Source organism: Micromys minutus (genome assembly GCF_963924665.1).
Source record: "Micromys minutus genome assembly, chromosome: 24".
Taxonomy (NCBI): domain Eukaryota; kingdom Metazoa; phylum Chordata; class Mammalia; order Rodentia; family Muridae; genus Micromys; species Micromys minutus.
In genome coordinates this window covers 19,506,725-19,578,813 of record NC_137959.1, presented here as the reverse complement: position 1 = coordinate 19,578,813, position 72,089 = coordinate 19,506,725, and the positions used below count along the sequence as shown (strand labels likewise).

General features: G+C 45.2%; 2 protein-coding genes and 1 pseudogene across 3 annotated transcripts; 1 reads left to right on the top strand and 2 right to left on the bottom strand.

Annotated features, from left to right (window-relative positions):
- Positions 1 to 29,574: 29,574 nt before the first annotated feature.
- On the top strand, positions 29,575 to 44,533 carry PRSS54 (serine protease 54; the record flags this gene model as incomplete). Its single annotated transcript, XM_080936665.1, has 5 exons — positions 29,575 to 29,635; positions 33,665 to 33,840; positions 39,558 to 39,812; positions 40,531 to 40,662; positions 44,003 to 44,533. 5 exons carry the CDS (start codon positions 29,575 to 29,577, stop codon positions 44,531 to 44,533), a joined length of 1,155 nt encoding a protein of 384 aa, XP_080792791.1.
- LOC308435943 (large ribosomal subunit protein uL30-like) lies at positions 37,691 to 38,506 on the bottom strand (annotated as a pseudogene). The gene has a single exon. The product of its transcript is annotated as a large ribosomal subunit protein uL30-like (transcript).
- Positions 44,534 to 44,975: 442 nt separating the features above from the next.
- On the bottom strand, positions 44,976 to 64,949 carry CFAP263 (cilia and flagella associated protein 263; the record flags this gene model as incomplete). Its single annotated transcript, XM_080937027.1, has 9 exons — positions 44,976 to 45,059; positions 46,339 to 46,494; positions 50,043 to 50,150; positions 55,159 to 55,314; positions 56,207 to 56,287; positions 57,900 to 58,055; positions 61,076 to 61,237; positions 62,465 to 62,591; positions 64,849 to 64,949. 9 exons carry the CDS (start codon positions 64,947 to 64,949, stop codon positions 44,976 to 44,978), a joined length of 1,131 nt encoding a protein of 376 aa, XP_080793153.1.
- Positions 64,950 to 72,089: the final 7,140 nt, after the last annotated feature.

The window sequence follows — 72,089 nt, the reverse complement described above, 5'->3', positions numbered from 1 at the left end:
TCTGACTTAGGTTCCTAATGATGTAGATGACTTCCCAACGGGATGCTAAGTACTGCGTACCAAGATGCTGACGATTCCTCCAGTCACCTTCTATTCATCCTAAAGACAAATGTGCCCTTAGGTACAGAACATTTCGTAGGGTTCCTTTTAAATGTTTTCTCTTTTCCACTCTCTTCCTGTATCTGGCTAAATTTCTGCATCAGATAGTTGAAAGAAAAAAAAAATACCACCTGGTGGCTTGAAAGTTCATGGGCTTTGTGGCGCCACCAAGATGCTATGGTTGGCCGCCATAATAGTCTCTATTTTGGGACAGTGACCAGAAACAGCTATGGCTTTTTGGATTATCTGTGGAAACAAAGGCCACATGAAAGCACAGAAAACTCCAACAGCTCTAGAGACCTTATCCTCTTGCTCTTGACTTTCAGTGAGCTGTCACTCAAGGGCAGCCCCTCGGAGAGGTCCAGCCTTGTCTGCTCTCCATGGGCAGCAGCAAGTGGGGTAGGGCAGACGGATAGACCCATGGGGAGCTCGCTGCTCACCTTCCAGAGTTAACATCGCTCTGGAAGGTGCTGGGTGAACCAAGCCTTTGTGAGTTGTTTGGGGGGGGGGTGCTCTGAAAACTCGCCTCTGTTCCTAATTTTAGAGCCAGCAGCTGTCACGGCTTTGTTCTAACAAGTCAGTAATTTTCCATTCTCTTGGCTTGTTCCCATTCCCTTTCTAACTTGCTCTTATTCCTTTAACCCCGGATATGTGTTGTCATTGCAGTCATTTCTCATTGCTGCTTCTCCGACTTAGCAATCACTTAAAGAAATCGAAGAGACACGTTTGCTATTGTCTGTGCATACACACGCTCTTTTAAAAAAAAAATCTCCAGGGTTACCAAATAAGCGTATATAGAGCTCCACGGTTTTCATCTTTGTAGAATGAAAATTACTTTTGTCTGCTTCTTATTTGTCCTTTCATTCACTAGTGTCCCATGAATGCCACTAGATTTTCTCATCTCTTTACAAGTGATGCCATGACTTTTTTGGTTTTAGTTTGGTAGTAGTTGGAGATTTGCTTCAAATGACCCAGATGAATGGAAAAGAAAGTAAGCTAATGAAACCAGCCTGGATAGGGTAGCAAAGGTTGCAGTGGCCGATGGGGACAGTGGGGTCCCTGCAACACTCACAACTTTGTGTGGAGTTAACTGTTGACTTTTTTTTTTTAAATACTAAAGCGTTTTTCTAAATTTGCATGATGGTTTTTTTTTCTTCTTTTATTGATGATGCAGAATGTTAAAATACTGCCACCTACAGGTAGAAAATATATATACATGTACCTTTCCTTGACAAATAGCAACCCAAAAGTCAGCAGAAGCCAGGGAGAAATTGGAATCCTGTAGGCTGATAGCGAGGTTAGAAAACGGCTCAGCTCTATGCAGCCCAGAATGATTGACAACCACACAATTGTAAATAGTAACACAGGCATGGTGGGGGCTGACGCAAGAAGAACTCAAGACCAACATGGCTATAACAACCAAACTAACAAAGAATAGGGAGTTGTTTAACGGGTGCAACTTCAGAGTTTTCTTTGTCTGTTTGTGGCATGGGCTTATGTAGCCCCGGCTGGCCTCAAACTCTGCACGTAGCTAATTCTATCGTTTTGAACTGTTAATCCTCCTCCACCTCCGAAATGCTGGGACTCTAAGGTGTGAGCCACTGTGTCCAGTTGCCTTCGGTTTGGTAAGAAGAAGCAGGTTCTGTAGTGGGAGGTGGAAACAGCCACGTGTGCACGAACACTCACTATAGTGGCTTCGATGCGGAATGCTTCCACAGACCCGAGTTTTCAGTGCTTGGTCTGCAGCCTTGAGACTATTTTGAAAGCTGTGGAGCATTTAGGTGGTGGAGCCTAACTTAAAAGTAGGTCACTGGAGAGGAGGCCTTTGAGAATTAATAGCCCTGCCGCTCTCTCTGGCCATCCTTTGCTTCCAGACTGGCTGCCTGTTCACACTGTAGAAGTGTGGATATGTCCACCTTTGTGCTGAATAACGACATGGAGACTTATGATATTTATTTATTAATGCCTTTGTTATAGCTAGGCATTGTTTCCCACCAGCTTGTCTCTCAATTATCCCATTTATAATCTAAGTTCTGCCACAAGGCTGGTTAGTTGCCTCTTCCCCAGGTTCATCCCGCCTTCCTCCAAATCTCGCTGGCTGAATCGTACCCCACTCCCACCCCCACTTCTCTCTCTATCCACAGTCCCACCTTATGATTCTGCCTTTTGCTATAGGCTATAGACTTTTTATTTTAACCCATCAGAAGGTGCCTTAAGGCAAGGACAACAGAAACACATCTTTACACTGTGTACAAAAACATCACTACCACATCACATTCTTGCTCCCACGTTCCTGCTACATGCCTTTCCTTCCTTGAGGAGCTGAAATCCTCTGGAAGCTGTGAGCCAAAATGGTGCCTACTCCCTTGAGTTGTTCTTGTTAAATATTTTGGTCACAAACAAAAGGTACTGATAAATGCTTAATAACATTAAATTATACATATAAAGTGATCCATATTGTCTGTCTTAGGGTTTTACTGCTATGAACAGACACCATGACCAAGGCAACTCTTTTTCTTTCTTTCTTTCTTTTTTTTTTTAAAAAAAGATTTATTTATTTATTTTATATATGTGAGTACACTGTTGCTGTCTTCAGACACACCAGAAGATGGCATCGGGTCCTTATTACAGATGGTTGTGAGTCACCATGTGGATGCTGAGAACTGAACTCAGGACTTCTTGAAAAAGCAGTCAGTGCTCTTAATCACTGAGCCATTTCTCCAGCCCCCAAGGCAACTCTTATAAAGGGGATTTAATTGGGGCTGGCTTACTGGTTCTGAGGGTCAGTCCATTATCATCAAGGCAGGAAACATGGCAGCATCCAGGCAGGCATGGCACAGGAGGAGTTGAGAGTTCTGCATCTTGTTCCAAAGGCAAACAGTGGAAGATTGGTTTTCAGGCAGATAGGAGGAGAAGGTCTTCAAGCCCACCCCCACAGTGATACACTTCCTCCAACAAGTTCACACCTACTCCAAAAAGACCACACCTCCTAATAGTGCCACTCCCTGGGCCAAGCATATTAAAAACACCACACATGTGATAACAGCCCCAAAACAGGAGATTATAAACATAACAGAAACATACTTTCTGTGCACCTATTACCACTAACCATACATGTTCATTGCCACTAAAAGTAAGTGTGAATAAAACTTACAATTAAAATAAAAGTTCAGATACCCAAACAATTAAAAAGCATTGTGTGAATGCCTCCCTCCCCAGAGCCTGTTCATCTCTCCATGAACATCATCCCAGAGACGGCCATGCCAGATAAATCTCTCCTAGGGAAATGAACAGGCTGGATGGGAGTGAAACCAGCAAGGAGACTGGACCTCAAAGGGATGAGAAGTTAGAGGAGTTCGGGGTTGGAGAGATGGCTCCATGTTTGGGAGCACGGGTTGCTCTTTTAGAGGAACGGAGTCCAATGAACAGCACCTGCATAGAGGTTCACATGTCTGTCTGGAGCTGCTGGTCCAACGCTGTCATACAGATACCCATGCAGGTAAAACACCAATGCACATACAAATATAAACAAAGAGACCAACCAAACCGATTCCCAGTTGGGTGGGTGATGGGGTGGAGGTGGGGACAGGATAGTCCTGGAAAGGAGAGATTTGACTGGGCTATGAATTTACCTAACCAGCCTGCAATTCATTCCAACTTTAATCAAGTAACAAACACTGAAGGCCCACTCCCAATAAGGAAAAGCTTTTGGAATTCAAAAGCATCCCTCTCTGTCACAGAGCTTCCAATTTAATAAAGAAACCAGGGTTGGCATACAAAGAATGGGAGTGTGAGACACACTGAGGAGCAGGAAAGAACTGAAACACACAAGTGCTGGCACCTGCTTGAACCTGTGACTCTTGGGGATGGAAAACAGAGACCCCACAGATGATGTTCTTTTCCCCAAATAGACACGACACAAAGATCTGGTTTTAGATTAAAATTGGAGTTTCAAATCAGCAGAGGAAAGATGGGTAGGTTTTTGTTTTGTTTTGTTTTGTTTTTGAAACAGGGTCTCACTTTATAGCCCTGGCTGACCTCAATCTCTCAAACTTCTCCTCACCTTTTTTTTTTCTTTTTCCAATTATAAACATTTATTTATTTACTTTATGCATGAGTACATTGTTGCTCTCTTTACACACACATGAGAAAGGGATCTCATTACAGATGGTTGTGAGTCACCATGTGGTTGCTGGGGTTTAAACTCAGGACCTCTGGAAGAGCAGTCAGTGCTCTTAACGACTGAGCCATCTCTCCAGCCCCAAATGGCAGATTCTTAAAAATAAAAGGTTTTGATTTTAAAAAGTACATTTATTTTTGTATTTGGCTGGGAGGAGTGTGTGTTCATGTGTGCATGTGTTCATGTGTCCATGTGTGCATGTGCCCATGTGCCCGTGTGTGCATGTGTCCATATGTGCATGTGCTCATGTGTGCATGTGTTCATATGTGCATGTGTCCATGTGTGCATGTGTTCATGTGTTCATGTGTGCATGTGTGCATGTGTTCATGTGTTCATGTGTGCATGTGTCCATGTGTGCATGTGTTCATGTGTTCATGTGTACATGTGTCCATATGTGCATGTGCTCATGTGTGCATGTATTCATATGTGCATGTGTCCATGTGTGCATGTGTTCATGTGTGCATGTGTGCATGTGTCCATGTGTGCATGTGTTCATGTGTGCATGTCCATGTGTGCATGTGTCCATGTGTGCATGTGTGCATGTGTGCATGTGTCCATGTGTGCATGTATTCATATGTGCATGTGTCCATGTGTGCATGTGTCCATGTATTCATGTGTGCATGTGTGCATGTGTCCATGTGTGCATGTGTCCATGTGTGCATGTGTCTATGTGTGCATGTGTTCATGTGTACATGTGTTCATGTGTGCATGTGTCTATGTGTGCATGTGTCCATGTGTGCATGTGTCCGTGTGTGCATGTGTCCGTGTGTGCATGTGTCCGTGTGTGCATGTGCCCTTGTGTGCATGTATTCATGTGTCCATGTGTGCATGTGCCTATGTGTGCATGTGTCCATGTGTGCATGTGTCTGTGTGTACATGTGTTCATGTGTGCATGTGTCCATGTGTGCATGTGTCTGTGTGTGCATGTGTTCATATGTGCATGTGCCCATGTGTGCATGTGTTCATGTGTGCATGTGTTCATGTGTGCATGTATTCATGTGTGCATGTGTGCATGTGTTCATGTGTGCATGTGTCCATGTGTGCATGTGTCCATGTGTCCATGTGCCCGTGTGTGCATGTATTCATGTGTGCATGTATTCATGTGTGTATGTGTTCATGTGTGCATGTGTGCATGTGTACATGTGTGCTTGTACCCATGGAAGCCTGACCCATCAGATACCCTGGAGCTGGAGTTACAGGCAGTTAGTTGTGTACCACCAGAAGTGGGTGCTGGGAATCCAACTTGGATCTTTTGCAAGACCATAAAGCACCCTTAGCCACTGAGTTACCTCTCTTGCCTCAGATTTTGATAAAAATGGAGATTATTTTGTTGAGTTCCAAGTTTATTTTTTTTATTAATTAATACTTTGTTTGTTTTTTGAGACACAATTTCTTCATGTGGCCTGGCTGTCCTGTGTAGACCAGGCTGACCTCAAGCTTAGAAATCCACCTGCCTCTGCCTCCTGAGTGCTGGGATTAAGGTGTGTGCCCTCACTGCCTGGACAATTTAATTTATTTATTTTACTTTTTTGATAGGGTCTCAGTTTGCTAGCTCAAGATAGCCTTAAATTTAAGAATCTTTCTGGGGCTGGAGATTGGCTCAGTGGTTAAGAGCACTGACTGCTATTCCAGAGGTTCTGAGCTCAAGTCCTAACAACCGCATAGTAGCTGTCTTAGTCAGGGTTTCTATTCCTGCACAAACATCATAACCAAGAAGCAAGTTGAGGAGGAAAGGGTTTATTCAGCTTACACTTCCACATCACTGTTCATCACCAGAGGAAGTCAAGACTAGAACTCAAGCAAGTCAGGAAGCAGGAGCTGATGCAGAGGCCATGGAGGGATGTCACTTACTGGCTTGATTCCCATGGCTTGCTCAGCCTGCTTTCTTATAGAACCCAAGTCTACCAGCCCAGGGATGGCACCACCCACAATGGGCTGGGCCCTCCCCCCTTGATCACTAGTTGAGAAAAATGCCTTACAGCTGGATCTCATGGAGGCATTTCCTCAACTGAGGCTCCTTTCTCTGTGATAACTCCAGCTTGTGTCAAGTTGACACAAAACCAGCCAGTACAGTAGCTCACAACCATATGTAATGGGATCTGATGCCCTCTTCTTGTGTGTCTGAAGACAGCTACAGTGTACTCACATATATAAAATGAATAAATCTTTTTTAAAAAGTCAACGGGCAGAGAGATCTAGGTACAGGATTAAAAAAATAAAACTTTCTGCCTCAGCCTCTTCTTGTGGACCAGGACTACTATGAAATGTCACCACACCTGACTTTTCATTTCCCCTAGATTATATGTATAGAGTAAAGAAAAATAAGAATTCCAAGAGTTTGGGAGTTCTCTAAATACCTTAATTTGCTTTGGACCCAATTATATTCTGAATGCATCAAATATTTAATTATAATGAAACCCTTAAAATGTTTGGGGACTCTAGTAGGACAATGCTCCTTGTTTCTGACTTGTTGGGGACCTCCTTTGGGACCTCACAGTTACAACTCATTCACTCTATCCACCAGCTACACCTGGAGCCATTTAAAGGATGCTTTGCAAATATTGAAGTACAGAAGATTTTTTTTTCTGAGCCACACAAGGAAATCAAGGAACTTTAAAGATAAATGTTGGATAAATATTACTATATGATGATTAAAATATATTGCACAAGAAAACCAGAATCAATATCCTATGATATAAATCACAAATACTGCATGATCTCTCTAACCATCCATCCATCCATCCATCCATCCATCCATCCATCCATCCATCCATCCATCCATCCATCCATCCATCCATCCATCAACCCACCCACCCTCCCACCCTCCCACCCACCCACCCTAGCAGCTTCTCTGCTATGGAATAAGGTAGAAGCCAGGCTCCCTCCCCCTTGGAGAAAACCTGAATGCGGAATGTTGTGGGCAACATCGCCTCCTACCGTCCAATATGATTATTGCGGCAAGCTCCCACGCGGTCTCGGAGACCCAGGGAACTGAATGGTTAAGGTATAGGCCTGAGGATACTGTGAGTGAGAAGGTGACAACGTGCTTCTTCCATCTCCGTTGTTTGCCCAGAGCTTTCGTAACAACTTGAATAGGATTTGCGGCGTGAGCAGGACTCTTCGCTTACAACGTCTTTACGGCTGACAGATGGACGACGTTTCCAGCCTCTTAATCACCAAGCTCCGCACTGGGAACACTGGAGACACTGCCTGAATAGAAGCCAGATGCCCAGCCTCACACCCAACATCTGACTCCTCTGATGACTTTAATACGAAGCTGAGATTACAAATATGTCCAAAAGCTTGAGGCTTTGTATTTGGTTCGTTATTTATTTGTTTTGAGACAGAGTCTCACAGTGTAGCTCTGGCTGTCCTGGAACTCAGTGTACAAGAGACTGGCTTCGAACTCACTAAAATAACCTGTCTGCCTCTTCGGCGCTGAGATTAAAGACCTGTGCCACCATGCTCAGGTGGGTGCTATATTCCTGAGTCTTTGACTTTTGTTGTTGTTGTTGTTTAAAGTGACAAAGTACTCCAAAGCAGGCCATGTCTCCTCACTTGGGAAAACAACCACGACAGACACAGCCAACCAATCAGCTCTAGAGTCGGCTGAATGTCTTGGGTGCTGTGGTCTTCAGCTCCTGCCGGGTGCTGGAGGGGCTAGTGCTCTAACCTGCCTAATGGAGCAAGACTAGGGGAGAGATTCAGTTGCCTCAGAAGCAATTCCTTCTGAGACAGGCTATGTAGCCTAGTGTTTTGAAATGAGGCATTTCAGGGGGTGGAAAAGCCGAAGTTTCCTCCTCTTTCCTGGTCTGCACACCAGTAAAACTAGGGAGATGGGCTAGTCTCATGACAACATCTTACACTTTTCAGAGATACCCAGATATGTCTGCTAAAATCCAACCAGACAACCATAATTATAACCAAATTGTTTCTTTCTTAAATAAAAGACTTGTTTGTTTATTTTATGTATACAAGTACACTGTAGCTATTTATCTTCAGAGCCCCAGAAAAGGGCATCAGATCCCATTACAGATGGTTGTGAGTGACCATGTGGTTGCTGGGAATTGAACTCAGGACCTCTGGAAGAGCAATCTGTGCTCTTAATCACTGAGTCATCTCTCCGGCCCCCAAACTGTTTCTTACTTTATAGGTTTTGTAAAATTATACCTTGATTAAAAAAAATAAGGCCAATTGTGTTTTAGTTAAATTAGCTTATTTGAGATTGGAGTCACAATTTGTTGTGAGCCAACATGTGGGCACTAAAAATCAAACCTGGGTCCTCTGGAAAAGCAGCCATTGCTTTTAAACACTGAATCATCTCTCCACTTTGGGTGTTAAATTTTGTTCTGGGTGTTAAACTTTATTTTGGTAAAATATCCACACCATAAAATTGACCATTTTAGCCACTCTAAAATGTACAGCTCAGTTGTGTTAAATGCATTCAGTGACCGTCATCACCATTTAGTGTAGACATTTTTCATCAGCCTGGACCCACTGCGGAGTCTTCTCCAGCTCCGTGCCTCCACACACTCAGGTGGAGCATCCAGACTAGACGTGCAGAGAGGGTCACGGAGGGCTAGCAGGGGTTGCCAGAGAGCTGGGGATTGAGGAAAACTTGGGAAGTAAGACTCTCTCTCCCCCTCCTCTTTCCCACCCCTGTGTGTGTGGTATATGTAGATGAACCATCATAGTTATGTGCATGTGTGGGGTAGAGGTGCACAGGTGTGTGTCCTCTGGCTTATTTTGTTGAGACAGGATCTTTCACTGAACCTGTAGCTCACTGATTCAGCTATACTGGCTGGCCAATGAATTTGAACGAAGCCCCTGTCTCCTTTCCTCCTTTTTCCTCCTCCATCTATCCTCTGGAAACTACGATTCTATGAATGGATTTTAGATGCCTCAAAGATGTAGAATCATGCCTGGCCTGTTCTTCTTCCCTCTCATTTGTCCTCCAAGGATTGGCTCAATTTTTTAAAAGATTTATTTTGTGTGCATGAATGTTTCTCTGGCCTCTATGTCTCTGCATCATGGTGCCCTTCGAGGCCGGAAGAGGGTGTCAGATTCCTTGAAACTGGAGTGACAAGGTTGTGAGCTGCTATGTGGGTGCAGGAAATTAAATCTGGGCCCTCTGAAGAGCAGCCAAGTGCTGAGCCAGCTCTCTGGCATAGTGCCCACCCCCACGTGGCCTTATTTTAAATGATCTGTTTGGTTTTATTATTTATTTATTTATTTTTGTGTTGTTTTGTTTGGTTTGGGAGACAGGATCTTACAGTTCAGCTCAGGTTGACCTTGAATTTAGGTAATCTTCCTGCCTCGGCCTCCTGAGTGCTGGGAACGCTGGTGTGAACCACCACACCCGGCGAGGAGTGTCTTACTTTGTAAAGTGGCCCATCCATGTTGTACGACATGGCCAGATGTTTTTCTTTTTATAAACTTGAACGGTGGTCCATTGGAGGCATACCCAGGATCCACTGATGGAGACTTACAACTTTCTCCACTCATACTTGAAGATAAGTCCATCCTTCCTAAAAGAGTTCAGGACATGGAATGTACAAGAATTACATTCCGCTTATCCTTTTTTTCTTTCCTCCTTCTCTTCTTGTTTGTTGTTTAGTTGTTTGATTGGCGGGTTTCTGTTTTTTGAAGCAAGGTCTCACTATGTAGCTCTGACTGACCTAGAATTCGATTTGTAGATCAGGCTGGCCTCAAACTCACAGAGAGCCGCCGGCCACTGCCTATCGAGTGTGGGATAAAGTCATCCACCCCCCTGGCCTGTTCTCCTCACCTTCCATAGCCGAAAAAGACTGAGGCAAGTGGATGAAAGCCGCCCGCCTGTTGGTCTTACCACCGCCTTCTCTCCGTCACTCCCTGCACTGTTTTAATATCTGTGCACACACAGCCAGATAAGAACACTAACTCTCGTGCTTCAGCTGAGGCTCGAGATGGGTCTGAGCATCACTGCAGGTGCCAAGGGCCCCACCTTCTGAAGCTGAGGGCTAAAATTAAATGACCTCTTACATGAGACATGGTAAGAGGCCATCGTGAAATGGTTTCCAAGCATAGCTCAGCTGTTAAACCATCTTCGAGTGGCAGTGACCCTTGATTGACCTTCACAAGATAGGGCCTGTTGATGGACCCTCCTAGGAGGCGGTGGGAGGCATCGGTCCTTAGACTTTTGAGATTCCAGCCATTCCCTCCCTCCTGTGTTCCCCTCCACCACAAGCTATTCCTGTTCCCTAGCCAGCTGTAAATCTGTCACAGCAGGCGTGTGGTCTTGGGAGGTACCATCCTCAGTTTCCTAGAGAGACTGTCACCCATGCTGGGGTGGGACTTCTCAGTCATCCTGTGAGCCATGTTCCTGTAAGTAACCCGCACAGGTGGAGATGGAAGCAGGCTCAGTAAACTCAGCTCAGTGAGCTACGCTCTAACGAATCTGCTCTTTGGTCTGTTTGGGGTGCGGGCTTATCGGGGGTGAAGAGACATTTGTTCACATACCTCCAGGAGAAGTCATGTAGCAGAGAAAGCAAACAATGGCTGGCGTGAGGGTTGGGATGTAGCTGGGAAGCTGAGCTTATGCTTGGTAGGCAGAGCCCGGGGTCAGTGTTATATGCAATAAAAATGTAAAAATAACTGTTAGTGGATTTTCTCTGTGAAAAGATACAGTTTTGAAAAATAACGACATGGAATAAAGTTCAGAGCAGATGATTAAGAAATAACATAAAACTATATTCTTAAGTAAAATGTTATATCTGTATACATAATATGGACATACGAATCGTAAAGAACCTAGCTAGGATTGTAGGTACTTCTTTTTTGATATTTGTCTAAATTTCAATAATCTTCTTTTCTTTTCTTTCTCTTTTTCTATTTCTTCTTTTTTTATTTTCTTTTGGAGACATGTTTTTTCTATGTAGCCCTGGTTGTCCTGGAACTCACTCTGTAGGTCAGGTTGGCCTCAAACTCAGAGATCTGCCTGCCTCTGCCTCCAGAGTGCTGGGACTGAAGGTATATGTCACCACCAACCACCCCACGGAATTTTCCTCTTTTTTCTGTAAATGTGTATTCATACAGGTGCATGCATGCCTGTATCATGTGTGTAGATGTAGATGTGTGCGTGCGGCAAGCGTGTTTGGAGGCTGGAGGATGATGTCTGGTGTCATCCTCTGGAATACACTTCACCTCCTTTGAGATAGTTGCTCATTGGCTGGGACTCATCCGCCAGGCTAGATTGAATGGCCAGGAATGAGCCCCAGGAATCCTCCTGCCTCCATCGCCCCAACCCACACACGCATGGCAGCATGCCGACATTTTTATTTGGGTTATGAAGATCCACCTAAAATCTTCATCTTGCAAGGCAAGTATCTTACCCCAGTCGAGCCACCCCACCCTATCCTGAATTTTAGAAAATTTCTAACTGAAAAAAAGAGCACATTGTTTTTTAAATATATATATAATTATGGGCCAGGAGATGACTCCGTGGGTAAAAGTGCTTGCTGCAGAAGCCTGATGACCTGAATTTGATCCCTAGAGCCCAAGTAAAACACCAAATGTGGGGCTAGAGAGGTGATTTCACAGGTAAAGACACCTGCTCCCAAACGTGGGGAGCTGAATTCCATGCCCAGGACACACACTGTAGGACAGAACTTTGAGGTGTCCTCTAACTTTCTTGTGCTTGCAACACACACACACCACACTCACACTACAACATATATACACACACCACACACACACCACACCATACACACACACACCACACACACACTACAACATATATACACACACCACACACACACCACACCATATACACACACAACACACACACTACAACATATATACACACACACACAATCACACACATCATTCACTTACATACATACACACACACCCCACACACACCATACCACACACACACCACATACATACACACACCACACTATACACACACCACACACATACACATACCATACACACACATACCACATCACACACACACACACACACACACACACACACATACACACCACACACACACACACACACACCTGTGTGTGTGTGATATTAGAAAAGATTTTGAAGCTGGATGTGGTGGCATGCATCTATAATAACAGCATGCCTGCAGGGAGATGAGAGATGGAGACAGAAGAATCACCCAGAAGCTTGTCCAGTTAACCTGGCACACTGCACAGCAGCAGAAACACGAGACACCCTGCCTAACAGGGAGGAAGGCAAGAACTCCAGAGGACCGGCACATCCTGGTGTGTGTGTGTTCTCAAAAGTAAGGTAATAAATTAAAAATCCTATTCCAAAGCCAATGCCATTGTTTTCTTTTACCATCTTTGCTCTGATCTGCAAACAGCACCCAAACGGATGCTGAGTGGAGGCCCCACACTCCCTCTAACCCCCGGCCGGGAGCTGGTGAGGAGAGCTCCCTTAGCAGAAAGGCTTAACAGCAGCTTTGCTTGGGTTGTGTTCCCTGGAAGGGCTCAGATTTCCTCCAAAGACATGTAGCTGGCTGCTCGGTTCTCATGTAGACTTACTTGTAGTTGTTGCGGAAACCAGTGCAGTAGTCCTAGATCTATATTTAATCACAGCTCAGAATGCCTGTTGCCATAGACACGGAGGATGCGGCTGATGTGACCATTGCCATTGCTTCCTGGGCTAGTTAAAAGTGACCTTCTGTCGTTTTGTTTTTCCAAGACAAGGTTTCTCTGTGTGGCCCTGGTTGTCCCGGAACTCTGCTCTATAGACCCAGCTGGCCTCGAACTCAGGGATCCGCCTGTTGGCCTCTGGAGTACTGGGAGTACCACACCCTGCTAAAAGTGACCTTTTAAAACAGAGGCTTAATTCTCTTTTTCTGTCAAAACAAGTCCCCAGGGGCCGTGACTAATGAACTCGTGTTTTGACAATCATCATTAAAACTTATTTTTTGGAACTGCCCTGGGATGTGTGATGGGCCTCTCTAGATTGTAGTTTCCAAAACCATACAAGATTTTAAAAAAAGAAATTTTCTCTGTACCTGGCCTTCACTACAGGAAGGAGGGGGAAAGCTCAGCACATGAAGGTCTCCCCAAAAGAAGGTCCCAGGGAAAAAGTGGCCCAGGGCCCTCTCTGTAATCTTGAAGATACGTGCTTCTCCCTCAGTGGATTATCCAACAGAGTCAAGAGCGAGAATGGGGAAGTAAAGACTGTATGATTGTGGGCACACTGCACCCCTTCACCTCTCTGACATAGCAATGACTTCACCCCTTCACCTCCCTCACATGTCAACGTCTTATTTTACCTGTCCTCTGGAACGTGGTTTTCAGTTTTGTTTTCAAGACAATGTCTCCTCACTGTCCAGGCTAACCTTGATCCTCCTGCCTCAGTCTCCCAGATTCTGGGATCATGGGTGTGAAGCATCATACTCAGGAGGAAAACTGTCTTTATAAGGAAACCTGATAATTTAAAACGCAAGTGCCTTCGTAAGTCACATCGTCCTGATCCTGTCTCCCGATTTCTGCGGGAGTTTATTACCTGTCTTCTGCTGTTCGGGTGAGGCGGTGGTGAGCAGCTTCCAACAGTGCTTGCCTTGAAATGTCCTGATTGTTGGTAGCTTTTCAGGATCTAGCAGTCTTGGTTGGCAGTTAGTACTTTCAGTGATGGAAAAATTCCATGCTCTCTTGGCTTGAAGGAATGCTGATGCTTTTGCCTTCATAGGTGAGCTGGTGATTATTTCCCCTTTACGGCTTCATCCTTTCTCCTCTCCTCCTTCTCCTCCTCCTCCTCCTCCTCCTCCTCCTCCTTCTTCCTCCTCCTCCTTTTTCCTCCTCCTCCTCCTTCTTCTTCCTCCTCCTCCTCCTTCTTCTGAGATAATAATTGCAACATTTCTACTTTCTCCAAATCCTCCCATATACCCTTCCCCATTCTCCAAATTTATGGCCTCTTTTTTTTGATTGTATGTATGTATGTATTTATGTATGTATGTATGTATGTATGTATGTATGTATGTATGTATGTGTACTCACTGGTTTTGTGTCAACTTGACACAAACTGGAGTTATCACAGAGAAAGGAGCCTCAGTTAAGGAAATGCTTCCATGAGATCCAGTTGTAAGGCATTTTCTCAACTAGTGATGGGGGGGGGGGAAGCCCAGTCCTTTGTGGGTGGTGCCATCCATGGGCTGGTAGACCTGGGTTCTATAAGAAAGCAGACTGAGCAAGTCAGGTGAAGCAAGCCAGTAAGTAACATCCCTCCATGGCCTCTGCATCAGCTCCTGCTTCCTGACCTGCTTGAGTTCCAGTCCTGACTTCCTCTGGTGATAAACAGCAGTGTGGAAGTGTGAGCTGAATAAACCTCTTCTTCCCCAACTTGCTTCTTGGTAATGATGTTTGTGCAGGAATAGAAACCCTGACTAAGACAGTATATATGTATGTATATATGTATATATGTATGTATGTATGTATGTATGTATGTATGTATGTATGCATGTATGTACACATTCCTAAATATAATCTGTTCAGTCCATATAATGTTACCTATATGTTTTCAGGGCTGACAATTTGGCACTGGACAACCAATTGCTGTGCCTTCCTGGGGAAAACCACATTTCCTGCTCCCAGATTTCTCTGTTCTTTGTGTACAGTTGCAGCTTCGTAGGTTTTTCTCCATCCTGTTTAACACGTTCACTGGTGTTCTTGCTCAGCTTTTATTTGGGTTGTCATATTGATGATTCTTTATGACCATAGCTTCTGACATTACCAGAAGACACAATCTCACAGCAAATGTTAAGGAGTTTGTGACCCCCTGGGAAAAGGCCATAGACTCAATGCAATTATAATTAAAAGATTTATTGATTAGCTGCTAAAAGGAAAAACCATCTCTGAGCCAAATTTGAGACTGCATGGGGGGGGGGTAGGTAGTGGGAAGTACTTTTAAAGGGGAAGACCTTCAATCTCCATGCAAGCAGGCAAAAACTGTTACCTTCCCCCCAAGTTAAGTGATTATAGCAACTCAAAACAATCTTTGGGTTCTGGGGAAGCAAGTTACAGAAGTTACTTTAAAAAACATTTAGTCATATTGTAGCGAGTACAGTTTTGGATGGGTCACTGAATCAGGGTTACTGGGAGTCAGAGACAATGGCTGGTAGGTAACAAGGTAGATGCCTACCAATGGAGCTTCCTTAGCCATAAAACTCTCCCATCCTTCCACTCCTAGTCTTTCTGCTCCTTGGTCTACGATGTTCCCTGAGCCTTCGGTGCAGTAGACTCTTGCATGTCTCCACTGGGACTCGGCCCTACAACTCTGGATTTTAATTGGTTGTGGTTTTCTCTAATCATCTCCATTTATTGCAAAGAGAAGTTTCCTAGATGAGGGGTGAACATTATAGTTATCCGTGGGTAGAAGGGCAAATGTTTATAGGTTGTTAGGGATCATAATGGCTTAGTAAATTGGTGGCTATAGATTCTTATCCAAAAAACATGGTTTCTTTCCTGTTGAGAAGATCTTTTATTTTTACACACACACACACACACACACACACACACACACACACACACACACACACACACACTGTAGCTGTCTTCAGACACCTCCAGAAGAGGGCATCAGATCCCATTCCAGATGGTTGTGAGTCACCATGTGGTTGCTGGGAATTGAACTCAGGACCTCTGGAAGAGCATGGGCAGGGGGTGGGGGGAGGTCGAAAGGACGGTGGGAAACAAAAGGGTAGTGGAAATTTGCAATAGGAGAGCAGAAGCAGGATCAAACTGGGAGGAGAACGGAGGTGGGGGCGGAGGGGAGGGCAGAGGGAGGGGAGGGAACGAGACCAAAATACGACACATATGGACAAGCCATGCTGTCACCTGTTACTTTGTGTGCTAATCTAAAAACATTTAAAACTTCAATGGTATCATCCAAGAGCTTAATTGAAACACGCACGTACACCACACAGGCATGCACACACACCATATTCACACCTAGCATAGGTGTATAGTGGTGAAGAACCAGGACAGGAATCAGGATGTCACTCAGTTGTGAAGCCCTTGGTTTGCTCCCCAGCATGTCACAATCCAGACCTGATAGCACACACTTGTAATCTCAGCACTTAGGAAGTAGAGGCCGAAGGTTCAAAGTTCAAGGTCATTCTTAGGGTGTGTGGTGAGGAGTCCAGGTTTGGTGTCACAAGATGCTGAGAGAGAACAGAATCAGGGCAGCTCTGCCTTCCGTATTCTTGGATTCTTTCTCTTCTCTCTTTTTTAAAAATATATCTCAAAGCCAATCACATCTTGATAAATCTGACTTTGACCTCTGCAGTCAGAGTCTCTGGCATACGTGGCCTACTCTAGAAACTGTTATCACTTTGAGACCATTCATGCAGCTGCCCACCCCTTCCCCGCTGTGATCTAAAATAGCAGGCTTGCAGCTCGCCCCTCAATGGGCTCTTTCTCCCTAGTGCTTACCACCGACACAGATGGTACCTGTATGAATGTGGGGTTAAGTACTGAACCCAGGGCTTTTTACCTACTAGGAAGGTGCTCTATCACAGTGCTTTACATATGCAAATGTATCAACTTGGGCCTGTGCTCTCTTGAAAAGCAACAGGACTTTTAATCATGGCGCCTTCTCTCCAGCACCACCCCCCTTTAGCTTTTAAAAGGTTTTCATTATTTTTAGATTATTTCTTATGTATCTGGATGTTTGGGCTACTTGTCTATGCACCATGTACATTCAGTTCCCACAGATGCCGGAAGAGAGTATTGGATCCTCTGGAGTTGGAGTTGCAGATAGTTGTTAGTGTCCTGATATAAATCCTGAAAGCCTAACCCAGGTCCTCTGCAAGAATGATAGGCATTCTTAACCACTGAGCCATCTCTCCAGCCCCCAAATATTGTTTCATATATATCTATGTGCCAGCTTGATTTTACATGCACTATACATGTACGGAGCCCTCAGAGGCCAGAAGAGGGTATCCAGGTCCCCTGGAAATGGAGTGACAGGTAGTTGTAGGTCATCTGGTAAGGGCCTGGAACCACACCTGGGTCCTCTCCAAGGCCAACAGCTGCTCCTAACCATTGAGCCATCTCCCAAACCCCTATCTCTTAAATGTTATTTTTTGATTTGATATGTATGACTGTTTTGTCTGCATTTATGAATGCACTGCATGTCTACTTGGTGCTCATGGAGGCCACAGAGGACACTGGGTCCCCTGAAACTAGAGTAACAATTATACTGGCTGGTTTTGTGTCAACTTGACACAAGCTGGAGTTATCACAGAGAAAGGAGCCTCAGTTGAGGAAATGCCTCCATGAGATCCAGCTGTAAGGTATTTTCTCAACTAGTGATCAGAGTGGCAGGGCCCAGCCCATTGTGGGTGGTGCCATCCCTGGGCTGGTAGACCTGGGTTCTATAAGAAAGCAGGCTGAGTAAGCCAGGAGAAGCAAGCCAGTAAGTGACATCCCTTCATGGCCTCTGCATCAGCTCCTGCTTCCTGACCTGCTTGGGTTCCAGTCCTTTCTTTGGTGATTAACAGCATGTGGAAGTGTAAGCTGAATAAACCCTTTTCTTCCCAACTTGCTTCTTGGTCATGATGTTTTGTGCAGGAATAGATACCCTGTCTAAGACAGATGATCGTGAGCTGCCACATGGGTACTAGGAAATGAACCCAGGTCCTGAACCCCTAAACCATCTTGCCCCAACCCTGCTCCCCCTGTATTTTTGAGGCAGAGGCTTGCTAAATTGTCCAAGCTGGCCTTGAACTGTAATTCTCACACTCCAGCTTCCAGAGTAGGTGGAATTACAGCACATGTCTCCAGGCACAACATGCATGTTTTAAATTTGTCTTTACTATTAGAAGTTTGTAGGTGGCAAGCTGTATTTGATTCATTCATCTGAAACTGGGTCAACATGTAGCAGCTACTCAACATGTGTTAGAGGAATGCCTGGGGGATGTCAGTGCCCAAACCAACATCTCCCAAGAGACTCTCCTGTCAGTTTCCCTCTCTGGTTCATTCTTCATCCCTTCCTGTGCTCTTGACCACACACATAGCCCTTTCTTCAGGACTATCCTATTTCAACATGAGAGACATAAACACAGTTCCGATGATGACTGCTATTTGCACCCAGACTTAAGTGATGAGACCTGAGTTCTGATCCTGGATCTCAACCTTTCTGTGCCTCAGTTTCCTCATCTGTAAAATGGAAATAATAACAGTACCTACGCCTCTCAGGCTTGTTGTGACAATTAAACAAAGAAGGTGTTTTTGCATGTCGATTATTAGTGGCAGCTGTTTTTAGGTGATGATGGAATTTGAGTCTTAAAGACTTGACTTTAAGAAATAAACAGAATTGGGGACAGGGCTAGAGGATCATCCAGAAGGGAAGGAATGAGAGGCCATGTTGGGCATTTCTGACTTGGTGATCTGTGACAAGATGGATGACTGAGGAGGGGAGTGATCAGGGTGACTGATACTGGGCAGGCTAGGTGATCCTGCTGGTCAGGTCAGGGGACTTGGTGACCCTGCTGAGTTGCCTCTCCTCTGTGGATAGGGAGGGAAGTCTTAGACCATGATGCCTGGCAGCAGGGGAGGGTGGCTGAAGGAGATGGGTACAGCAGATGTAGGGCATAGGGTGGGGCCCCAACCTGCAGAAAGTTGGGGGCATGGCAGGCAAGGAGTGGAGCCTGCAGAGCTCCGCTGAGAATGGCTACAATCTAATCCCCAACTGTCAGTTGAGGTACAGGCACCCCTAATTTCCTGTGCTCCCTGTTGGGCTCAGTAAGGTGAGGTAGGCATTCTAAGATGCCTGTTTCTTCATTGAAGCACATCTCAGCAAGCTGGTCTGACAGGTACACCACATGCAGGACTTCTAAGCTGCTTTATTCAGCAACGAGGGACCCATGGAGGGGCCTGTGACACCTTAACTGCCCTTCCTTCCCTAAAATATCTCCTCGGTCTTTTCTTAGATGTAGGTATGTGTGTCTGTGAGTGGGTGTGTGCATATGAGCTCACATGTCCGTGGAGGCCTGAGGTGTTAGGTCCCTCTGGAGTTCCCGGGGTTCTGAGCTGCTGACATGAGGGTGCTGGGGCTGCAGTCAGGTTCTCTGTAAGGTCTTAACTGCTGAGCCATGTCTCCAGCCCGACTCTTGTTACTTTTTTTTTTTTCATACATGCTTATTGGCCGAACAATGCTAAAAACATCGTGGATTTTTTTTTTTTTTTGAAACATAAACTAAAATCTTCATTACCAATTTTTTTACACTAGTTATTAAAATTATCTGGGCTGCTTTGGACACCACAGACAGGCTGGCAGGATGACAGCTTGTGTCCCACAAATGTCCCTTACTATAAAAGAAAAAGCAGCACAAACTTATTAAAGGAAAAGTACAAAATTGAATAAAACCAAAAATAAAAGAGGCCTTTTCCATCCCTCCACCCCCACATCCTTCTCTGCTCTAGGGAATGCAGCTATGTATGGCCCGTCAGACATTTTCTAAAGCAATGTATTCCTAAACTGTTTAGGAAAAAAATAGTTCTACTTTCTACTTCTTGTTTCTTGGCTTGCTTGTCTCTACGGTGGAGGTCCAGGTGTTGAACTGTACCCTGCTATTTGGCTGCAGATTCTCTCTCTCTCTCTCTCTCTCTCTCTCTCTCTCTCTCTCTCTGTCTCTCTCTCTCTCTCTCTCTCTCTCTCTCTCTCTCTCTCTCTCTCTCTCTCTCTCTGCAGCATTCTGCAGAGGTTCCAACAGGGTCTATAGTCTCCAAACTGGTCTTTTTTAATTTGAAAGGTTTAGACTCAAAGCCATCAACCTAATTAGCTCCCCCTTGGGAGTGGGGGCTGGTAGCAATTTTGTCCTTTGTAAAGGACCAGCTGGTGGCCGAATGCCAAAGCCTCTCACTTAAAGGAACTGTAAACCTCCTCTGGGGACACTGAAGTCCCAAGTGGGACTGAACAATGACCAGTCCTAGAGACCTGGGGAAGCAGCTGGAGGCACTAGGTAGGACAGCTCATGGCCCCAGGAGAAGTGGTTAGGCATCTTTCCATTTCCTTCAGAGCTTTTGTTGTTACCATTAAAAAAATATGCCTCTTGTTGGTTTATGTGTAGGAAGAACTCCAGGTATAGACTTGGATAGTGTCTCTCCAGTGAGACAATGCCATCACATTGAAAACATGGGAATCCCACCAGGACTTGTGGGACCGTATTTGCCGCAGAATTATTGGTTCATATTTTTAAAGTTGGTAACAATTCAAATATCCACGGACAAGTGATTTTTTTTTACTTACAAGTGAAAGGTCTTGCAGAAGCTCGCTCGCCCTTGCTGGTGATGCTGATTGGGTAGGTTATGGACCTTTTGGAGGCCGGGCCTCTCTGGAAGCAGTGGGTGGATGGAAGAGGCAGCTGTGGGGTATAGCCTGGCCCTGCTTCCCTCTGAAGCTCTGTAATTCTCACTGCCCACAGGACAGAACCAGAGCCTCCCGTTCCCGCTGTCCAGCCCTGAGCCATTCCTACTTCACAGCCACGGTGGACTGTACCCCCTTAACCCACACACCAGAATCCCTCACGAAACTTCTTTAAGGTCTTCCATCACAGCAACAAGAAGTAACAAATGCAGCAAGAGAATGGATGAAGGCTCTCTTACAGGACAGAATACTTGGGTAACTGAAAAGGAGCAGACAGATCTTAAACCAAGGTTGACCGAAGAACAAAAAAAGGTTACGCGGGTGCGAGGCCATGTAAAGACCAGTTCAGTATTAGATCCATGTGAAGGTAGCAAATTACCAGAGTTATATTACTGATGACTTTAGAGCAGTAAGAAGGAAAAGGATTTCCTGATGGGGCCATATTGAGAACTTCACCTTCATCTGTGAAATTCCCTCTCTTTGTCTCTGTCTCTGTCTCTGTCTCTCTCTGTCTCTCTGTCTCTCTCTCTGTCTCTCTCTCTCTCTCTAAGTCATCTCTTTTACCTCTTTTTTACCCTCTCAGCTTAAAGGTGACTATATATACTATATCTATCTATCTATCTATCTATCTATCTATCTATCTATCTATTTATCTATCTATCTATGTTTTTTAGTGTGTGTCTTACTGTTCTATTGCTGTGAGGAGACACTATAACCAATGCAACTTACAAAATAAAGCATTTTGTCGGGGGCCTGCTTACAGTTTCAGAGTGTTAGTCTATTATTAGCATAGTGGGACACAGGAAGCAGTAGCTGAGAATGCACACCTCCTCCAACAAGGCCACGCCTTCTAATCCTTCCCAAACAGTTCCACTAACTGGGAACCAAGCATTGAAACAAATATGAATTTAAGGGAGGCTATTCTCAATCAAACTATCACAGTGTGGTGGTGTTTGTGTGCTCACCTGTGCATGCATCTGTGTAGGTCAGAGCTCAATATTGAGTGTCTTCTGGTGTTGCTCCGAACCTGGAGGTCACCACTTAGCTTAAGGATGTTCCTCCTGTCCCTACCCTTCCGTGTTGAGTTTACAGACACATACTGTTGTGCCCAGCTTTTACATGGATACTAAAGGTCTGAACTTATACTTGCCTGATAATAACTTGAGCCACTGAGCCAGCTCTACCTGAAGTGTTATACACATCTATTCCAGAAGGATTGTCACAATCAAGTTAGTTGCTGTGCGTATAGTTCCACACAGTTATCCCTTGCTTCACCTGCTCCAACTTTGCAGATCTGTTCTCATGGCAACTTTCAAGCGCAGGACTCATTGCTGTTAATGACAGCCACCATGTTGTACCATGGATCTCGGAACTCAGTCATCCTGCCCAAGTGATGCTTTGCTCCCCCTGTGCGCCATCTCTCCATCCTCTCACTCCAGCCCACAGTACCCACTGTTCTGTTCCTTGCTTCTGTAGATTTTTCAGATTTCATACAAACATGTCACCAAATAACTATTTCTGTGCCTGCTTATTTCCTTGAGATAATGCCTTACAGATTCATCAGCACTGTCACAAATGGCAAGATTTCCTTCTTTAAGGTTCAGTAATATTCCAGGATGCGTAAATACCATGTTTTCATTACCCCACGGGATACCCATTCATCTGTAAATGGACACTTAGGTTAATTTTATACAGTAGCTATTTTGGATCTAAGAAGAAGGGAATGCATTTATCTCTTTGATATTCAGATTTCATTCCTTCTGCAGAGTTCTATTTTTAAGTCTTTCTTAAGGGACCCACATAGTTTTCCAAAATAGCGACACCAATTTAAACCCTTCCATCTCTGCACAGGGGTTTCTGTCTCCCCACACCCTCTCCGATGTTTGCTTGTCTCCTGTCCTTTTTAAAACATCTGTCCTAACAGATGGTCGGGAATGCTGAATGTGTTTTCTGTATACCTGCCAACCACTTGCGTGTCTTCTTCTGAGAAATACCTACCCAGGTCCTTTGACCATTTCAAATTAAAAAAAAAAAAAAATTCAGTATCCGTTTTTAAAACAGGGTCTTTCAGTGTAGTCCGGGCTGACCTCGGCTTCCAGCCCTACCTTGAATGGTAGAACTTGTTTTCTGGCAATCGGGTTGAGCTCCTTAGGTGTCTTGGATGTTACCCCCTCCCCAGATGCACATCTGCAAATACACGTTCCCACTCTGCAGGCAGGCCATTCTCCATTCTGCTCTTCCCTTTGTGCGTGTTTTTAGTTTGCTTTCTTCTCCATAGGCTGACACTGTACAAAGGCCTCAGCCCACTGGTCTATTTTTTGCCTTTGTCTCTATGCTTTGGAGCCATGATCTAAAAAGTCCTAAAATGTCAGCTCTCCCCTATATTTTCCTCTACAAACTTCAGTCCACAGTTTCAGGCCTTATGTTTAAGCTTTAATCCATTCTGAGATACCTTTGAATACCGTGTGAGAACAAGGTCTGTCTTCTACATGGGGACATCCAGTTGCCCCCACAGCATGTATTAAAGAGACTGTTTCCTCATGGTGTTCTCTTGGCAGCTTGCTTGGTGATTGATCAATTGACCACAAATGTACACAGTCTCTGTTCTATTCTACTGGCCTGAATATCTATTTTTATTTCAGTATCACACTGTTTTGATTACTATAGTTTTGTAGCACACTTTGAAATAAAATAGTGACATTTTTCTAGCTTTGTGTTATTTGGAGGTTAAAAACAAAAAAGCTTGATTCAGGATTTTCTGTGGTTCCATTTGAATTTTAGGATTTTTTTCTATGAAAAAAAAAATGACACTGATTTTGTTTGTTTGTTTTTGAGACAGGGTCTCATTCTATAGATAAGAACAGCCTCAAACATAGAGTCTTATTGGCCTATGCCTCCCAAGTGCTGGGATTAAAGGCATGTGTTGTCATACTTATGGTTATTATTATTATTACCATTATTATTATTTTACCTTTCAATTTTTGATAAGTAGAGGTTGTACATAATCTGTAGATTAGGAATTAGACATTTTAATATTAATTCTTTCAACCCCCAAATAGACTATTTTCCCAGTCATGGCTTTTAGTTGATAAATATGTACCCTTCCGATTAAACTTATTCCTGAGTGTTTCTGTGCTGCTGTTTATGGGATTGTCTTTTTGATTTCCTTGTTCACACAGTTTCTGGTTACTGTATAGGAACACTGCTAGTTTTCTCTCTCTGTATATGTTCAGGTGTGTGTCAAAATGTGTGTGTAGATACATGTGTGTGCCCCTATGCATGTGCCTGTGTGTGTGTGTGTGTGTGTGTGTGTGTGTGTGTAGGCGGTTGGTGCCAGGTGTACTCCTCAAGTGATCTCCGCCTTAATTTTTGGGATAGGGTCTCTCATTGAACCCAGAGCTTACTGATTTGGTTAGATGGACTGAGCAGCAAGCCCTGGGATCTTCTTGAATCTCTCTCCCCAGTGCTGGGATAAGAGGCATGTACCAGTGTACCCAGGGTTCTAGGGATCCAAACTTAGCCACTCATGTTTGCATGGCAAGCACCTTACCTACAGAGCCACATCCCCAGCCATAGTTTTGTATGTTGGGTTCATAATTAGCTTATTAGCTTTTGAATCCCTTTAAAAAGGTTTGTTTTACTATTTGTGTGTGTGTATGTGTATGTGCACGCACACGAGCGTGTCAGTATGTGTATCTGTGAACATGTTAGCATAGGGCTGGGGTTGTAGCTCAGTCAGTAGGGTCCCTAACTAGTGTACACAAAGCTCTGGGTCTAATCAGCAGCTCTATATAAACTTGATAAAGGGCAGCAAGCACTTGGGCAGTGGGTGCAGTAGGATCAGGAGTTCAAGGTCATCGGCTGCCACACAGCAAGCTTAAGGACATCCTTGGAATTATGAGACCCTGACTCAAAAGCAAGTTGGCAAATCTGTTGTGAGTGAGTGCATACCCACAGAATTAAAATCCAACATTTGGAGAGGGAGCTATACACCAGGGATCATAGCATTATTCACAGCAGACAAAGAATAGAAAAGTCTTATATGTGTACCCATGGATAGATGGATGGATGGATGGGTGGATGGATGGATGGATGGACAAAATATGGTATGTAGAAAGGAAGTGAGCATTTCAGGAGATGTTTAGTGGTCAGAGTGTACAATGTGCAAACCTGAGGACCAAAGTCCACATAATCCCAAGTGGTTATGATGATCCACTTATAACCTGAGGCTCCAAAGCAAAGACAGGGACTCCTGGAGCTATCTGACCATGACTATGAGCCTTATTGGTGCTCTCTGGGTTTAACTGAGAGACTGCCTCAATGAATACTGTGAGGAACAATTGAGAAAGATTCCAGATGTCAGCCATCCTGCTCTCTACACACATGTAAGGAACAAAATTCTGACACATGCCCCAGCGCACACATGCATTAAAGATAGCACATGAAGGGTCAGACACAAAGGGACAGAGACCGTAGCTCTAATCATGTGCAGGACCACAAGTAACCAGATTCCTCAAAACAGATAACAGAATGGTGTATGTTGACAGAGGGCATGGGCGATCCAGTTTGATGAAGGAAGTTTCCGTTTAAAAAGATAAAAACCGTCTGGAACCAGACATGGTGGGGCATCCCTGTAATTTCGACACATAAGGGGCAGGTAGGAGGATCACCACAGGTTTGAGGCCAGCCCTCCAGGACTGCTACATAGGGAGATACTGCTTCAGAAAAAAGAATTCTCTGCATATCAGTGGTAATGCTGCACAACGCCGATATATTAGCACCCCTGAATTGCTGCTTAAATGCTTAAAATGATGGGGGGAATTCTATGTGGGTTTATCACAATAGGAGTAAGTGTATGAATAAGGCAAACTAGTAAAAATGGCAGCATAAGGAACTCTAAAAGTCTGTCCTTCCATTAAAAACAAGTGAAAAAAAAATCTAATAAAAACCATTAGGATTAAGTTCTTCAGGACTCTGGGAAGCAAGGTCTTCTTATTGGAACCAGAAGATGCCTAGGAAGAAAGCCACCCAGTCCAGAGGAAGGCACCTCTACGGTGTTCAGCTGCTACTTTCAACAAAGAATCGTGGGTCACACAAAGAACCAAGAAAGGATGGTCTTCGTGAAGAGGACCTACAGAGCCCTAGGGATGAACCCAGGCCCCACCACTGAGCGGCAGGCCCCAGTCCAATTAGCTATTTTCAGAATATTCAAATAACTAATTATAAAAAAATAAAATATGGGAATGGTGACTGAACAGATAGGCATTATTGGTAACTAAAAAGCTAGAAAGTACAAAAGAACCCAAATGGGAATCTGGAGGCTGAAAAGTGTAATACCCCCCCAAATTCCATAAAGCATTCAGTAGCAGACTAGAATAGGGAGAAAAAGGATAATTTCCTCAGGATATTATCAGACCTGAGAAACAAAGATAAAGGAACCGCAATATCACGAAGTCTATCAACATATGTGTAATAAAAAGAAAGAGCTAAGAGGCAGAAATAGTCATGGTTACAATGGCCAGAAAAGTGTCAGATGTAATGAGAGTTACAGGCAAGCCTAAGTTGGAGAAATATGAAGTCACATTATTCATAATAACAGCACTCTCATGAGGGAAGAATGAACGGTGGTTATATTACATGTATGCATATACATGTAATTCCAACCAGCCTTATAAAGAAACAAAGCACTAATACATATGGTAACATGGAGAGCCTTAAAGGCTACATACAAGATGTCAGACACAGGAGGTGGACGAGTACATAATCCAGTTTAGATGAAGGTTCAATGTAGGGATATGCATAGAGATGTGGGGTAGACTGGTGGTTGTCAGGGCCAGAAAGGCAGGAGGAACAGGACTGTAACTAGAAAGATCTTGAAATATCTCTACCAAAAAAAAAAAAAAAAAAAAAAAAAAAAAAAAAAAAAAAGTCAAACAATTGAATACCAAAGACAAAAGCACAAAGAACTACAAACTTCTTACTGGTTCAAGTATCAGTGTATTAATCTACTTTGCTGAATCCATAAATCATGGCCACATTCTTCAGTTTTTTTTCAAGTCATTTACAGTGTTTAGTTTGGAAATTGATAGTTTAAATTAGTTGAACCAGTAGGCTATATCTCTTCCTTCTAAACACTGGGGGCTGCAGAATAAGTCTGTCTTTTCTTTGAAGGAGACAGCGAGTCTTTGATTTTATTTTTTTGTGACCTAAGCCAACAAATGAGGTTTTTCTTGTGAAATGACTGATTGATTGGTAACGACTGCCCCTTAGGAGAAGGGTGCAGTGTTAGATTAGTGATGTCTGCTATAAACATGGCACTGGAGAGCTGATTATTTGCAAAGCCAGTCAATTATTTTCTTCTCTCAGATATCCAGGAGCAAGGGAGGCAGCAGATGCTGGTCTTTGGCGGGGGGGGGTGTGATAAGAAGCCTCTTGTTTCATAAACATAATCAAACAGAAGATTTCCCTCCAAAGTGTTGGGCTTTTCTAAACAAAAAAAAATTATTGGTTTTGTTTGTTTGTTTTATAAAAGTTCATGGTTTTATAACTAACCCCTCACCTGTGCTCCTGTGAGTAACCCCCACCAGGCTAGATTTGAATGAAATCATTTCTTCGGTCTGCTACTGTGCTCTCTGTCTAGGACTCTCACTTGACAGTCCTGCACCCCACCCCACCCCCCCCAGGGCAGCTATTGCTATATCCCAGTCCCTCTCTCCGCTCCTGCCCCAGATAAAAACAGCCGTGACTTAAGCAGAGAAATTGATGGTGACAGCTCACCATCTCCAGGCTGCAAACATCTGGGTTTATATCTCCTGTCAACTGGCTGACTCTAGGAAGTGACCAATCTGAGCCATTGTGTGCTTGTCTGGGAAACGTTCCCTTTGTTCTTCCAGGGAGGGTATGGCTGGGGGGTGTGAGAAACCTCACAGGAAAGGTCTTGGGAACATCAAACAATGGCCAGATCAGTTCTCGCTGCCCAAACCCATTCCCCCAGAGGAACTGAGCCAGTAGGAGACAGCCATTGCTTTCTTAGGATCCAAATCCTATTCCCCCAAAACTGCCTGTCTTTGGCCACTATGATCCACCAAGTAGGTCTCATATGACAGCCCATGCCAGCAGCCCAGATGCTCTTTGTGATTCTACAGAGTTACATCTTACCATGACGTTGCCAGTACTTACTTGTTCACTTTGAGTGGTTGTGTGAAGCCAAAGCTGCTGGAGAGCAGATCCTACCTGGTCACATGGTTTCTTAGAAGCTGTCTGGGAGTGTAGCTTGGACTCAGAAGCTGGAAGCACGGACGCAGTCTTCAAGAAACCATCCCGGCAGGGGGACTGGAGACAGGCTCACTCTGAAAGACAACTTGTGTAAATGCTGAGCCCGAGGCAGCCATGGCTACAACCGAGGACCTTGTCATCTTACAAAAAGGAAATCTTAGTCATACCCAGAAGGTCTTTTCCAAAATAACCCTATCAAAGTCAGGTAATTCACACACTTCATCCCGTTCCTCTTACGTTCTCGGGTCCAGATGTTTGCTGAGAGATACCGTGGCAACCGTGACGCCACAATAGAACATTCTTCCCAAGGCGTAGAAGAAACTCCGCTGTAGAGCTCTGCTGAATAAGGCTGCAGTGAGTTCATTTCTCCTTTAGTCGGAATAGTTCACGGAAGAACCAGAAGCATCATCCTGAGAACAAAAGAAACATCTCATGTCATGACGGGAACATGGTGACTTAGAACTGTGCACACAGTTTCCTTAGGTCATGGTGCCCAGTTTGAGGCACCAGGATGTGAGGTGATGCTCCCAATGTATTAGGGGTTCAGATAGTTTGGAGCTCATATTTCTGATTCTCCACTTAGCTGCTGTGTGATCTTGAGTGTGTAACTCAGTGTCCCTGGGGGTCAGTTTCTGAGTCTGTAAAATGGGGATTATGAGAGTGTCGGTGTCTAGGGTGAAGGTCCAGTGACAACATCCCAGCAACACTTGATGTGACTCTTGTTTCTTTCTTTCTTTCTTTTTTTGTTATTGTTGTCATTTTTGTTTTTGTTTTCCTTTTGTTTTGTTCTCATTTTAAAGACAGGGCCTCTCTGTGTAATAGCCCTGGATGTTCTGGAACTCACTGTGTAGACCAGATTGGCCTCACACTCATAGAGATCCACTTGCCTTTACCTCCTGAGTGCCGGGATTAGCAGCGTGTGCTATCACTCCCAGCCCTGATGTGAGGGTTTTTTTGTTTTTGTTTTTGAAGATTTATTTATTATATTTATATACGTACACTGGAGCTGTTTTCAGACACACCAGAAGAGGGCATCAGATTCTATTACAGATGGTTGTGAGCCACCATGTGGTTGCTGGGAATTGAACTCAGGACCTCTGGAAGAGCAGTCAGTGCTCTTAACCGCTGAGCCATGTCTCCAGCCCCCCTGATGTGAGTTTTAATGGAGGGAGACATACAGTGAGACACTAAGCCCTGGGAGAGCTCCCACCAAAACCCTGTTTTCTCTTTCAGCAGTGTTTTATGGCTATAGAGTCAAAGCAAGGGTTGAATTCCACAATTCAAACGCCAACCCTTTTTAGAGAACCAACTCTCTAGTGCAACCAGGGCCCCAGGCTGATCTGAGAGGACAACTGAAAAAAAAGCAGACTACCCTCTCTCATTGGGCCATCTCGAAAACTGCTAACCAAGCATCAGAGCCAGACAGCCTCTTCCTTGCCCATACCTGAACGGAACCCAGAGCTGGGGATGTGACAGGTCAGTTTACGCCCTCTGGGAACCTTGAGGGCAAAAGGGAACGCGGGCTTCCACAATGGGGATCACCCCTTTCGGGGAGCAGGGGAGCCTGCCTGTGGACGGTGATGGAGTCACGAGTTTTCTGTCTCCCTAGCTGCTCATGGTGCTCGCTGTGCTTCTCTCTGGGGATGGCAGAGATGAGAGGGATGCTGCTGATGCTGCTCTACGTGTCCCACTCGTCATCTGCCAGTGAGTGTGCGGCTCCTTCCCCAGGGTGTACCTGGGATGGGGTGGGGTGGGGTGGAGGTTCATCCAGGAGAACAGGGTGGCCCTAAATGCCCAGAGAGGGTTCACTGGGCGAGGAAGACCATCCCCAGCCCTTTGTCCTGGGCAGCATATGTGAGTGGCAGGAACTAGGAAATGCAGAGTGTTAGGGCATGGATGTGGGTCTAAGTGGGAAACAGGGAAATCAGCAGTAGGGCACAGAATGGCCTATGGGGCAGAAGGATCAGAGTGAGAACTGCCTCCCACACTCCGTTCAACCTTGCCCACCTGGAGTGCACTGAGCTCTGTGAACTGTGACCCTCCTTGGGGCTAGTCCCACAGTGACAGAGGTTTCCCAGGTTACAAAAATAGCTGCTATTGTCCCCTTCTCCCTGGCCTGCAGACTGCTCAGGACTAACAAGTCCAGGAAAGGGCAGGTAAACAAGGGACAGCTGACTGAAGTAGGTTCTGTCCACCTTTGTCACCATTGGTTAGATAGGAGATTACACACACACACACACACACACACACACACACACACACACACATACACACCTTACACCATCTTCAGCCTCTTCCATTTCCCTGCCAAGGAGACCAAGAGATTTCCAGAAACACAGACATGGCATTTCTCCCACTAAGCCATAGCTAAAACCCAGAAGAAAAAAACCACTTCCTCTCGGGACCACATTTTCTCATCATGGGGTTATCGATGGAATCAGGGCACGAGGCAGGGACTCTGCACAAGTACTCTACTACCCAGGTACTTAACGCAGCACCCAAGTAGCACTTTGGAAAAAGGAATGTCATTACATACATTGAGGTTCTTGGCTTTCTTGGCCAATGCCTGCATTTTAGATCACCAGTTCTCTAAAGAAAAGCCAAGACATAGACAAGGAATTTCATTGTTTGTATTTCTGAAGTGGTTAGTGGCTTTAGTGTTCTCCCAGAAAAGTCTGTGGATGGAAATTTGGTCTCAGGATATCCCACAGTGAAGAGGTCCTCTGTGTTCTTTTATGTTGTTTATTTGTTTTGTTCTTAGACAAGAGTCTCACTATGTAACATTGGACTATCCTGGTGCTCACTAGGTAGACCAGGCTGGCTTTGATCCACCTGTCTCTGCCTCCTGAGTGCTGAGATTAAAGGATGCTGCCATACCTAGCCCTCTCTGGGTTCCGGACAATACCGTAGATGGCTGTGGATTCTGTTTTTGGAAATGTCTTTGCTGCCGACATCCTAGGTCACCGCCAGAAGAAGTCCTTCCGTTCTTCCTGCTGTTTCTTCTAAACACTCAGCATATCCTTTGGGTCACACCTCTCTGTCCCAGACCCTCAAAGTCCATCCCTACATCTTAGTTCTCCACCCAGTGCCTGGCAGGGCTCTGTGCAGGTGGATGAATGGCTTTCACTTGAGTGAAAGGCTTTCACTTGGAGTCCAGTGCATAGGATCTGCTATGGGTGCCCGTTACAGGGCGTGGAGACCCAAGGCCACCAACACAGAAGTAAGCATTGATTTGAGAGTAAGCAGGGAGTTGCTTTGCATTTTTGGGAACAGAATTGCCACTTTTGTCCCGAGGCTCCGCACAATCATTTATAGAGCTATAGTTTGCATATTCCCATAACCTACGCTATGATCTTGCAACAACTCCAGGACCACAACAACACCCTTCAAAAGAGGAAACGTCTCCAGAGGGAGAAGCAGCTTGCCCAAGATCTCAGCACACTAAGAGACTAACTTTGATGCCTGCACCCAGGCACATCACAAATTCACATTGACCCTGGTAAATGTTTAGCAAATGCAATGTCTAGAGATTCTTGTAGATGCCTGATACTATCAGGATGAGAATCTCTGCACCCTGGCTCTACAAGGAGCTGAGGAGCCCTGGGGGCACCAGAACTCAAAGAAACAAGGTATATCAATGGCAGAGGGAGGACATGGAACAATACTGGGCATCTGCAACTTGCGAAGCAATGTAGTTCATGGAGTTGCCATTTTATTACGAATGACGCCAGGGAAGTGGGGGCTCTGCTCACCCCACCCAACACTGTAAGGGAGTCAGTCTCTGGCTTTGCCTTCTCCTCCCTTCTCTGGTTTCCATGATCTTTCCTGTTCTAACAGTCTCCACGCTTGTACGGATATAGACCGTTAAGGACAATACAGGTCCACCCAACCCCAGGCTGACAGAGGGGAGGTTTAAACAACATTGCATTCTCTTGGAAACAAAATCCAGGCTTTCCAGGAGATGGCTTGAATGGACAGTCTAGAAGGAAGAGGCTGAGCAGGATGGGGGAGGAGGACAGAGACAGCTTCCACATGCCAGGACTTTTATCTCCTTCATGACAGGAGGTCAGGGAGTCGATAACCGGCTGTCATTCCACTTGTGCACCAGATAACTTTCGGAACACCAGCTAGATACCAGACACCACGCTAGCTCCTAGGGACACACTCATAAGCAAAGCAGAGATGGTGGGAGGAGCCATGTGTGCCAGAAGCTTACAGGAATGCAGGGAAAGGCAAGAGTGGACTTAAAGCTGAGGGTGGAACAGGGATCATGACAAGGTGAGGGGTGGGCTTTGGATTTCTCTGCACTGACTTCATATGCTTGCTGCCTGTGTGACAAAGACAGGGGCTATCTGCCCTAAACCTGGAGTTCTCCATCCACCTTAGCAATGCCCACCTTCAGGGTTATGTGAGAACTGTTCCATAGTATGTTAAGGCTGTCAGTGCTTGGGCTGGAGAGATGGCTCAGTGGTTAAGGGCACTGACTGCTCTTCCAGAGGTCCTGAGTTCAAATCCCAGCAACCACATGATGGCTCACAACCGTCTGTAATGGGATCTGATGCCCTCTTCTGGTGTGTCTGAGGACAGTGACAGTGTATTCATATACATAAAATAAACAAATCTTTAAAAATACATGTTGGCAGTGCTCAAACCTTTGGGCTTCCAGACCCTTTCATACTCTTAAGTTATTGGGAGTCTTTAAACCAGCTTTGTTGGGGGTGGGACTCTGTCCTAGCATTCCTTCTGTTGCTAAACACCCCACCAGAGAGGTTTAAGCAGCTAGTCACATCACACCCATAGTCAAGGGCTACCTACTTGTTTGCTTAGCTAGCCTTCCTTACTAGTCTTTTCCCTCGTTGACAAGGTTTTACTACGTGGTTCTGAGTGGCCAGAACCCCCTCTGCTCGCTCTGTAGACCAGGCTGGCCTCAAACTCACAGAGATCCCCCTGCCTCTGCCTGCTGGGATTAAAGATGTAAGCCACCACCCCTGAGGCTTCTTTACTCTTATAGTTAAGGACACTCTCTCCCCAGGAAATGGTACCACCCTGGTTCTTCTTATATCAAGTAGCAGTTAAGTCAGTCCTCAACAGACATGCTCTCAACCCAACCGCATCTAGATAATTCTTCAGTAAGACTCTCTCCCAAGTGATTCTAGGTGGCATCGAGTTTATAATTAAAACTAACCTCCACAGACTCTATCGTCCACAGTTAGCACAGGAGAAATGAAACTAGAGAAGGCTAAAGCACAGGAATATTCAAATCCGTGCGTACATTTGGCCATCAGAGTGCTGACATACCAAACCTGCACCATACACTTAGGAGAGGACAGTTAAGGAAGTAAGCAACAGCTTTTCCACGAAGGCTCCAGACTCCACAGGATACCTATGGGGCCCGTTACCACCCGATTTTGTATAAAAGATGCTAGACAAGGCTTAGTAAGAGGTGCTGTGATTGGCTAAGTGCCAGTAGCAGGGTCTAGTGGGACTTTTGCAAGGTTTAGAGATGCTGCCCGGCATCTTTAATGTGAAAGATCTCCTGGGATAAACGAAGCATTAGAGTGAGCCCCAAGCAAAACAGCCAGTAGAACAGGAGTCCTGAGGTCTGAGGAATGGAGCTCATGGTGGGTGGGGGTGGGGGTGGGGGTGGGGGTGGGGGTGGGGATGAGGAGGTGGGGGGTGGGGAGGGGGGCGTTAGCTCCTTGCCACACAGTGAGGCCTGTGCCCCCTCTGCAGTTTGCGGCATCCAGAAAGCCAAAATCGTGGACGAGTTAAAGGAGAACCTCGTGAGCAGCACCGAGTTCCCCTGGGTGGTGTCCATACAGGACAAACAGTACACCCACCTGGTGTTTGGCTGCATTCTCAGCGAGTTCTGGATCCTCAGCACCGCCTCCGCTCTCCAGAACAGGCTAGTGCTCCCCTGCGTGAGGGTTGGGGAGCAGAATGTCCTTTAGGCCTCGGGACTAGTGGGACCTTGGGTGTACTTGCCTGAGCCAAGGTCCTGAGATCACCAGTGGGTCATGGGACTTTACTATGATGACCAAGGGTGGTACCCCTGAAAAGCAAAATGCCATTTGTTGTGTCTAGGAAGTCCACTTGTGATTTTGCCTCAACCATGGAGGCGTGGATGCTTTGATTATATCCACCGGGTGTCCTTCCACGATAGGTTTAGGAAGTCGACAGGAGCCCTATCAAGACACCCTGGGCCTTACACAGACAGTGCACAGAGAAAGTGGAAAAACTTAGAGCTGCTTTCAAAATGCTTTTCTCTGGGTGCTACAAACACCCACGGCTTCTTTTCTCTAGTTGTGCTTGCATATGTACCCCACATTATATACCATAAGATAATTATATATCTCAAAATCTTACAAATAAGAAAAAATTATATGACTAAAGAATATGGCAAATATTCTAAAAATATTTTCCTAAGTATTGTAGAATATCTTGCTTCTAGTCCAGGGAACTGAACTTTTGAGAATCGACATTAAGGAGGTAATCTCTACCTCCTGGGAAGGTATAAAATTGTTTGTTGTGCGGCTGATAACACTGAAAATAGCAGAAAAAAAAGGTAAACATCTAAGGGATATTATGACACAGGCCTGCGATCTCAGCACTTGGAAGACGGAGGCAGAAGGTCAGGAGTTCAAGGTCATCCTTAAGCTATATGTTGAGTTTGAGGCCAGCCTGGGCTACATGAGACTTGGCCTCAAATATGAACACAAACAAACAAACAAACAAGAAAAACTCCAACAAAAACAAAAAGCAAACATTCAGTTATTACGGATAAACAGATGATAGTTTTTTGCATACCCTGTATGTTTGATAGTATAATCTTCATTACATCAACGGAGGGAGGAAGCTTAGGGATTTGTCTGTATATGCCTGTGTGATGTTCACATGTGTATGATTCATGTTTGCGTGTGTAAGGGTGACATTAAGTGTCTCCCTCCCTTGCTTTCCACCTTATTGAAGGTGGTCTCTCATTGAATGCAAAGCCCACTAGTTTGGCTGGGTTTTGTCCAGAGTTCCCTGTCTCAGCCTCCTGAGTGCTGGGATCGCAGGCAAATGACTTAGCTTCTGCCTGGGTGCTAGCAATCAAGACTCTGGTCCTCACGCTTGCAAAATGAGCACTTCATCCACTGAGCCATCTCCCCAGCCTAAAAGTACAATCAGCTTTAATTGGCTAAAGAAATTATAATGTAGATGCTTGATAGAATGTTCTGTAGCTGCTGAATTTTTAATACTTATTTTATGTATTTTAAAATTGCTTTTATTATTCTTTTAGCACACGTGTAAAATAGTGGGCTTCATGTGGCATTTTATTTTTTAAATTAAAAATTTTTTTATAAAATATATTTTAATTGTTTCCCCCCTTCCCCAACTTCTCTCTACCTCTCTACCTACTCAACTCCCTTCTTTCTCTCTTTCAAAGGCAAAACCTGAAATCCCACAAAAAAGAAAATCAAAACAAAGCAAAAGATCATCAAGATATTTAAAAAGGCCAAATAAGACAAAAATGGAACCAAAAGTTCCGTGAAAAAATACTACTGAATTTGATTTGTGTTGGTCAACTGTTCCTGGGCATGGGCTTCCCAGAGTGTGTTGCTATTTCTAGTACCTAGTTTCTCCACTAGAGACAACTGATTTTCCCTTTGCCAGCAGATATCAAATGCAAGTAGCTTCTTGGCTAGGGCTGCTGCCGGTAAGTCAAGAAGGAAGGAAACCTACTGGTCCTTGCACTCTCTGTGTCTGCCTCCCTCTCTCAGTGCTGGACCCTGTCTGGCTTAGACTATGTAGGTCTTGTGTGTACTGCCACAGTCTGTAAATTCACATGCACTTCAGTTCTGTTGTGTCTGGAAGACATTGGTTGCTTGGAGTCACCCATCACCTCTGGCTCTTACAATCCACCTCTCCTTCCTCTTAGATCCCTGAGCCTTGAGAAGGAGGGGTTTAATGAACACATCTCATTTAGGACGGAGTGCTCTCTACACATTGTCCAGTTGTGGGTCTCTGTCTTAATTCCCACCCACTACAAGAAAAACTTTCTTTGATGTGGTTTGATCAAGGCACCCATCAGTGTGTATGTCATTAGGAGTCATTTTATTGCTGTGTTCCTTTAGCAGAACAATAATGTTAGGTTTTCCCCTAGGCTCATGCTATGTAGTCTCAGGCCCTTGGCCACTTTGTATCAGGTATGGGTTCTGTCTTGTGGAGTTGGTTGGTTACTCCCATATTTGTGCCACTGTTACGCCAGTATATCTTGCAGGCAGGTTGCTGTTGAAGGTCAGGGTTTGTTGCTGAGTGATATTTATGATTACCTCTTTCCTCTGGGACTGTGCTGAACACCCCTCAGTCACTAGTTTCCTTCCCTTGCACTGTGTCCTGTCATCAATTTCTAGGATGTTTCTCTTAAAAAGAAAAACTAATGTGTTCATGGATATCTATATATCTTTCCATATTGATTATTAGGCCTTTAATACAGAAAGAATCCTCTCTCCCCTCATCAGCTCAGGTTTCCATAACAAAATATCATAGGCTGGGTGGGTTAGCCACAAGTCCAAAGTTAGTGTGCCAGCATGTTTGCGTCCCTCTAGTTGTACCTTCACATGGCTCTTTCCCTCTGTGTGAAAATAGGACAGAGGAGATTGTGGAAGACTTCTGACATCAACCCCAGTTCCCCCCCCCACATACATACACATACAGATACATACACATACATAAAAGCACACACATACATATGTACACACATACACACATTTATATACATATACACACATATACCAACATATATACACACATATATACATACATATACATATATACACATGCATGTATGCATGTACATATACATGTACACACATACAAAAAGAAAAACGCTCACTCCAGTTCATGTCTCTATGAACTGCTCTTCTTTTCTACAGATGATTTTCTAGGCTCTCCCCCTCCCACTGCTCCTCTGGCTTCTGTGGAGAAGTCTGAGGTGATTCTGATTTTAATCAGGGTGACTCCAGATGCTTATAGACCAAGGAGACGCCTGGCTCAGCCCCGCTTCTCAGCGCCTGCTGTTCTCCCTCATTTTATTTTCATGAGTTTCATGAGTTAGACAAGAACGTGTATGATCAAACTTAGAACGGCGTCATCTTTGATGCACTGGAAGTCCAGCTTTGCCAGATGGCTCCCATCTGTCTCTCACGAGCCACTCCTAATCTTCCCCCTTCTGGTGGACCCCGGAGGGTTGGCCTATATGGACGACAACAGCAGTCTGCCTTGCCTACTGTTTAGTGTTGGGTCGGATCAATGCAACATACAGTGACAGGAGGAGACCAGGGTCTCCGCCATTCTCCTGAGGTAAAGTGTTGATTGGGTCCCTCATCCAGTTCCATGTTACTCTGCCTGAGCTAAAACTCTTCTCACCTAGGGAGACAGCTATGTCTGGGACCTGGGCTTACTAGACCATCCATCAGTGAAGACAGTGAAAGAGTGACTCAGAGTGATTCACACACACATACACACACACACACACACAAATGAGCATGGAAACAAAAAACCAACACATGAGAAACCTTTGGTAGCCTCTGTCTTGTTTACTCTTTGTTCTCAGCTACTGTCTAATCATTCAATTGTGTTTTCTATTTTGTGTGTGCTGCTTCCAACTTGACCTTCATTCTTTTTTTTTTTTTTTTTTTTTTTTTTTTTTTTTTTTTTTGTCAAGCTGTGACTGTTTATTAACTGACCAGATTATAAAAATCCATGGGCAACACCTTAGTTCATACATCTGATAAGCCTGTTTATCTGGTCTTCCCTGTTGCCAGCATCTTCACCTTCTACAAAGTGAGTTGTCTTTTTCTTCATTCCACCTCATGGGGAGGATAATTTGAAGGGCCACAGGAAGTTATTTGCTTCCTTGAAGTGTTTCCCAACTGTATAGATCTCATGAATTAGATCCTCCATGCAAATGATGCCAAATTTACCAAGAGATCGAGCAATCAAGGAATTATCTGTCAAGGCAATCCGCTTTTTATTAATTTTGCCATAGCCCCGCTTGTAAATGAGCTCATTTACTGACTTCAGGTTGGGGTACCCCCATGCAATGTATGGTTCCACAATCCTCATCGTGTTAATTGAGGCCTTGTTGAGCTTAACAAAGGTACCGTTAAAGATCTGTCGAAGACGTAGAAGCTGCAACACCTTGCGCCCCTTTGGGCTCACTCCATTGATACCCCGGATTCTGATGACAAACGCCAATTTTGGTTCTGCAGGAACATAGAAGTTTCCAGCCTTCGTGCCATCCTAGCCATCCGAATCTCAGTGCGGTACAACTGCCTGTACTCCTTGTGAATGTGCTTTGCCTTCTCATAGATGAGCTTCCTCCTTGCCTTCCGCAGTGTCTTCAGGGCAAACTTCTTCCTCAGGCGCTTCACCTTCAACTCTGCGAAATTCCTTCGCTTTTTCTTAAGGGTTTCTGGCACAGCCGGAACCTGTTTCTTGAGGGTTTTTGGCACAGAAGTACCCTTTTTCTTAAGGGTTTCTGGCACAACAGCAACCTTCTTTTTCTTCTCTGGAACAGCCTCCATGGTTGCAGCCAGAAAAGGAGAGGCGACCTTCATTCTTGATCTTTTTGCCGAGAACCTTCTCACCCAGCTTCTCCTGAGCTCAGTGGCAGCAGATGTCACCAGTCACTTCCAGCCGTCCTGCTTGGATGCTGAGCGTTCAGTCCCCTTTATGGTTTCATAGTGTACACATTTGCTTTGAGTTCTTGTAGTTTCTTGGGTGAGTCCCAAGGGATGAAGAAGGGAATACCCATCTTAACTCTTACCACTGTTAACCACCATGATCTTCCCACTCATAAACCGTAGAATATGTAAGGAGAGACGCATTGAGTTGTAAATTGCTAAGACTGTGAGAGACAGTTATGACTACATAGCTGGTATGATTACTACTATGTTTAAAACCACTATTCAAATGGAGAAACTTACCCAGGAGCATGTGAACAGATGATGTTTGATTGATAGGAAAAAATGTATTAAGACAGAAGAATCCCCTAGGAGTCCTTGGGCTCACAAGGGAAAGCACAAACCTAGAAATTCAGAAGGAATTCCTTGGAGACTGAGTTCAAAGGTATGAGTAAAAACTAACCCAAGGGTTGGACAGATTGCTCAGTGGTTAGACACCTCTTACTCTTCCAGAGAGCCCAAGTATGATTCTCACCCACATCGAGTAACATAACCACCAATAACTCCAGATTCAAGGAATCCAGTGTGTGTGTGTGTGTGTGTGTGCACGCACACACACACACACACACACACACTAAAAACGAATACCCAGAGAGTGGGTTGGAAGAGCATGACAGGTTGAAAGCGGGAGGCTTCCTTGCCGCCTTGACATATTTTTTTCTTTTTAAAAAATTCTTTTAAATAATTTTTATTTATACGAGTACACTGTAGCTGTCTTCAGACACACCAGAAGAGGGCATCAGATCCCATGACAGATGGTTGTGAGCCACCATGTGGTTGCTGGGATTTGAACTCAGGACCTCTGGAAGAGCAGCCGGTGCTCTTAACTGCTGAGCCATCTCTCCAATCGGCCTTGACTTTTCAAAATTCCTCTTGTTGTCTTTCTCTCTAGGAAGGAGGTTATTGCTGTTGTTGGCATAGCTAACATGGATCCCCGGAAGACTGACCACAGAGAGTACTCAGTCAATACCATCATCCTCCATGAGAACTTTAATAACCACTCAATGAGTAATAACATAGCCCTCCTGAAGACAGAATCTGCCATACATTTCAACGACCTGGTCCAGGCTATCTGCTTCCTGGGCAAAAAGCTGCATAAACCACCAGCCTTGAAGAACTGCTGGGTAGCAGGATGGAATCCCACGTCTGCAGTTAATGCATTCCTTCTCCTAGAGGATGCTGTGTGTGTGCTGGCAGTGGGGGGTGACTCGGATGAACTTCTTTAGGGCTTGTCTTAATCAGAATGCTTGATGTTTAGAGTTGATTCCTAGTGTTTGTCTTGGGGGGGCTCTCCTCCTCTTTCTCCCCCTTTTCTTCCTCCTCATTCTTTTCTTCTCTCCTCTCCTCTTCTTCTTTTTCCTCCTCCCCTCCTCCTCTTCCTCTCCTTCCTCTTTCTCCTCCTTCTCTCCTCTTCTATTTTCTCTCCCTCCTTCCTCTCCTCTTCTTCTTCCCCCTTCTCCTCTTCTTCCCCCTCCTCCTCTCCCTCTCCTCCTCCCTCTTCTCTATACCCAAGTAGTGAACAAGCAGCAAACTTGCCTCACCAAATGCTGGGAGGATTAAGGGGATCAGAGCTGAGTGTGTTCTTACCTAAGCCATCCATTTTCTGCCATTCTTGGGTAGAAACAAAACAAGGAAACGCATAGTCTTTAAGTGTGAAGGAAAGGTGGATTGTTCTCTGTCTGTTTACAGATTCAAATTCAAAGCAAGGAGATAGTTTTCAGTAAACACTCAGACATAGGTTCTGATGTCTAAGGTGAAAGGAACTTCTCAGTTCACTCCTGTTTGAATATGTGAGTCGCTGCTGCGTTGGCATTGACATAGGACCGCCTTCTTGTTAATAACCCTTGGGCTCTCTGTTGCATGGTCCAGACAGGAAATCACATGACAATGAGTATCCTGAGAAGAATCTCCGTGAACGACATCAAAGTGTGTCCCTTTCGCAGACACCGGAAAACAGAGTGTGCCAGTCACACAATCATGGGATCCAGCAATGCCTGCCTGGTAAGAATTTGATCCAGTAGTAGCCAAATCCCAAAAGTAGTCATGGGTTGCACCCATGGGACCAAGGGGTCACAGGAATGCCTCCTTACTGGACAAAGGGAACAAAGGACAAAGGGACAGTGACATGAGCTTCACGTCTCTGGTAGGAATAATATTTAGCAGAAAGTGGGTACTCAAAAAAAGTTGCTGAATGACAGAGTATAGCATGTCACACCTATAATTCTGGAGCTCAGGATGTCAAGGCAGAAGGATCATGAATTTAAGGCCAACTTGGAAACATAATCACATCTTAACTCGAAAAAGAAAGCGAAGTCTGCTGAAAGGACTACATGAAGTTACTATTTTCAGCATAATGATTAAGCATATCCAAGTCACAGATGCTTATTAATGAGCTAAAAATGAAAGGTGTGAGTCCTGCTTCTACTTGTGGATATGTATGCAAGTCTACAGGGTTGGCATCACCGTATCTAGCGTCTATGGAACCTAGATTCTCTTTGGATGCATTGTTTGCCAGGAATTAGGGATTTCCTCTGTAAGAACCCCTGCTCTCTATACAAACAAATATGCTGCAGACAATGACTATCCTGTGGTCTGAGCAAAATGTGCAGAAAGTTCTCCTCCCCCCTCTCTCTGTGTGTGTGTGTGTGTGTGTGTGTGTGTGTGATAGACAGACACAGAGAGAGACAGAGACATAACACACCTTGCAGATCAAACCTAGGATCAAGAGCATGCTAGGCAAATGCTCTACTACTGAGCTAAATCTTCAACTTAAATCTGCCTTTGAAAGATGTCCATCACCTTTCTCATCCACAAATAATCTTCAAGACTCCTCTGGTCAAGATGCTTTTCCTCCAAGAGGAAGGCAAGGGTTTTTGTTTATTTGTTTGTTTTGTTGTTGTTGTTTTGAGTAAAGAACACAGACACACACACCCACCTTTCTAAACTAAAAGTCTTTGGACCCCAAAGGCTTGATAGTTCTCATTAAGCAGCAAGTTTCCTCTCCCTGAAGTGCCTCAACATTGGTCAGCTGCCCTGCCAGTGGAGGACCCCGTCTGCGGCTGCTTCTCCTTCTACTTATTCTCCTTCTCTTCCTCCTCCTTCCTTCTCCTCTTTTGTTTTTATTTCTTTTGTTTTGCTGAGACAGTCTCTCTCTTTGTGTAGCCCTGGCTGTCCTGGAACTCATTCTGTAGATCACACTGGCCTGAAACCCACAGAGATCCCATGTGCTAGGATTAAAGTCCCATGTCACCAATGTTTCAGCCTCAGTAACTTCTCAAATTGGATGTTTATAAAACAGTCAAGGTCATAGCTATTTAATAAAAATAAATCCTGATCGCAATCATCCCACCAACCCAGTACCACATTTCATTGTACCTGAGACGCCATCAATTGTAGATGCTGGCATAAATTTACACAATGCTAAGAAAAAAATAGAATGATGCTGGTTAGACTTGGCCATCGACGGGTTCAAAATACACCATCTTTCCCAAGATGTTAAGTGTTGAAGTGTGCCTAGACCCTGGAAATGGTATATTGTTAATGTGTTCAATGATCACCCTGCAAAGTTCTTGTTTTTTTAACTGTGGCACTCCTGTGAAATTTTTTTTCTCTATATGTGTGTATGGTGTGCAAGCAGAGTACGCACGTATGTGGGTTCATGTGTGTCTATCTAAAGCCATGCCTTTCTAGATGAATTCCTTACTATTTGAGACAAGGTCTCCTGATTGAACCTACAGTGTGATCATTTGATGTGGCTAGTCTAGTTAGCACACTTGCCCCGTGTGTCCCACCCAGCTCACTGGGCACTTGCAGAGTCTAGCTCTAGCTCTCATACTTGCTCAGCACACACTTCATCCACGGAGCCATCCTCAGCCATGAACCGTTTTTGGCCTTCTGAGAGGCCACAGAGGCATGATGGTGTCTTTGCATCTCTGCCTTGCTTCCAGTCACTACTTCTACCATTAACTCACCACTGCTCTGCCCATACTTCCCAAGTAAGCAAGGGGGCGGGGCGCGTAGTGGGAGGAGACACCCCAGGCAGGGCCATTGCCCAGGCCGTAGAGCCTCTTTGTGTCTTATCCTTGAGTTTTCCCAAACTGTTTGATGTTATCCACCGCCACTCTGCGCAGTGGTTGCCTAAGTCCAGTCAGCAAGAGCAACATGTCGTTGATCAGCCTGCCTGGCTCTTCCAGTCACAGGGGCCATAAATTAAGGAGGGTGAATAGTCCTTCCCTTATGTCAGACCAAGGTGGACCATGCAATTGGAGATTTGACACTTGCAGAAGAGGGGTCGTTGGGTAGGTCAGGTGGGATAAATGAAACCTAATCTTGAGACTTCCCCCATTTCCTCAGCTTCTTACAGAAAAATCACAGCCCCTGTAACCCCTCACGTAGTTAATGGTCGCAGCTAATACTTTACGGGGCGCATACTGCAAAACCCAGAACCAGTGCTGAACATATCACAGGCACTAGCTCATCTCCACATCACATTAGAGCCAGGCCATTTGCCTCAGTCCAAACAGCAAGGGCCGCTGGCCAGCGTGCCTGGCTCTCCTAGTCAAGAGGGCTGACTGGGAAGTAAGCTAAGCCTCTGCCTTCTTGACTTGCATGAGAACTCCCAGAGGACTGCTCCTTCAGGGAAGGGGAAGGTCGTAGTAGGCAGGGCTGGTGACAAGGGGTAACTGCAGCTGTGACCAAGGGCAGGAAGCTGTAGACCCACCCAGTACATCTCTAGTTCCTGAGGGACTCTGGCCCCCCAGAATGGAAAGAAATACTGGCATCTGAGAGGTGGGCAGCCAAAAGAGAGAAAACTTGTGGTACCGGAAAAAGACAAGACCATTTAAATGGAGCCAGGAAGCCACAGGTGATCTGGGTACAAATAATTTGCATAACACAAAGGAAAACTGGGACAAGGAAGTAGCCCTGCTAGAGGGCGCTTGCCTTGCATAGATCCCTGGAGTCAGGCATTCTATCCCGAGCTTTGTATTAGAGACTAGTTGTGGTACTCCCAGCATGAAGGGGTGGAGTCACATGGGTCAAGAGGTCAAAGTTATCTTTAGTTATATAGTGAGTAGGTTATATGAGATCCAGACTTAAATAAACAGGCAAGAAAGAGGGAGAGGGAGCGGGGTCAGAGGGGGAAAAGGAGGCAGAGCGGTGATATGTGTGTCTCTATCATTGTAATTGGTGGTGGCTATCTCGATTTTAAATGGTAGCCTATAATTTGCCCCATCTCCAGAGAGAATCAATGCAGAACTTTCTAAAACAAACACTGGTAGAAGGATCTACTGAGAAGGAAGTTTTTCTGAGACCTAAAGCCCTCTTTTGTCCTTTATTGCAGGGGGAACCAGGAAGTCCCATGATGTGCCAAGTAAAGAACCTGGATCTCTGGATCCTGAGAGGACTCCTGGCCTATGGAGGGGACTCCTGCCCTGGCCTGTTTCTGTACACCAGTGTGGAAGACTACAGCACCTGGATCATGGCCAAGACAAGGAAGGCTGGCTCTTCCCTGTCCTCGATCCACCCCTGGGAGAAGTTGGTCCCTGAGCTCCTCTTTCACGAATCAAAGATTGCCCTGACAAAGAATTCGTATTCTGTACATAGCTATACAAAATGGCCCCAATCCTACTCCCAGGGACAAACAATGTCCACTATGTACAACAAGGAAAGGAATGTTGGGCAGAACTTCAGGGCAAATGGGCAACAGGAAGCAGGTAGATCTTCGAAGGGGGCTATTCAACCCATGTACTATGACTACTATGGTGGGGAGGCAGGGGAAGGTGGGGTTGTGGCTGGCCAGAACAGGCTGCATTGGTCCCAAGAAAGGATCTTGATGTCCTTCGTGCTTATTTTCTTGGGCAGCGGTGTCTAGCTAGGAGCTAACCTACTACCACAGAGAGGAAGCTCAGAGTGCAGGGTGCTAGGCATCTGCCGTACTGTTCTGGTGTCTGCTCTTGATAGGTGCCCCCTGGGTGGCCTTGGGCAGGCCCACAGCAGCACCAGGCTGGTGCTCCTTCCTCTGTCCCACTCCCATATGTGGGAAGGTCACTTTCATTTATGCTTGTGAACTAAATGTGGGCTAACAAGTGTCAAACGATTAGAGTTGCCCTTGTGGTTCTTTCAGTGTTAACGGTCCCAGGGGCCAGGCTGCGAAGATATTCCCATGGGGAGATGTGGTCCTGCAGGTGACCATCTAGATGTGGCCTGGTGGGGTGGGGGACAATAACTGGGCATAAGCAACAAACGAGAGAACCCCATTGCTGGAAAATAATAGAGAACTTTAATGGGTCACTTCTTGGTCTGCAAGCTCCTGGCTATTTCCCAGGGGGCCGGACCATCTGCAGCTGCTCATCCATTTTCATTTTATTCCAAACCTTCCGGTACCCTTTTAAGGACATCTACAAAATAGAAAGGGGGAGTAGTGGAGAGAAGGATTACTTGGGGAAGACAGCAGGTGCCTGAGCTGAAAGCTACAGCCATCTTTAAGCTGCTGACTATGTAGGTGGCCCTTTTGGTTATTGTGGTGCACCCTGCTGGCAGACATCACCTTAGAACAATGGATACCAAATTAGACCTTTCTAGAGCTGGGATGTAGCTCTGTAGGTATAGTGTGTACTTGGCCTGCTCAAAGCTCTGGGTCTGATCCACAGCGCCCTATCAATTGGTGATTAATGTAGGAGGTGGGGAGATGGGGATCAGAAGAAGGTCAAGGTTATCCTCAGCTACATGCTAAGAGGAATTATGTTGAAGACTGGGATTTGTGAGACCCTGTCTTGGAAATGGAAATGAAAAGCAAAACAAAGCAGGAACAACAAAAATCTGAAAGACTCTTTTAAAGATATTGGGGGGTTGTTGTTTGCTTTTTGTTTTGTTTTGTTTTGTTTTGTTTTTTTGTCCAGGGAAATAGGACAGTGCATACCCCCACTCTACTCAGTTCCAAGTATGATGTCACCCAAGTTAGGTCCCTAATGTCTTCCCTGTCACCAAGCTACACTAATGACACCCTAAGTGGGCAGGCCATCATGGGGTCTAAGCACATACCGACCATCTCAAAGGCTGCAGGCTTAGTTGTAAACACAGAGGTCTACAACATAAATGCATGGTGTTGGGGCCTGAGAACCACTAAAAACAACTTTTTTTCCTGCTCTCCCTCCCTCCTCTTCACCCTCCATCCAACCTCAGCCCCCTTCTTTCTTGAGAAGGGGTCTCACTATGTAGTCTTACGCAGCCTAGAACTCTTTATAAAGAGACGACGAGGCTGGCCTCAAACACAGATCTACCTGCCTCTGCCTCTTGGTGCTAGGGACTAAAGGTGTGACACCCCTGCCCCCCACACACATGCAGCATCTCCATTTCTTAAAAACTGTCTTCTCCATGTAAGAAGCAGCTGTTAATAAACCCCACAATATGGAGGGATTTAGAGGAGGACTCTAAAATTCGTTATGGAAAAAATCAACTAAACACACGTGTGTCATAAGAGTCTCTTCCTGGCCCTAAAGTACATTGTCTCTAATCATTAAAAGTGAAGCTTAGGAAGAAAAATTCACTGTTCATTTTGGCACAGAGATTTTGCACAGACACAACCTGTCCAGCATCCCTAAGTTCAGCCCTGAAGAACAAGACTCTGAAGAAAAGCTGGAGATACGTGGTGATCCCATAACCGCGGCTGAGACTCACCTCTGCAATCTCCACCTTCCTTTCCCACATCTTGATGGTCTTCTCCAGTTCCCCATTCAGGATTTTCTCCTTGACGTACATCATTACCTGTGGAGCCCGGAACTCAGCTAGCTGCTTCCGTAACTTATTGTTCAAGATATGGGCTTTGGCCCTGTCCTGTTGAGAGGGATCCATTAGCCCATGAAATTCTGGGAGCTCCTGCTCCATCCCCACGTGTCAGTACGGTTCCAAAATGGAAGACAATGGTTGCGAAGGGTGGGGCCCTCTGAAGATTCTGGGTTTTTCTAGCAGATGGGGATGTTTTTTGGTCTGGCTCAGAAACCCCAGAGTGGCCAGACTCCTTGTCCCTTTCTTTTCCTTTCCTATTTTCTTTCTTTACTGTGCTTTCTCTTGCTTTGATTTCTCAGGCTGTTTTGTGTGAGAGATTTATATGTCCATCGTCTCAAGATTTACTTTCCTGACTTCTTGTATTGTGGAATATACATAACGAAATGTGCTATCTTAAGCATTTTTAAGCACATAGTTCAATGGCATTGAGTACATCTTGTGGGGAATCAGTGGCATATTTAAGCTATTAGGAGAATCAAGCTTTGAACTTGAAGATGTGGGGAGAGGTTATGAAGAAAGGAAGTGAAAACACAGAGAACTGGCAGTTTTGGAAAGATGTAGACAGCCTGAGTGTGGTCCATGTAGTGCTAGTAATGGAAGGGAAAAAGGAAGAGGAACAGAAGAACTACTTGAGGCTTCCATGGACAAGAACCTCCCAATTTTTAGTTTTAAAACAGTAAGCACAACACCCAGATAATTTAAGCAAGCTCCAAGGAGGAAAAGTGCAAAGAAACCCAGTCCAAATGCAGCACACTCATACCAGTGATGATAAGGCAAAGGGAAGAGCTCGAGAAGGCAAGAAAAACAATGGAGAACAGTCTTGTGTGCAAGCTTGGCGAAAGCAACAGTATATTGCTCATCAGAAACAACAGAGGCCACAACACAGTGGGGTACAGCATATGCTAAGGAAGAAAAACTGTCAAGACACTGAGTGTGCTCTCTCTCTCTCTCTCTCTCTCTCTCTCTCTCTCTCTCTCTGTGTGTGTGTGTGTGTGTGTGTGGGTGGGTGGGTGTGTCCACATAATCATGCAGGTGCATATGGAGGCAGAGATCAATATTGGGCGTCTTTCTTGATCACTTCCCATCATACTTTTTGAGGCAGGATCTCTCGGTGAGCCTGGAGCTTCACTGGTTTGGTTAGGTTGGCCAGCCCGTGATTTCCAGGGATGATCTTGTCCCTCCCTCGCACCTCTGCCCCTACCATCAGTGAGGTTACAGATATCTGTGCCGGGTTATCAGGGTGCTAGCGATCCAAACTGAAGTCCTCATGCTTGCACAGTGGGTGCTTTACTGACTGAGCCACCTCCCCAGCCCCAGGTGCTTGTTTCTAATGCTATTGTCAATTAAAATGGATCAGGACCCGAGAGAGTGCTGATCTTTAGATGGAGTGAGACTGGTCCAATATGTGCACACGGCACCTTTCAGGGCCAAGGAGATCCAGGATGGAATGTCAGACACAGACAAAGGAAGCCTCTGTACAAGCATGGACTTCAGTCAATAGTGAGCCAAGAGTGGCACTAGTCTTAACAAACACAGCATGCCAGTGTTTGTTGTTAAAATAGAAAACAAATATCCAGAATAAAGAACTTCTCTAAACATCCTAACAATGTTACTATAAATATAAAATGTATATGATAAAGGGCTACTTCCTTTTGTTGCTGTTTTGTTTTGTTTGGAGACAGGCTCTCTCTGTGTAGCCCCGGCTGTCCTGGAACTCACTATGTAGACCAGGCTGTCTCCCTTCCTCTTGGTCCTGAGTGCTGGGATTAAAGGCGTAAGCCACCATATCTAGGGCAGGGCTATTCAAATGAGGGAGTAATGGAAAGATTCCCTGCTCCAGGAGATCCCAGAGGAGCCTAGCACACACCTCGTGGTGAATACTAAAGGAAACTACCCACGTGGAATACAAGTGCCAGCAGAGGGGCCAGGTTAGTTTAGATGATTAAACATGGAGCAACATTGCTTAGTTGTTGTGCCCGTAAAGCTTGGTAAATAACTCTAATAGTCCTGTCTCAATTATTCAGGAGCTAGCTGGGTTAAGAGGAAACTACAACGCGCATGTAAAAATGACATTAACACTCTCTGCTTCCAAGTTTTGGATCAATATGTGAGCTCTCATCAGCTCCTGCCACTGTGCCTTTGCTCCACCATCGTAGACTCCAATTCTGAGACTGTAACCCCTGCTTTTATAAATTGCCTTAGTCATGGTGTTTTATCACAGAAACAGAAAGGCCCCTAAGAGTTTAGGCTAAGCATAAGCCTTTAAAACATGTAAAAAGCCCTGTGTTCAATCCCCAGCCCTGAAAAAAAATGAAGCTAACAAGAAAACTAAAAGTACTAAATAATGAAAACCAGGACTTCAAAAAGTGAATGTTAAGGGGTTTTTTAGTATTAAAAAATATTTATTTATTTATTTACTTACTTATTCATTTATTTATTTAGTATATATGAGTTCACTGTAGCTGTCTTTAGACACAGCAGGAGAGGGAACCAGATCTCATTACAGATGGTTGTGACCCACCATGTGGTTGCTGGGATTTGAACTCAGGACCTCTGGAAGAGCAGCCAGTGCTCTTAACCGTTGAGCCATCTCTCCAGCCTGAATGTTAAGTTTTAATGGCAATCTAATGCAAGGGAAAATGCAAGCCTCCTGTTACTCTATCCTAAGGCTGGGCTTTCTGTGGGAGTTGGTTCTCCATCAAGCATGTGAGGTGGATGGACATCACAATCTGATGTAATCCTGCAGTGTCATAGTCACTGTGAGCAGGTTTGGGCCACAGGTACTCTTGGGAGCCCACTCTAAACCATGACACTAATAACTGTACTCATGACTTAGAAGAAGCAGACAAAGCAGTGTTACAGGTGGACTCATCTAATCACCAGCACAGGTGTGAAAACAAATCCTGAACTGAGGCCAGGCCTTCTTCCCAGGAGGCCAATGAACTCTCTCCTCTAACCTCCCTGAAGGGTCCTCTCTGTGTGATATCCTAGGGTACTATAGTCACAGATACTCAGCTATGTGTGCTCAGAGCATGCAAAGTTGATGCCCTCTCCTGGTTCTGCCCATTCTTCCACACTGTGACTGCCCTTGGCCTTGGAGTGAGCTCTGGCTGCCCAGAGGTCACGGTCCTTCAATCTCCGCTACAGTCTACTCATGCTGAGCATCCAAAGAACAGCTATGCTTCACAGAGCCCTCTCCCTCTCCCTCCATTTGCCCATCCCTCTCTCCACCCTCTTATCTCTATCCTTAATGGAAAACATATGTGCATTTTGTCTCATAATAGTTACATTACCGTATACCTCATGTATTTTTAAAAGATTAGATGCACAGAGCTTCAGAACTCTGGATATTCCACTCTGGCATTTTCTGTGGACTGTTTTCTTTGTGAGCGACCTCTAGAGTATCACCCAGCAGTAAATGTAGTGTCACTGGGCCGTAAATCTAACGCCTGCTTTTGTGTGTCAAAGCTATTCTGATTTTTGTGGTCTGGGCTCTTTCTCTAGATTAATTACTGAGGAACCGGAGTCTTGGCAGACAGTGACCCTTGTGGACAAAAGAAGGTACACATCAGAAATGGTAGACTGTGTCCTCTTACCTCCTCTGCTTGAATGGTTTCCTTTTCAATTTTCCCAAGTAGCTCGTTTCTCAGCATGATCTCCTTGTCCAGATTGGCGTATACCTCCATTGCCCGATGAAGCTTGTTCTGAAACACACCGGCATGGTGCATGCTAAGAGAATCTCTCATAGTGGGGAGGGGAGACGGGGGGCAAAGCAAGGCCATCCATTTCCACAGACTCATTCGTATCAACGTGGGACTGCCAAGGCTTCTGAGAACCGGCTGGAGGGAAGGAGAGGGCCTTGGGATCCCAGCCTATGCAGGAGATGCACCATGGGCCAGCAATGGGACTCAGATTTTGCCCCACTGCTTTTTAAGAGAAACATTTAGGTAGCCAAACGTCTCCTACACTGGTATGCTCACTTTGCTAGGTTGTGAGGAGATGTCCTGGTAGAAAACAGAACACTGTGCCTAGCAGGTACAGGTCCTTCAGTGGTTGTGATGATTACCTCAGAAAGGTGGGGAGAGGGGGGGGGGAGAGAGAGAGAGAGAGAGAGAGAGAGAGAGAGAGGAGTTCCCCACAGGAGAAGGGTCTGACCCCTCTTCCCACTTAAAAATAAGGGAGGAATGTAGTGTGATCCCTCGGTCCCTTAGCTCCACTACACAACTCTGCCTAAAGGAGCTGGGCTTGCTGGTGTCAGAGAATCCTGCAGGAGCTGCTTCATGGGTCCCCACTACATTATTTGCCCTTCAGTAGTCCTGGTCCCCACTGCCTAGACTGGCCTCCTCTGAACTATCTCCCTGGCACCTCTCCTGCAGGGACATCTCCAGAAATGCTGAAATGTATGTATGTACTCTGCCTGGCTGAGGACTGGAGACACACAGACACACAGACACACACACACACACACACACAAACACACACCACCCCAAGCACCGGTTAGTAAAACATTCTAAGCCTTGCCTCCAGAAAGATCACTCACAGCCATTCAATGCCAAGGGAGGTGGGGAGACAGAATAGGCTGAAGCTAGTGTGTGTTGGGGGTAGGGTGTCCTGCAATGGGACCAAGGACAGAACTAAAAGATAAAACCACACTTCACCCTGTAAAGGAAGAGGGCAAGGACCTGGAAGAGATCACAAAGAGCAATGGAAGGAGGAGGGTGCAGGGGCATTTAAGTCTCAAAACTTCGAGACTGCTGAGGAGCCTCACTGGAGCAACCTGCCTGGGATCCTTAGGTTTGTAGGAACCATTCAGCCCTGGACCTTTATTATTCTCCACGTTAGCAATTCCTCTACGCTTTAACCAACAGTAACCTAGCAACAGCTTGTGTCTCTGCCAGCCAGGTTTGAGCCAGGAGCCAGGCTTGTAAGACTGTTTTTCCTTCCTTCCTTCCTTCCTTCCTTCCTTCCTTCCTTCCTTCCTTCCTTCCTTCTTCCTTCTTCTCTCTCTCTCTCTCTCTCTCTCTCTCTCTCTCTCTCTCTCTCTCTCTCCTCTCTCTAGCCTTCTCTGTCCCCCTTTCTCTGCTTCTACCCTTTCTCCAGGTCCCCTTCTCTTTCCCCACATAAACTCTTTTTTGTACTAGGTCTGTCCTATGGCTGATTCTTCAGGGGGACACATTGGCAGGTACTCCCTCTCCCTTTTTTAAGCCTCATTTCTTATTCCCCCCCCCCCGTTTTGGCAGGCTTTTATCTACTACAGGCTGACTGTTCAGGTAGGAGGAAAGAAGATATTTGTCCAGCTTTGAGAGGCAGACTGAAGTGTGTTCTGTTGGGCCAAGAATGCAAACTGCGCCAGTGGCACTCAGTGGCTCAGTGTCATGGCCAGCCACTTGCAATCACTACAGAAAAGACAGACCCCGCTTTCTTTCTTTTAAAGATTTATTTATTATATAGAAGTACACTGTAGCTGTCAGACACACCAGAAGAGGGCATCAGATCTCATAACAGATGGTTGTGAGCCACCATGTGGTTGCTGGGATTTGAACTCAGTACCTCTGGAAGAACAGTCAGAGCTCTTAACCACTGAGTGGGGTCCAGCCCTAGACCCCACTTTCCTGTGTAATAAAAGCACCTCAGATCCTGTGCTTAAAGCGACAGCCACTCCTTGTCTCTGTTTACCAAGGGCAGACATCTGGGCACCGTGTGGCTGGTCTCTGCCCATGAGCCCACTAAGCTGAAATCTAGGAATTGGCCAGGACCAGGGCTTGTGTCTGGGTCTTGAGGGCCTCTCTTAAGCACAGTGGTTGTCAGCAGAATGAATTTTCTTGAAGTCATAGCACTGAAGGGTTTCTTCCCGTCAGCAGTTCATTCAACTCCTAATGGTCACCTAAGATCTCCTCCATGTAGCCTCCTCTATCTTCAAAGCAGTAATGGAGAACTTCTGGCCCCCAAATTTCACTTAAACTTTGTATCTATGACTTGGTTTTTCAATAAATAAATCAGTCTTCGGATGGGCTCCTGGGATGAACAGGGCCTTCTGGATACCTCCTTAAGGTCAACCTTACCACATAGTTGCATCACAGAAAGGACCCCATGCCCAGAGCTATCACATTCCCTGTCAGGATTTGCCTTACACAGGGTGTGCACCTGTGAGTTTGGCTGGAGTCCTCTTAGAACTATATCCTCAGGGCACCAAGTCGCTTAAGGCAGACAAGGGTGATTCATGGTGGCCGTAGTCACATGCTTATGTCCTGCTGGACTCACCAGGCAGGCCTCAGGGAACGGAGGGTCTCCTTGTATGGTCTCCGAGCTCTGCCCTTGAGCATTTGGCACTGTGCTTGGCATACAAGGGCACTGGATTTTGCCAACAGTTAACAGAGAGGAGTTAATTTGAATGTATTTAACAAGGTGTCTTACTCCGATGCTTGCTTTCACCTCCCCATGACCACCAAATACACAAGCCAGACTGCTGGCTGTCAGCGGCTATTTGCTGAGCACCTGCTCTGGGCAGGCTTTGTTTTCTATTGCTGGGCATACTGCACAGGCCACATGAAACTTGGTGCAGGAGTGGCATGGATCTTGCCTCTGGCAACTCAAGTATCCCGACCAGACGAAGCACCGCCTCTCCCTCTAACAGAGCAACCATCCAGTCCCAGGTGAAGAAGGAACTTCCCAAGTCACCCCTGTTCTGCCTCCTTTTCTCTCGAAAGCGCTGACAACTGGGACATGGGATAAGTCAACAGGAAGAAGCAAGATAGCTTCTCCCTCAGTCCATTACTCCAGCCCACCCTCAGACTCCTACTGACCATCTTCTTCGGCTTTATCTTTGTTCACCTTCCCAGGCTGCGGGCTGCATTTTGACTGGCCAGCTGTGGTGCTCCTCCCTTTTCTCCAGCAGTCTACACTGTGGTTTCTCTGCAGCCTAGCAGCTTCACCATGGAAACCGGAGCGCCACTGCCCAAACTCCACAAGTCCGGACAGGCCCGGAGCTGCCGGACTGTCTCTATGGAATAAGGTCAAGGGCCAGTGAGAGCTAGCCAAACCCTACCCAGCATCAAGGACCCGGAAGTCCTGTCTCATCCTGAAGCAATCGTTCAGATGGGATAAGCCAAATGTGGGTGATCTGATCATTTATCACATGTGAGCTTCCAAATGTTGGCTCAGTAGCTCTCGGTACTCTGCAGAATGAAGAAGACCAACTGGTATGCATCCAGGACAGGCAGTCCCCGCCGGCTCTAATGACAAAAGCCTCAGCAACTTTGCTTTAGGTTGTTTTTTATTTGTAAAGAAAAATGTTGAGCAAACAACTCTTGTCTCATGTTTCGCCTTTTTTGTGGAGGCTTTTTTGCATTTTTGTTTGTTTGGAGGAGGCAAAGGTCTCACTGTATTGCCCAAGCTGTCCCTACCCTATCCCCAAGTGCAGGGATTATAAACACTTGGAACAAATTCACTTTGTTAATTACATTTCTGCTGGCCAAACAACAGCCATCATTGTCACCTGGGCACAAGGCCGAGTGCCAGCAAACTCACTCTGTGGAGAACCAGATAGTAAACTTTCGGCTTTGCAGGACCAGAGGCAACATTTTACACAGTGTGTAGTTACACTTGTTAATGAGGAAAAAACCCTCAGTTCCCACAAGTGTTTTACTGATGAAAGTAAAAACACCATGACCAGGTGTAAGACTTTTGAACAGAGCTGGTGAGGTTGCTCAGTGGGCAGGCCTGTCTTTCACCATGCCTGACAGCCGGGGCTTCCCGTGTGGCCACATGGTAGAAGAGAGCTTTTCAACTGTCCTCTGATCTCCACATGTATGCTATGACATACTTGCCCAAATAATAGGATTATACGTGTGTGTGTGTGTGTGTGTGTGTGTGTGTGTGTGTGTAGCACTGTGTGTGTGTAGCACTGTGTGTGTGTAGCACTGTGTGTGTGTGTGTAGCACTGTGTGTGTGTAGCACTGTGTGTATGTGTGTGTGTAGCACTGTGTGTGTGTGTGTGTGTGTAGCACTCTGTGTGTGTGTGTGTGTGTGTGTGTGTGTGAATGGATTTGTAGATGACAGATCAGTTCTGTGTTGGTTTGACTGTGTTCTGTATTGTGCAGTTTCACGAATGTGCTCCTCGGTGAAAGGCATCCTTAGTTCGAAAGCTGCTGAGATGAGACGCACAGGGTGACCAGATGGCTTGGTCTGCTGAAGATAGGCCCTACTCATGTCCATAGTGCCTGCTTAATTATTAATAGCACCTCTTCTTTTCTCTCCCCAAAGTCTCGCACTCGGATGGTAAATAATTTAGTAGTGTTCTGATTTATAGCTGAGACTGTTTTCCTTTGCAGGGTTTTAAGTGAAGTGCTGAATACATACCTCAATTAAAAATGGGGCCCTAATGTGGTTCCCTTTTGAAACACTGCACATAAAAATCACCCAGGGAATTCAAAACAAGCCAGATCTGTGTCCCTCACTGTCCTAAGTCAGGGTGGGGATACAGCACAGACTTGTGTGTTCCAAAGGGGAATGAATGCTCCCAGATGGGCCTCATGTACCGCTAGGATTGTGAAAATATTCAGGGGGTTTTAGGAGAGCAGGCTTTGCCAAATCAAGAGAAGTTGGGCGGGTAGACAGTAGGCTGGGCGAACTCAGTTCACAGGGTACTCCCTGAGGTGGGGCAGGTGGCTGGAGGAAGCCTGGCCGACTGCCCGGCCCAGGGGCGGAGCTTACTTTGTAGTTGTTGAGAACCTGCAGGGTGTTCCCAGAGGCCAGCTTCAGCTGGATCAGTTCGTGATTCCTCGCTTCAATCGTCTCCAAAAACTGAGCGTTCTCGATTTTCAGCTGCTGAAAGTCAACATCGTGCAGGGCCTCGCCCACCTCCTCCTTCTGTGGTTCAGAAAGAACAGAGGCAAGGTGAGGGATGACCATGAACTTAAGTCCTACCCCCAGCCCCACGCTGGGAGAGTCTTAATTAGACTAATTGATGTGGGAAGACCCAGCCCACTGTGGGTAGCATCATCCCCTAGGCAAAGGGTCCTGAATTGTATTAAGAGTGCAGAAATGTGGATGTGATGTGACTAGCTGCTTGAAGTCTCTGCCACCTTGACTCCCTCATGATGATGAAACATAACCTGGAACTTTGAGCTTAAAAAATATCCTTTCTACCCTAAGTTCCTTTTTCTCAAGGTATTTTATCACAGCGGAAATGAAACTAGAGCATCTCCTCATCTCAAGACCCATAAATTAATACCAACTGCAAAGTTCTTCTACTGTGTAAAATAACTTGTTCAAAGATTCCAGTGACTAGGACAGGAATAATTGTCAGGGGTAGGTGGGAAAATGGGTAGGGATATTACTTAGTGTGGTGGTTTGAATTAGAAACAGTCCTCATAGACTCGTGTGTTTAAATTCTTGGCCCATAGAAACTGGCACTGAGGAGGTGTGGCCTTGTTGGAGAAAGTGTGTCACTGTGGAGGCAGGCTGTGAGGTCTCAGATCATTCAAGCCCCACCCATTGGGATAGTTTCTCTCTTTCCTGCCTTCAGATCCAGAAGCAGAACTCTCAGCTCCCTCTCCAGTACCATGTCTGCCTGCACACTGCCAGGCGTCCCACCATGATGATAATGGACTGAACCTCTGAAACTGTAAGCCAGTCCCCAGTTAACTCTTCCTTTATAAGAGTTGCTGTGGTCATGGTGTCTCTTCACAGCAATAAAACCTTAACTAAGACACTTAGGTTACCTTTTCTTTAAAAAAAAAGAAAGAAAAGAACCACATACCTGCCTCAATTGAAAAAGCATCTTTTTCCTTTGAACTTTCAGAGAAACATTTTTCAAACATAATTTATCCTTCATGTTATCCTAAGGAGAAACATACACACACACAGTTTGATCAATTACTTATCCATTCCGCGGTTGCTCTGAATAGTAATCCTGAAACTACAAACCAGAACTTGATCAGTGACATTCAGTCATTTCTTTCTAGCCATCTTAATTCTGCCCAAACTGGTATTGGGATGGCATCTCACTGGATGCCAAGACACAGAGGAAACTGGGTGGTTTCTGCCCTCGGCATTGGGTGGGTGTGGTGCTACTTCAGGGCCCTTTACTGACGATACAGTCTTGGCCTTTTGTTTGGATGGTAGGCTGTCTGCAAAATTTTTATCATTCATAGTGTGTCAGGATTAAGAACCACTGCTCAACAGGTAAACATGCTTAACAGGCTACAAAATCTCTGCAACGCATGACAGTCTGAGTCCATCACCTTACAGGAAGGGGATGGAAAGAGAGTGGTCCATCTCATCCTACGCATGCGGTAACCCGACTTGTTCACACCTTTCCCAGGAAAGCACACGGGTCTTGAAACAAATACCAAACAAGAGGAAACCAATCTGATACTACTAGTAAATCATCCTGCCTGGTTTCCTAGGGTTTGTTTTTTTTTTTTTTTTTTTGGTATTGTTTTGTTTTTTCCTTTTGGTTTTTGCTTTAATAAGCGTGCATTTAAGGCACACATTTGGGGGAGTTGCAGAGATGACTCAGCACTTAAGAGAACTGGTTGCTTTTCTAGAGAACCCAGCTTTAATTCCCAGCACCCACATGGACGCTTTCAACCATTCATAAGTTCAGTTTCAGGAAATCTGACATTCTCTTTTTGCCTATACAAGCGCTGGGCATGTATAGGGTGCACAAACCTATACATAGGCAAGAACCAAAATAAATAAATAAATAAATAAATAAATAAATAAATAAATAAATAAATAAGAAGAAGAACAACAACAAGCCATACACATAATTTTTTTAAAAAAATGTAAACACACACATTTGAAGACTTTTAAAAATATTTTACATACGTGGGAAGTATTATGGCCGAGTGTAGGAGAAAATGCAAGTGTGACCTGGCAGCCAGCCTGCTTGGCAAACTACACTTCTAAATAAGAAGCACGCCACACCTGGCCTCAGAAGCCAGAACAGTGACTTCTGAAGGAGCGGAAGTAGCCTATAGCTGGCCCGTGGACAAGTCTGAGCTCTCCAAGTCTCCTTTAGTGTGCTTCTTCTGCATAGAGATTCTGGTGGTAAGAGTGAGGTGTCCAGTCCAAGCTAATATGCTAACCAATCACAGTATAGGCTGTATGCAGTAAAGCGGGTGTTGTTCCCTGAAAGCATCTCCAGAGTGGTTTATCTCAGGGCCCTTTATAGACCCACAGGCATTTGCTGTCTTGTTGGGAGATGCCCATGGCAACAGCAGTGGAACAGCTGGAGGGAGCCTCCGGCATGTGGGCCATTTATGCATCATGGTCCTAAGAATTCATTTTTCTCCCCTTTGAGACAGGGTCTCTTTAAATAGCCCTGGGCTGGAACTCAATGAGTAGATCAGGCTGGCCTGGAACTCACTGAGATCCACCTGCCTCTGTCTGTCTCCTGAGTGGTTAATCGATTCTTCAAGTCCAAGCTCAGAGTGCCAGTGACTCACCCTCCTGCGGTTCATGTCCTCGATGTACTTCATCACTTTCTGAGTGGCCAAAATGCTCCCTTTCTTCTTGGATACGGTTTTCAGAATATCTTTTTCAAATTCATGCACTGCTCTCTGAACGTCATTCCACCGGAAGTCGGCTTCCTGGATGATAGCCTGGGCAGGCACAAGAAGGAAGTTTCTAAAACGCCGCACCAGCACATCCTCTAAGGATACCTATGTCTTCACTGACTTCTGACTCAATGTAAATGCTTCTTAGGCTTAGAATCTCTAAGATTCTTTCTAAGAACTCGATTACTGACAACTTATTATTTAAAAACAAAAGCATATATACTGGGCAGTAATGACACAGAACTCTAGAGGTGTAGGACCCCCTTTCAGGGACCCACACTTGAGTCTCAGGATACGGAGTTACCCAATGAAACACGAGAGACCTTCTTGTTGCAAAAGCATGAGGTAGTTTAATGATGGAGCTCCGGGCTGATACGTATCTCATGCGGGAGAAAGAGGTATCTGACAGGAGGCTCGAAAGCTAGGGGATTTTATAGGTCGGGAGTTGGGAGAGAGGGTTGGGGGCTGGGAAGTACAAAGTTTACCCAACACCCATAGCCTACTCGCAGTTAGGAAGTAAGGAGACTGGTAGGGTGGATGCTTATCTAAGTCTGGATAAATGTGGGTAACATCTAATTTACATTTGAATAGGGGCTCATTTGACTGAGGACTCAGTCATAAAAGACAGCCAGGACAGGAATGTTTTAACAATGGGCTTAGCTGGGCATGCCTGGACTTGTTTTACAAAGTTCTCAGTCCTAGGCCTTTAAGCTCACAAACTAACCTTTTTTGCCCCAACTTACAAGAGTTTTTTTTTCTTTTTTAGACCTTGAATTTAATTTCCTTTCAGAGACAGAGGCAGGCAGATCTCTGAGTTCCAGGCCAGCCTGATCTATAGCGTGAGTTCCAGGACAGACAGGGTTGCACAGAGAAACCCTGTCTCAAAAACAAACAAATAACATGTCTTAGAAGTTCGAACATCCACAGAAGCTGGCAACCAACAAAAACAAAACCAGTTATCTCTACCACTATTTCCATGTTGGAAATAGTTCTTTATCTGTTAAAAGTCAAGTCAGGGGGCTGGAGAGATGGCTCAGCAGTTAGGAGCAGTGACTGCTCTTTCGGAGGCCCTGAGTTCAATTCACAACCATCTGTAACCAGGTCTGATGCCCTCTTCTGGTGTGTCTGAAGACAGCTACAGTGTACTCACATACATTAAATAAATAAATAAATAAATAAATAAATAAATAAATAAATCTTTAAAGGTCAAGCCACATAAAAAACACGGAAAATGTGGGTGCAGTAGTTCATGCCTGTAATCCAAGCACTTGGGGGGATAAAGCAGGTGGACTGCCATGAGTTTGAGGCTACAAAGTGAGATCTATTTCAAAACAATGCAAAACCCTGATGCAAAGCAGGAGTCCTACTTAAATCTAGAGAAGAAATGGGGTGGGGGTGGGGTGACCAAGTACTCTTGTATGCTGTGTAGCTTGGAGATCAGATGCTGCAAATGAACATATACGCACAGAAGTCCTTCTTTATCTGCACTTTTAGGGTCTGCAGTGGTCGAGTGTAGGTTAAGTAAGCAGAAAATGCAAGAAATAACTAATTCAGGCTTTAATTTGTGCATCATTCTAAACATCATGGTAAGATTTCCCTTCTGTCCCACCTGGGACACATCTTTTATCCAGTGTGCCCTGTTATACATGTTACCCTCCCATCAGTGAATTAGCAGTCACTTGGGTTAACCATTGACTGTGGGGAGAGGGAAGATTTCAGTGTGGGAGTTCAGGTAACCCTGGTTTTATTTGATAAGTGTCCCCAAATCCCAAAGAAATGCTGTCATTTTATTAATGTTCATTGTTAAAACTGTTCTATTCTATATTGGTTAATTTAAATCATGTGCTATGCCTAGTGTATAAGTTAAACTTTAATCACATGTATGTAGAGGAAAATATAGTATAGGGTTTGTCACTAGTCAAGGTTTTGGGACTTCATGGGGTAACTTGGAGCGCTATAAGGGAGAGCCGTATATTGACACAGGCCTTAAGCAACAGGTATACTTCGTCTGACAGTTCTTAAAAGAAAAGCCTTCTATGTACAGAGAGTCATCTGAACTCTAGAGGGAGACAGATCCAAGTGTGAATAGTAATTACTTTGGCTAAGATGGCAGCACTATGTTTTCAAATGTTCCTTTAGCTAATCCATATTTTAAAAATGTTCTACACTGGGGCTGGAGAGATGGTGTGGTGGCTCCTGCGGGGACCCTCCCTCAGGTTCCTAGCATCCGTGTATTGTCTCTGTAACTGCACTCGGGGTCCCTGGTGCTCTTCTGGCCTCCGAGGGCACCAGACATGTGTGTGATACACAGACATACATGCAAGCAAACACATTAATACTTACAAAATAAGAAATAAAAATATTCTGTGACAAATCTGGACTGCATTGAACTTTGAAACACACCCCTTTACAGAATAAAGTTAGAAGGCATCTGGCCCGTCTTTCCTGATTTTTCAACGAGAAATAGCATCTTCACCGATCTCCTCAGGCTCCAGTTTTCCCGCCTGGGCACACCAGGTCCTTACATGCTGCTGCTTTTAGCTTGTTTTTCTGATAAATTATTCACAGTGGAATGCAGCTTTTTAAGACCTGGATGGTTTAAAAAAACCATCTGCCTAGTTCTTAGATCCTAATTTCCAAACCAGACTCCTTGATCTAAGAGTTTGCTAAGCTTGTTCCTATATCCTTCTGTGACTTCCACCTCACTTGCTGGGTACCATACCTTATCATGTCTTAGAAACAGATGCTAAAATACCGAAAGTAGACAATATGCCTAGAGTTCAATTCCTAACATTCCAGTAAGGAGAGGGGAACCTGAGTGGTCTTATGGCAATGAGGTCATACCTGGGTGTTGAGCACATAGGGTTAATGCTGACAGTCCAAACATTTTTGATATTTTATACTAAACAAATTTAAAGACCGTTGTACACACACGTGGCTGTTGATAATAAGTTCTGTAAAGATAAGTCCTCGGTTTGCCTCATCCTCCTTGGGTTTCTTCCGGAGGGCGGGCAGTGATGTGGACACCCACAGGCAGAGTGCTGGGACCCAGGGGAAGAGGATACCTCATGATGCTGCAGGTCCCGCTCTGCATTGGCCCGCATGTGCCGAATTTCATCTCTCGTGTCTTCCAGCTCCTTCTGTACAAGGTCGAGCTTTTGCTCTACAGTGAGGCCTAGCAAACGGTCCAGACCTCCTCGGGTCTTGGATTTACGCCTAGCTCGTAACTGTAAACCAAGCAAAAGCAAGTCAGGGTAAAGGAGGATTTGGTGATAAAGCAACCTTGGGTAGTCATCACAATGAACTCTAAAACCTACAAGAAAGTGCCCTGGGTGAAGTCCGGGACAGGGAAGGATGTTGGACATAAGGCCAGAAATGACATTTCCCAAGAGCCCTGCACTAAATACCCCAAGGCTTATGTTTGACAACGAGTTCGAATCTATCTGATGTATCTCGAGGGTAGAGATGCTGTGGGGTAGGGTTGTAAGGCACTATCCTATAGACAGAACTGTTGCCATCAAGAGAAGAGCTCTATCTACCTTTGAGAGCCCAGCACAACCAGGCCTCATCTGGAGCAGGGAGGGTCACTGTCCTAATTGCATGAGGTCTCCAAGAGAGGCAAGGGAATATAAACTGCGGGGGATGAGCAGGGATCTTTCGGTTTGTGTAGGGACCTTAGGGGACGGGATAGTTATGATTTACATCTCCCCTGGGAAGGAATTTTAGAAATACCCCAGCTATAGGCCACAGAAAACCCAGAGCTCAGTGCTTTCAGACGAACACAGAAGAGCAATGTGTCCCAGCAAAACAGACAAAACCCATGATGAATTTTCTAGGCACTTAATGGCAGTGATCATAGAAGTGGATTCAGGTAAAGTATGAACCTCAGAGTAAGTTTGTTTGCTCCTCGTAAATAGACCTACATTAATTTGCCCTTTTGAGATAAGTCTGACGGACAGGGACTTCACTCATTTATGTAACTGGACAGGTCTTGTATGCTGCTGTTGTTCTGAGACAGGGTCTCTCTGTGTTATCTCTGGCTGGCCTGGAACTCACTTTGTGTAGACCAGGGTGGCTACATAAAATTCACAGAGCTTTGTTTGCCTCTGCTTCCTGAGTTCTGGGATTAAAGGCATGTGCAACCATGCCTGGTTTTGACAGACCTTATAAACTGAACTTTCCAGTTGAAGTGCTGGGATTACAGATTTGTGCCACCATATTAGCCTCCAAGAAATTCATCCATATAAATGAATTTATTCTGAAAGAGTCAGATACTATCTGAATGGGATTCCACAGGTAAAAGAAACTAGAAGGGATTAGATAATCAGAAAGTAGAAGAGAGGAAATCCCATGGCCATTTGACTCAAGAAGACATGCCAAAGGCGGATACACAAACACTACGTGCATTTATGAAAGTAAACAGGATGAAGTCCTGTTCGTTTTTCATTGTGTACCTGTGAAAATTCTGTTGCTGATAGTTTAATATCTGATAACCGTGGCATTCGGTGGTCCCTGGGTTCCAGTCTAAAGTAATATTTCTCAAACATCTCTGTTTCTGTTTTAAGAGCAGAGTTTCCATAGCTGCAAGATACAGGGCACATAAGTAAATTCTGTGAGCAGCACCCTCAAAAAGTCAATGTTTAGTACATCATTAGCCACCCATGACCTATGTAAGACATGCAACTTCCCAGTGCCTTCCTCTCTTCATCTATACAACAGGTATAACAACATCACCTTTCTTTAAGGGTAGTGGCAAAGAGTTCTGTGGCCTGAGGTCAGCTTTGGGCCATGTAGATCTGCTAGAGTATCTTAGATCTCTTGGCTATTGAGTCTAAGAAGCCACACGATTCAGGGTACTGGTGTCTTCTTGATGACAGTTGGTGCTATCATCTTCAGATGTTGTCTAATTCTTTTGTAAAAGTTCTTCTGAATGGCCACTTTCTTGAAGCTATATCTAACTTCGTTGGTCTATACCCAACGACCATCTCTAGATACTTCCTTTGGCTTGTGTTTCTCTATTATTTTTACCACCGGCCTCCAGATTAGAAATTCCATTGGATGTCTATCATAAATGGAAGAAGTATTTGAACTGTGGTTTTTAAACAACCAAAGATAATATATCTAGCTTCTCTTGTATATGCCAAGATTATGACCTTCACTGCTACTTCTCATACACAAAACTTGCCTTTTATGTTTGTTTGTTTGTTTGTTTAGAGACAGGGTATGGTAGTTTGAATGAAATGACCCCCTTAGGCTCACATATTTGAATAATTAGTCCTCAACTAGTGGAACTCTTTGGTAAGGATTGGGAGGTGTGACACTGGGAAAGATTGGGAGGTGTGATGCTGTTGGAAGAAGCGAGTCTGTTGGGGTTGTCCTTTGAGGTTTCAAAAGCCTAGGCCAATCATAGTCACCCCTTCTCTCTGCCTTGTGCTTGTGTATTAGATGAGTGCTCTCAGCTCAGCGCCATGCCTGCCTGTCTACTGCAGTGGTTCCCACCATGATCATCACGAACTCCAACCCTCTGAAGCAGTAAACTTAATTTAATTAAGTAAATTAAATACTTTCTTCTTTAAGTTGCTTTGGCCATAGCATTTTTGTCACGGCAAAAAATAAGTAACTAAGATGCAGAGTATCACCACATAGCCCTGGCTAGCCTAGAGTTTGTGCTATGTATACCGAGGTTGACCTTGAATTCACAGAACTCTACCTACGTCATTGGTACTGGGACTAAAGGTGTGAGCCACCATAACCAACTTTAATGTGTGCACGGGGGGGGGGGGGGCACTAGGATTGAACCCATAGCCCTGTGAACACTAGGCAGGGGCTAGAGCTACATCTCCAGTCTCAAACTTTCCTACTGTATCCACATGCACATACTCACATGCATATGCAGAAAAGTGGGTGATATTGAGGCCTACATGTACCACTAAACTAATTCCTGAATTTTGAGATTAGTACAGAAGCCAAATGGAAAACGGGAAAATAAGACATCTTGTCTTTTCAGCACATACTGTATTCTCAGTGGAGCCTTCCATGGGCCTGAGTCTGAATCTCTACTGCTCGACCGCAAGGAAGAAAACTTCAGAAGGTGTTTATCTCCTCAGATGGCTGTATGATATACCACACTGTCAGTTCCAGAAGCTCACAGGGAAACTTCAGAAAGCGTGCACCTCTTAGGATGGCTGTGTCACATATAAGACCGTGGCATATGACAGACACTCAAAATGGTGATCAGTAATAACCCCTCCATTCTGGTATAAACTATTTATGGATGTATGGAACCAACACCTATTCTGGCCACTGGAAACAGGATGCTGTGTAATATCACTATACTGTACACTGAACCTCAACTACAGTATGGAGTCTTCACATCCAGATAACTTGCTGTGGACGGTGGAAAACAGACTGGAAAATACAGAGCACTAGGCTAGTCACTCCTCTCTGTCCATCCCCACGCTTAAATCCTTACTCAGCCCTCGAAGCCTCAATCAAATCATTTCAATAGCTTAGATTTCACCCAGCCGCCATGTTAACGTATATCTTAATATTAACTTTGGGAAAGGACTTAGGAGGGCACCTGATGCAGACTGGGAAGGTGGTTTCCCAGCACCAGGGAGACATCAAGCCAAAGCTCTAGCGTCATTAAATCCTATCTGATCTTTGCAAGGCCACCGGCTTGTCCCTCCACCCTGTCTGAGCTCCATCGGTGGCTTGTTAGTTCAGGATCAGGTAAGCAGAAAGGCTAACCAGGCAAACACAAAAGTTCCTTCTCCACGGTATTGGGGTGTGTCCCCCGGGGGGCTCCACGGACTGCACAGGTCGGTGGTGTGGGTACCTGAGCTCCTCCACCAGTCCGCATAGTTGAATGACTGGCAGCTCGCCTTCCTCCTCCGTCTGGGAATCAGTGATCGTGCTGTCCGAGTCCTCTTCAGACATCTTTCAGCCTGTGGTGCTCTGAGAGCCTTCAGTAAGATGTCGCGTTTCACTTCAACCGCGACCCTGCAGCGCGTTGCCTAGACAACTGAACGCGCTTATAGGGGCGGGGCTTTGGATGGTCCTGCCCCTCCCTTGCGCCTCGCGGTGGAGACGGAGCGAAGGTGCCTAAGCGCAACCACCTCACTTCTCTGAGAGTCGCTCTTCAATTGGTAATCACAACAACAGCTCGGGTTTGCCCAGTGTCTTCTCTGTCCTTGGCACCATGTTAAGCTCATTTCATGCAAAACTTTGCATGGACCCTGTAATAATACTGTTCATCCTCCCAGCCAGAAACCGCAGGTCCAGAAAGCTAGCAGAGACTCGCCCCTGGTGTAGTGAGGATTTCTAGTCTGTGGTCACTGCCTGAAGCCTCACACATGCTAGGAGCAGTTTTGCTATCACTGCAACGCCTCGCGTTGCTGAAAGAGAGAGAAACCGATTGATTTTTAAAATAAATATAGTTCAAGACAAATTCCTAAAGGAGACTGAGTCGCGTGTCTTTAGTATCTTGGGATAATATGTAGCAAGGACCCTTTTAATGGCCCTTTAATGAGGTGTCAGAGACCCAGACAAATTGCAGTTTGGGATGATGAAAGCAACAGCACTTTTCGGTACAGTTAAAGGTGGTTAAGCTGGTAATTGTTTTAAGTAATTTTTAAAAAGTAAACTAGTTTGTTTTTTTTTAAGATTTATTTATGAGTACACTGTAACTGTCTTAAGAAGAGGGCATGAGATCTCATTACAGATGGCTGTGAGCCACCATATGGTTGCTGAGAATTGAACTCAGGATCTTTGGAAGAGCAGTCAGTGCTTTTAACCACTGAGCCATCACTCCAGCCCAAGCTGGTATTTTTTTTACCCCCAATGGTAAATTTTATGATTTGTGGCAGGAAAAAAAAAACACATTAAAAAAAATTAAATGCATGTAAAGTGGTGTGAGTTTTAAGGTGTGTTAAGTTTAGAAAAACATAAACCTTAACTAACCCATATAATATATCACTAAATTGGCATAATACAGTTAATACTGAAATTCTTTCTTTGTGTTGACTTGGGAGTGCAGTCTGCTGACACTAAGATAAAAGGGAAAAAGGGAGGGAGGAAAGGGCCTTTTACCTCAAGGAATTAGAAAGAGGGGCAGCTAGAGTCAAGAAGGAGGAGTTCAAGAAAAAGCCTTGTTCCTGGCAAGTTGTGGATGCAGCCATTGTGAGGGTTTTACCAAGGGCATCAAAAGCTTTCAGAATTCCAGTTTGAGTAAACCCCAGAGCAAATCTGACAGCTGTCAAACCCAGAATTCCACAGTTGGAAGGTATCATCATAGAAGACTAGGAGGTCCGTTTGCCACGATTGACTGTAGTGTGGTTCAAGTTGGAGGCAGGGGCCATCCTGGCAGTCAGAAATGGACCGGTAGCCACAAGCAGGTCAGCTGCGATGTGTGGCATTCTCAGTTCTAATGAAGGGGCTGCTTACTTGCTGAGAGGGGTTGTCTCTGCATATTACCCAGCAGTCCTCAGTTTGCTGAAGACCCCTGCCAGTCATCTTCCAGCCAGTTAACGCACCGCTTGGAGACCACCAGGAATATCATCAGGATTTCTTTCCTGGGGTTCTTTAGTAGATGTATTGAAGTTCAAATATGACCAAGCTGCAGTCTGTTTAAAACAACAAAAGGGGCAGCTGTGACCCAAAAAGGCCATGAAGAGACATTTTGATTTTTTTCTGTGGAAGGGGGCATGGGAATGGAGGGAGAAAAGATGTTGTGTATTTATTCACCCCTAGATTTGCATTTGTGATCAACATCAACTCCTCATGCCATTTAAGGAATGCACAAATGCACTACACAACCAAGCTGAGTGTGTTGGTACACTCATGGGGTCCAAGCACTGGTAAGTGTTGGGGGCACAGAGGGCCTTGTACTCACAGAGAAGCACTAAGAGAACCAGGAATGTTAACAAGCAGGGGAGTATCCTCAATGGAGGAGACAAAAAATCAAATGCCTGCATTCCATTTGGAGAGCTAAGAGTGGATTTTGTTAATGACCTGGTGACTTTTTGGCTGTCTGTGGAGGCTGACCTCCCCCACCTTTTGCTATAGAGGCAGACCTCACCCAAACTCCCCAGAATGATTATCTCAGACTCTTTCCTCCCAGGACTAGAGATCAGAGAGTACATTACATTTTAGGCCTTTTCTTTGTTTTATTTATTTTTATTTTATATGCAGTAGTGTTTGGTCTCTGATTGCCTGTGTGAGGGTGTTGGATCCCTTGGAAGGTGAGAGTTACAGACAGTTTGTGAGCTGCCATATGGGTGTTGGGAATTGAAACGGGGTCCTCTGGAAGAACAGCAAGTGTTTTTAACCACTAAGCCATTTCCCCAGCCCAGTTCTAGGGCTTTTAGTTATAGAAGCCATCCTCATGGTCACATGCAATTGATAAAGGAGTTTCCATGAAGGCACAGCTTAAGCATTATTGTGCACCTGGAATTGGACGGATTGTTCCCAAGCCGAACTCTGTTTTAAATATACTGATAATGAATCACCTGAAATTAGGCTTTCTGCACATGGTTTTTATTCTTACCTCTTCAGGGGGTTCAGTTCCCTGTGTGACACCTGCAGGGACCCCCACAGGTGAGGGGAGTGGGAAAGTCAGGAGTTCAAGGTCAACCTCAGGCATATAATCATTGGTTAGCCTGGGCTTCCTGAGACCTCGTCTCAAAAAACAAACAAACAAATAAATGGATAATGTTGTGCTGCTTAGCAACAAAGAAACACTCTGGAAAATGGGTCCTTCGACTATTGCACCATTGGACAAACACCATAGAGTGTACTTGCACAAACATAGGCGGCCTACTGCATTCCTAAGGGGCTAAAGGGTATAAATATTCACAATTCAGCCTACCTCACTCATGGCCATGATAAACAAAGCTTCCTAAGATCAAATCAAACACCGGAGGGAATGATACACCACAGTGATTTGGTAAACACAAAACCCAGGAAACTGTTGCTGCCACAGCACAGCTTACTGCTTTATAGTATGTAAACAGAAAGAATATATGATAACAATTAAAAGTCTACTTTTTTTTACTTAAACCAACATCATAGTTTACCCTCATTTTAAAATATGTATTATATCTGATTGTGTTGGTGCGGTTACACCAGGAGCATCACAAACATGCCAGTGATACAGTGCACTGTGTTAGGATGGTTACAATAGTGTAGTTCCAACTCATTGCTACCTGTGGGACCACATCATGGACCTAGTCTGTTTTTAACAGAGCTGCCACATGCAGCACTTAGCTGTGTGTGTATGGACCACGAAGTATTGAGCTCCAGTTGCTCAACATTTCCCTCTTTATGGAAATGATCGGGTAAGCTATAACTTCCCAATAAACTCCTATTTAAGTGCATAGAACTTAAAAAGCCCGACCAGATCAAGTGGTAGATGAAGACTTCCACTGCTAACCCAAATGTGGAATAACACAATCCCTCTGAGAGTCATTTAGCGGTTTCTTGAAGACCTAAAATACTTTACCACACGATCCGGTCATGCACTCTGAGATGCTCACCCAAATGAAGGCCTCTAAGTCTACCTAAAGATATCAAGTCCAAAGACAAGAATTTAAATTTCATTTTGTGTGTGTGTGTGTGTGCGCGCGCCCGAGTGCGCGTGAGCACATGTGTGATCGTGTTTATGCGGGTGCTCAGGGTCCAGAGACATCAGATCCCTTTGGAGATGGAGTTATAGATGGTTGTGAGACACTTGGCATGGGTGCTGGAACCAAACTGAGGTCCTCTAAAGGAACAGTGTGGGTTCTAAACTGCTGAGCACCAGGCCACTTTATTTTTAATAGTCTAAATAGGAAGCAACCCAAATGTCTACCCACAAATAGAAGACAAATGCCGTTGCAGTGCATGAATTACTGCCCATTGGTAACATAAGAAAATGGAGTGCTATTTCAGTTGAGGAAACGCACAAATGTCAAAATAAGGATGTGAGTGAGAAAAGTCAGAAGACACAAGATCCGTGCTGTGTAGATGCCTGTGTATGAAATTCTACAGCATTCACACTGTCTATAATGACAGGAGCAGATCAGTAGCTGCCTGGGGCAGGAAGATCCAGTGAAAGAGGACAGTGGGAAAGACGTGAGGACCAGGCACACACAGTGGATATAAATAGACTAAAACTTATCAAGTTGGTCACCATATACTTTTTACTGTGTAAGTTTGCTGTGTATCGATTATAAGTCAATACAACTATAAGGTAAACATGCTGTCTTTTCCACTCCAGCCTAGCACATTCCACCTCTGCTCCTGGCTAAGTGACAGGTATGCCAAACTTCACTTCTTTCCACTAAAGTCATGGTCTTTTCTTCTCTCTCTCCAAACCCACTCTCTCTGCACATTCTTCCTCAGCTCAGGAGATGCTGACTTCATCCTTCCATGAGCTCAGTTCAGCAAATGGAGGAGTCATCTTAGACTGGCCCTTGAGAGTCCAGCCTCAACTCCACCTCTGATCTTCCACCAGATTCCACTGGCTCTTCCTTCAGCACAAATGAAGAATGTGACTTCTTTTCGCTTCAACTCCCAAGGTCTGAACCACCATCATCTTTTACCTAAATGACTGCAGTTATAAGTCACGGTGTACCTTGTGATGTGTCAGCAAAACTAAAGAGAGCAGGAGAGGGACGAGAAAGGGAGGAGGCAGATGAGAAGAGAGGAAAGAAAAGGTCAAGGGGGAAGGGAGAAAGGGATATAAGGAAAACAGAAGAGAGGAAAGTAAGAAGGGCAGAAGAGGGAGGGGAGGAGGGAGGGAAAGAGAGAGGGAAGAAAGGAGAGAGGGAGGGAGAGAGGGAGAGAGGAGGGAGGGAAGGAGAGAGAGGGAAGGAGGGAGAGAGGAATGAAAAGAGGGAAGGAGAGAGGGTGGAAGGGAGGAAGGGAGAGAGGGAAGGGGGGAGACAGGAAAGGCTTCCTTTCTCCCTCATACCATGCAGTGTATTCACATTCAGCCAAGGCATCCAAGGCATGGGTTAAACATAAACTGGATCCTGCCTCTTGGTGCAGAATTCGGATAACTTCCTGTCTGGCTTGGGGTATAATCCAGGGTCCCTTATAAAGATGCTTTCTCCCAGTCGCCCTGCTAGTTCTTCTCTTGACTCAGCTCTTACCTAGACCTCCTGAGGTGTGGTTCTCTCTAATCACATTGGTTCCCTGTCAGTCGGCTTAGACAGTCCAGGCAGGCTCCTGCCTCTAGACCCTTACCTTGCTGATCCCCTCAGTCTTCCCTCGGATGCCCACATGGCTCAACCCTTCCCCCTTTCCAGATTCAGTTTCCTTTCAAGCCTACCTCCTCCTTTCTGTCATCTTCTCAGTCCTGGCCAAACTACCAAGCAAATCTGTTACAGTTCAAAGAAGCACTTGGAATGCAGAGTAGCTCACACACACAGCCCCTCACAGCAACAACACATAGACTGCTGCTCCACCCTTCTTGTCCTTCAAATAGGCCTTCAATCATTATTTTATTTTGCTTTTGTTTTGTTTGTTGGAGGTAGAGTCTCAAGTAGCCCATGCTGGCCTTGGATTCCCTACATAGCCCAGGATGACCTTAAACTCATGATCCTTCTCTCTCCTCCTCCATGTTGGGATTATAACATGTGGTACCACACTCACTGCAGCTAGAACTGCTGCCTGGCAAGTAAGCCCCAGCCATTCTTTCAGCCCCAGCATCGAGGTTCCCAGCCCCGCCTTGCCCATGCCTAGCTTTTATATGTGAATGCATGGGATCCGAATTCGGGTTTCTCATGCTTGTGCGGGAAGCACTTTATCCACTGAGCCGTCTTCCCAGCCCCAGAAACAGATTGTTTTAATGCACCAGGGTTCCAGCCACGGCTTGGCTGCTTGCCTCAACTTGGATAAACCTCCCAATGCTTTTGACACTTGGATTCCACCTTTACAAAATGGAGACAGCACTCTATGCATCTTACAAGACTTTGGGGGATGGGAAAAGTGTGTAGAAAACGTGAAAGGAAGATGGGCAGGTAACCCAGCATCACCTCCGCCTGGAGGAGCCAGTGCTGCGGTGTTGGGTGTGGAGACTGCTCACGACAGATTATTGCATGGCCGAGTGATTCAGCCTGCCGGATTTGAATAATAAAAGTGGAGATCACCATTGTTAGCTCTCTGTGTACTTGTTACCCATTAGGTAATATTACTATTGCTTAATAAATGCGCTTTAGGCCAATCATTGTTTCAGTTACTGTTTGTTGAGTGCTGGCTGATTGTTCGATGCCTTGCAAAGCACGTTCTGTGCATGATCTTGCATCAGCCCTGATGATTCTGTGAGATACAGGCTCTTCCGTGTGTCCTGTTCCCCTCATGAGGACACTGTGGATCAGAGAAGTTGAGCAACTTGCCCAGAATCACATAGCCATTCTGGGCGGGGCTGAAATTTAAATCTAAGTTCATCTCAGTTCTTTCTGTTCTTTGATCTGTCTGCCCTGTCACCACAGTGGTCCTCAGTGGGTAGGTAGATGGGACTTCTAGCCTCTTCCGAGGAGACTTCTGGAAAGATCTGAACTAATTTTGTTTGTAGTAACAGGATGCCGTGAGCATCCAATGGCCGTGCTGGAATTGCTGTCCATGCTGGTTTCCTAGAGCCCTGGTACCAAACGATCCTTTAAGCACCAGAGATTGCTTGCCTCACAGTTTGAAGGTTGTAAGTCCCAGATTGAGGTGTCAGCAATGCCCTTCTCCCTCTGAGGGCTCTAGAGAAGAGTTCTTCCCAATTTTCTTGGCTTCTGGCAGCTCCTTGCTCTCTTTGGTGTCTTAGGCTTTTGGCTACATCATTCCACATCACACATCTCCTCTCAACATGACCTCTTTCCCTGTAACTTTGTGTCCTCTGCTATTTTCCTAAGTCACTAAGTTTGTTTTTCCTTGATACTTTTTTTTTTTTTTTTTTTTTTTTTTTGCTTAGGCTTTAATTAATTAATTGTGTGCATGAATGCAAAGTGCCCCAGGTCAGAGGACAACTTATAGGACATGGCTTTCTCCTTCCACTAAGTGGGTCTGAGAATTCAACTGAGTCAATCTTGGTGGCCTTTACCCACTGAG